Source organism: Arachis stenosperma, chromosome 3 (genome assembly GCF_014773155.1).
Source record: "Arachis stenosperma cultivar V10309 chromosome 3, arast.V10309.gnm1.PFL2, whole genome shotgun sequence".
In the NCBI taxonomy this organism is placed as follows: Eukaryota; Viridiplantae; Streptophyta; class Magnoliopsida; order Fabales; family Fabaceae; genus Arachis; species Arachis stenosperma.
The window spans coordinates 59,254,942-59,327,030 of NC_080379.1; the positions used below are offsets into that span (position 1 = coordinate 59,254,942).

Sequence of the window (72,089 nt, forward strand, 5' to 3'; positions counted from 1 at the left end):
AAAGGACATGGAAGAGTAAAGCCAAGTAAAGAAAACGAACTAGAATGACGAAGTCTTGATGAGGTAATGACTCTTCTCAATATCCCAATGCAAAAGTAGTAGAAAAATAATATCCTAAAAGTATCAATTGTGTAGAGAGAAAACCTAGAGGAGGAGTAAAACTAGATCTAAAAAACTCAAAACTGTGTAGAATGAATGTTCTTCTTCATTTCTACATGTTCTCTGGCTCTAGTCTGCTGTTCTAGGTGATAAACCCCATTTTGAGGGTTTATCTTGTGCCGATTTCAGGGGTTTTATCAATGATTCCACACACTTTCTATATGAAAATAAGAGATTTTGTGTTCCTTTCCTAGTTTTGCCCCATGGATGAAAACATGCTTATTTTGCACTAAAATAGATACATTTCTAATCTTCTCTTGATGCCATTCGATGCTGTGACCTGTGTGTTAAGTGGTTTCAGAATATAGGGCAGGGATGGACCGGAAGAGAGAAGGAAGACGGGTGTGCAAAGGAAGGGAGCATGAGAATTGAGCCTTGGAAAACTCAGCATGGGCGCGTGCGCGCACTTGACGCGTCCGCGTGGATGGAGCAACTAGAAGTCGAAGCCAAGAGCCAAGCCACGAGCTGGCTTGCGTAGCGGCTAAGCCATGATCTTCATGGGGGCGCACGCGTACATCACGCCTCCGCGCACATTACAAGATGCTTTGGTGGCGCGCGCGCGTACCTTGCGCATGCGCGCCGATGTTCGAAAATGATTTTTTTAAGAAGTCACGTGACTTAGGCGTGGAGGTAGTTGAGAATTCCACTTTTGGGGAAATGCTTTGGCGGGAAAAGCTTAAGAAGACCAAAGGAGCAAGGATTAAGGACACTTAGTTCATTTTCTAGATTTTAGATATTTTGAGGGATAGTTAGTTACACTCTTGGAGAAGGAGAGAGAGATTCCAAGTTTTTCACTAGGGTTCATCTTCATCCAATTTCTGAATTTTCAATCACTCTTTGGTGAGATCCATTACAATTCTCACTTCACTTTGTTCATGTCATAGATTTTCTTCTCCAATTTCAAGTAGTAGTTGTAATTGCTCAATTCTCATAGATCTAGAATTCAACTTTGTAATTTTGGATTTCATCAATACCTTGAGAATTTGATTTCCATTGTTGCTCTTTGATACTTGTTGTTAGTTCCTTGTGTTGCAATACTTTTAATTCTACTTTTCTTGTCATTTTACTATGACTTTCCTTCTTGCTCATCACATGTTTGATAAAATGTCAACACTAGTTATGGAGTAGAGATTTCTCACTTGGCATGGGGTTGGACCATTAGAAGAAGTTGAATAGTTGTGTCAATTGTTGATTTGGAATTAGGGATTGCTAATTGACTTGGAGTGCACTAAAGCTAGATTCCCATGAGGTGAAGCTAGGACTTGTGACTCAAGTTGATTATTTTCATTTGACTTTTCTCTATACCTAGGGGATAACTAAATGAAGCAAGACCTAATTGTTGTCATCATTGAATGAACTATAATGATAGAAATTCTAATGCCAACCCTAAGCCAAGTCTTTTAATGATTGATTGTTTGTTTCTCATTACTTTGCTAAAACCTTCAAAGAAACCTAACAAGGCTTTCTAATCAATAAGATGCACACTTTGGCAATTCCAAGGGAGGACGACTCGGGAGACTAGTACTCTCGGATATAGATTGTAGGATTGTTTGGTACGAGATTTAAGTGTCGATTAGACTATACTCACGATCATATTCATCTTTGAATTCTAATTCGGCATGCTAAATTTTGTTTATCACTAGGCCGAGAACTGGGTCAAAACAGGGCCCAAAACCGCTCCCAGCGAAATCTGCAGATTATACAGATCGTGCATGTCACGCGATCGCGTCGTCCACGCGGACGCGTCATTTGCGTTTTTCCGTACCACGCGTTTGCATCGTCCACGCCTCCGCGTCACTTGTGCTTTTCCTTTCTGCGTGGTCGCGTGAGCCATGCGGCCGCGTCACTGCGATTTCTCCTCTTCCGCGCGAACGCATGAGCCATGCGGCCGCGTCACTTCTCGCTGGTTGTCTCCTCAATTTCTTATGTTCCTTCCATTTTTGCTAGCTTCCCTTCCAATCTCCAACTCATCCATGCCCTATAAAGCCTGAAACACTTAACACACAGATCACAGCATCGAATGGGATTAAGGAGAACTAAAATGCATAATAAAAAGTCTCTAGGAAGCAGTTTTCAACCATGTAATAATTCCAGGAAGGAAATATAAATGCATGCTAAATTAATGAATAAGTAGGTAAGGATCATGATAAAACCACATAATTATACACAATATAAACCATAAAATAGTGGTTTATCAACCTCCCCACACTTAAACATTAGCATGTCCTCATGCTTAATTGAAGGAGATAAGATAAATGAGTATGAACATGTAGAAATTCATGCAATGCAATACAACCTATATATGTACAAATGCAACTATATGATTCTTGCCCACTTGATCAAAAGTAAATAAGCTCTTCAAAACAATTACAAATCAAATTCCATTAATTCTATCACTATACAGTAAAACAGATAAAAGTGCAAGAAGATAACTCATGAAAGCAGGGAACATGAAAATTTAAGCATAGAACCCTCACTGATGATGTGTATATGCTCTAATCCCTCTAGTGTATAGGGTAATCACTCTATCCTTCTCTAATTATGCTCTCTAACTTTTGTTTTTCTCCTAACCAATCAACAACAGTTAATATGCCAATGCAAACATCATGAGGTCTTTTTAAGGTTGTAATGGGGCCAAGGTAAGGATAGGGATATATATATGGTTAAGTGAGCTTATAAATTGAATCTTTAATTAACCCAGCTTTAACCCAACCTATATATTTTATATAACTTTAGAATTCATACCTAGCTACCCAGAATTCTCTTTTACCTTCCATACTCATGTATCAAATTTTTTTTATATATATATGTGTGCATTGATCTTTGAATTTTTAATTTAACATTGGGGTAATTTTATCCCCTTATTCATTAAACATAGCTTATCAATGCACATAGATTTGTAATTCTTATAGCTTCACATGAGTAGGTACCCAAATTCCCATTATATTATCATGATACATTTCTTTAATAATTTTTGTTCCCACAAATTCCCATACTTAACTAGCATACACAATTCTATCTTAAGCTAACCAAAGATTCAATTTGGGATATACAATTGTTTTTCCGCTTAAGGCTAGTAATGTGGTAAAATACAGAACAAATGAGATTTTAAGGCTCAAAGTGGTTAACAAAGATAATTAAAAAGGGTAGGCTTAATTTGGATAAGTGAGTTTAAACAAATAATGGCCTCAATCACATGCAAGCATATAAACATAATAACTATTGGATATATAGGATGAGACAAAATATAGATTACAATCATAGAGAAGTAAACACACAAGAATAAAATAATTATGGTTAAATAATGTAACCATGCATAAAGGCTCAAATTTTCACAGGTTGTGTGTTCTTTAGCTCAAAAATCATGTTCCAAATACAACTTCAAGCAGATATATCCTAAAAATTAGGATCAGAATTAGTGAAATTTTGTTCTAAAGATATATATATTTTTTTAGAAGAAACTTATTGTCTTTTCAATCAAGTAGAACATGCATGCAACTAACCTATTCTAAGAAAAAGAAAATCTAACTAAAATATCCTAATTTATTGGTGCTAGGGAAGAGAATTTACCTCTGGAAGTCAGGTACTGACCGACCTCCCCACACTTAAGGCTTTGCACCGTCCTCGGTGCCATCTGTCAGGAACAATGGTGGGCTGGTGACAGTGTCTCCACAGTCGGGGCCGTTATGGCTCCCTGTGCTGGTGAAGGACGCGGAGTCCGGGGTGTCTGAGTCTTTGTAATCTCCTCAAAGCAGCTCCCTGAGGTGTTTGAATCGGCGTTGGTTGCGGCGCTCACGGTGCTTTGCTTTCTTTTCATGTTGGTCCAACCGCTTCAGTATCTGATGTAGCAGTTGACTGGTAGATGGTGGAGGAGCGACAGCATCCTCTGTGGACTGGCTGGTAGTGGCAAGTGGTGGCCTGAGATATTTCCCGTTAGGAACATATTGATCATCCCGTGGAAGAATGGCTTTAGTGTTCCCAGCTCTGTAGGATACTCTGGCTGTTGAGATGAGATCAGAGACCAATGCGGGAAAAGGTAGGTTGCCCGCGATCTGCACATGTTCCATAGCATTCCGGATATGTCGCGGTAAATTGAGAGGCTGGTCTGTGAGGATGCACCATAGTAGAACGGCCATGTCTGCGGTGAAGGAGGACTCATGAGTACTCGGGAAGACGTAATGGGACATGATCTGTGCCCATACGTGAGCCTCTAAGGTAAGGGCTGAAGCCGAGATTCCCTTAGGACGGGAACGATGGTATCCGAAGATCCATTTGCTGCCAGGGCAATCAATAACTCTGAGAATAGCGTCCCAGTCAAAAGTGTATGCCTGGTGCTTGGTTGCGGCTTTCTGAAAAGCGTCCAATCCTTTTGGAGCAGGTGGGAGATCTAAGGCTTGCTGTATGGCTTCTTCTGTAATGGGGACTTTCTTCTGGTGTAAATAGATGGACTACAGAGTCGGCAGGTGAAAGTTGGAGTAGAACTCAACAACCGAAGAAAGATTAACCTGTCGTGGCTGTCTCAGTAAAAATTCCCAATGTCTATGTGCAATTTGTGGCGCAACAAATTCAGCGATATGAGGCGGGAGGATAAGAAGGTGTTCGTTGTTGTAATTTCGAGATACCAGAATAGGAAACATCTGCTCACAGTAGCGATTTGGGAATTGTGCAGTGTCCTTGGTTGGTAAGGCTCGTTCTGTACCTCGCGTTCGCATCGTCCACGCCTCCGCATCACTTGTGCTTTTCCTTTCCGTGCGGTCGCGTGAGCCATGCGGCCGCGTCACTGCGATTTCTCCTCTTCCGCGTGAATGCATGAGCCATGCGGCCGCGTCACTTCTCGCTAGTTGTCTCCTCAATTTCTTGTGTTCCTTCCATTTTTGCTAGCTTCCCTTCCAATCTCCAACTCATCCATGCCCTATAAAGCCTGAAACACTTAACACATAGATCACGGCATCGAATGGGATAAAGGAGAACTAAAATGCATAATAAAAAGTCTCTAGGAAGCAGTTTTCAACCATGTAATAATTCCAGGAAGGAAATATAAATGCATGCTAAATTAATGAATAAGTAGGTAAGGATCATGATAAAACCACATAATTATACACAATATAAACCATAAAATAGTGGTTTATCAGCGGGTAATTACCCGCCCCAAATGAGTAGGAGCGGGGTGGGTACCCGCGGGTTCGTGTAGTATTGTCATCCCTACTCTCTCTTCCTCCCCCTCCACCAAAGAAAGCAAACCCTAGCCACCACCAATCGTTGTCGCCGTCTGTCGGAGTGAGAGACTGCTGTCGCCATCCGTCGCACTCAAGAACTTCCGTCTTCGTGCTGTCAGTCCTCTCATTGGATCCTCCGCGCCGTTTGCTCGCATCTCGCCTCTCTCCTCTGTGCTCGGCTGCTCGCGCCTCCCTTTGCCAGTGAGTGCTCGAGCTGTGCGTGTTGTTGCCTCTCAAGCTCACTCGAGTCTCGTCTCAGTCACACTGCTAGCATCTCGTGGTTCATCTGTCTCGTCGCCGGCGGCAGAAGCAACTCGTGTGGTTGTCTCTTGCTTCGTCGCCTTCTGTGGGTGGTCGCCGACTCGCCGTTGACCGTTGGTGAGTCCCCGCACCATCGCTTCCCTGTTCTCTCTTTTTCAGATTTCCCTTCTCCCTGTATTTTTGCATGTTGCTGAATTGCTAATCAATAAATTTGCCTTGTTACTGATCTAAATATTGCTGAAAATCGTGACTGAACTAGGATTTGTTAAATTTGTTGCTATAACTTGAATTTGTTGCTTCCCAGTCATAGAATCAGAACAGAATGCTCAGTTAGTGTTTGGTTGATTGGCTTTGCTCACTGATTGTATTTGATGATAAATTTTAAATTGATAACTCTATTACTTCTTTACTGTCTGTTTCTGTAGTTAAATTTTAATAAAGTTTCTTGAATTTGCACTGCCTATGTTACTGATTCACTGTTCCTTCAGTAATTTTTATTGTTGTTAATCATTGTAATGAGCTTTGTTAAAATTGAGTTGAAAACTGTTAATCTTTCTTCATTTTTCATTGTTCTAACTTCTGTTCTTATAAAAAATTTGCAATTGGTGATCTTTTGGTTTATTATATGCTTCATGGTTTTAAGTTCACTCTCCTTCTAGGCTTTGAAATCAATTTATGATAACTATGATGCAATTATTTAGTTGGATAATTGATGTAATTATTGTGTTCAAGAGATTGAGTTTTTTTGTTTCATTATTAGTAACACATGGATAGTTTAGAATTTTCTATTTCTTTCCCTTACTTCTGAAGTTCGTTATTACAGAAGGTTCAATGTTGGCTTCAACTTTCAAATGGAAATTGGGAGCTGGTGAAGATAATAACATCTTCTAGAACTGAGTCTGTTGTTTTACTGCCTGATGGAAAAGTAAGATATGATTTATAATTACGACAGTACACAGTAATGTTTGTTCCATTTAGTTGGACTCAGTGAGACAAGTGGGAAATGCTCTTTTTTATTTGATTAACTAACTTCAATATTTAACCTTGTTAATTATAGGTTTTAATGCACGATGAAAGCTTAATATCAGCAAACCCTGATATTCTTGATGGAGTGGATGACCTCATGCAACTTAGTTATTTAAACAAACCTTCAGTCTTATACAACTTACAATATAGATACAACCAGAATATGATCTATGTAAGTCTTTATATTGCTGATTTTTTTCCCTCATCAATTTGCTTCCTTATTATAAGTCATAACAACTTTGTGGGCATATCTTGTACAATTCAGACAAAAGCAGGACCTGTTTTGGTTATATTGAAGCCTACAAATGTAAAAGAATTAAAAGGGCTTGTTTTATTTTACTTTTTGACTCACTACATTAAGGCAATATTCTCTATCTTTAATTTGTGCACTGCAATTCAATCCAGCTATTTTTAATGGAAGTATAGTTATGTTAATTGTCAACAAATTTGCAACAAGTTTTTGCATATTTTTTTTATGATTAATTACATTTAGTTGGTGATATTTTATGTAGAGTTTTAAATTTGAAAGATCTTTTTGGATGTTTATTTATAATTTATTTATTATTTTATTATGGAATGATTTTTCTGGTTGAACCATAATTAAACTAATTGAACTAATAAATTACTGAACCAGTAATGAGAGTGGTTCAACAACTGATCCGGTTTTCAGAACCTTCGTTCTCAGTTCTTGAGCACATCGATATACTCCTTTAGGAACGAAGACTTGTTGTTTGGTGGATTTCTCTTTCAGAGTCACTGCGAGGGAATACTTCTTTGGGTTGCGAATCTCAAGAACAGCTCCTGGTATGTTCGACCTAGTTACGTGCCCGTCCCTTTGCAATTTGAGATTAAGATTAAGATCTCAATTTCTCATTTGCAATTTCAGTCGCTCTCTAAAGTCTCAACGTACTGATCTGTTTCCTCTTCAAAATGCTAACCAATAGTTTGGTGCTTATGGAATACTAATCTTAACTCAACAAAATTCATAACGCTCTAAATGTTCGGGCCTTGTGTTCTCCATCTGAAGGAAATGACACGCGTATTCTACTGAATCGGGAAAAAGAGAAGACAATGGCTTTGGTTGATGTTATCATTTCTTGCACCGATTCCCTCAAACAGGTTAATTAATCTTTATATTTTCCTGTTATTGCTTGGTCATTTTGTGAATTTGATTTTTAATTAGTCCACTTCTGAATTTCAAGAACTTAAAAACTTTTTGCTTTTAGAAGGATTTTATTTTATTATTTTTTCAATTTTGATGTGATTTTGAACGGGCGTTAGTGTCCTAAGAACTTATTTTTTTATGCAGAGCTACGAACAGAGCTGAGACACTTTACCTTTGTGTGTTAATGGAATAATCTATAATCCAATAAGGCAAAACGTTGTTGCAAAACTCATTTTATATTTAATTTTTAGGTTATATTTCATTGAAATATATATTTCTTGTATCAAGCTGCTGAAATTGCATTAGCCTTGAAATCACTTTTGATGATAATTTTTGTTGTTATTCAATGGTTTCTTACTGGACATTTTGGTCACAGACGTTATGGTCGTCAATAGCAAAACTAAATAAAAGAGAAGAAAATTACTATGGACTGAAAGTCTCAAGCAGGCTGCTATTTTTATTACGGAATCTAGATGTTTGAACAGATTCAATGAATTCTTATCGTTATATCCATTTCATGTTGTTGATAGAGCCCTTGCTTTTGTGTTTTTCAACCAATTTCATCAATTGTTGCCTTTTAACCACCTTTATTCACAAATATTTAAGTTGAATACCATTTTTAGGAACTCACAATTAACACACATGCATTTTTGTTTGGTTTAAAGTGATAAGGTATGTTTTGTTGTAATTAGCTTGGTCTTGTTGGCATATGTTGTCTTGATGACTGCATACAGATGATACCCTTTTGTTTTCTAAAACTTATTTTGAACCTCCTGTAAAACCTTCTAGACCTATCTTTGTGATGGAGTTATCATGTAACTAATTTTCATTTTCCTTTATTTTAGCATGAAATAAAATGATCGGTACATGGACCTAGGGTGCACCAATATAATTGCATTTATGCATCTTGGGCTGCACTCATGATTTTGGCTTTGTCTTGCAATACGTGTTTATTTTCAGATATCAGAGCATGTGGAAGATGCTATTGTTTATTTAGATGCTGGTTCTACAGAGAGTTTCCAGTTTATAGGGGCATATCCTATACTTCTTGATCTTGGAGCACAAGCTATTTGCAGTTTGGAAAGTATGTCAGTACTTGATGCGGTATGTAGTAGTTTCATATTTTTTCAACATTGTCTTTACTCTGTGTACTTACAGTAGGCTGCTTCACATTTGATTAATCATTGAAAGGGCAGAAAATGTAGTACACGATGGAACACTAGAGGCCAGAAGAAAGGCATTGGTTAAATGCTGTGAGCGATGGTACGTGAGAAAAAAAGTACATTGGAAGCAGATGTCGCGGTCTCGACATGCAAATGAGATGGACAGAAATACAAGATACTTCCATAATATAGCTTCAGCAAGGAGGCGGAACAATAGGATTGATACTCTGTTGATTAACGGAAGGCTGGTTCGGAATCAGGCTAGAATTAAGGTTGCAATCAGAGAGTTTTATAAGGACTTATATCATCAGGAAGAGTCTCCTAGGTTGGGCTTCAGAGACGGCCTGGTGGTTCAAATAGATGAGGAGGATGCTTTGGCTCTAGAAGTGATGCCGTCGACAGAGGAGATCAGAGAGGCTGTGTGGGATTGTGGATCGTCCAAGGCGCCAGGGTGTGATGGTTACAACATGAACTTCATCAAGAGATGTTGGGATGAGATTGGTCCGGAATTCACGGCTGCAGTGATGGATTTTTTCCAGACGGCCAGGCTACCGCCGGATGCCAATACCACTTGGGTGGCGCTGGCACCTAAATTCATAGGTGCGAAGGAGATTAAAGACCTGCGGCCTATTAGTATGGTGAGGTGTGTGTATAAGGTCATTTCGAAGGTCCTAGTTAGGAGGATGAGAACAGTGATGCCAGCTTTAGTAGGAGAGACCCAGAGTGCGTTTGTACAGGGAAGGAAAATCCATGATGGGGCGCTTATCGCATGTGAAACAGTTAACTGGCTCAAGATGAGGAAGAAAGCGGCTGCCATAATAAAGCTTGACTTCCAAAAAGCATATGACAGGGTTAAGTGGAGCTTTGTGAACATTGTGTTGCAGAAGATGGGATTTGGGCATAAATGGAGAGCATGGGTTATGGAGTGTGTAGCTACAGCGTCTATGTCGGTGCTAATAAATGGCTCGCCGTCAAAGCCTTTTCAACATGGAAAGAGGTTTGAGACAAGGTGACCCACTATCTCCATTCCTGTTTGTACTGGTTGTGGATGTGCTACATCGAATGATTGCAGAGGCATTGAGGAATGACCGTATATCACCTTTGCTGGTTGGTAGAGATAATGTAGCGCTGTCACACCTTCAGTTTGCTGATGACACTATCCTATTTTGCCCCCCAGAGGAGGAGACAATCAAGAATTACAAGAGGCTCCTGCGATGTTTCGAGTTGATGTCAGGCCTGAGTATCAATTTTGATAAATCCAGCCTGATTCCAATAAATTGCGAGGAGCAGTGGGTCACACGTATGTGTAACATGCTGGGTTGTAAGGGAGATGCCCTTCCAGTTAAATACCTTGGAATATCTCTAGGAGCTAATCCGAGGCTGGTGAAGACATGGAAACCGATAATAGACAAGGTGGAGGAGAAGCTCAGTCTGTGGAAAGCTAAGTTGCTAAACAAAGCTGGGAAATTAGTACTCATCAAATCAGTGTTGAACAGTCTACCAGTATACTATTTAAGCCTATTCAAGATGCCGAAAGCTGTTGCTGAAAAATTGATATCGCTGCAGAGAAGATTCCTGTTGAATTCAGATGAGGGTAGGACTGGTATGGCATTAGTAAGGTGGGAAGTGGTGCAGGCGCCGAAGAAAGTAGGTGGGCTGGGGGTTGGGGATGCTATGGTTCGTAATGCAGCGTTATTGTTTAAGTGGTGGTGGCGATTTGCTAAGGAAGAGTGCCCTCTGTGGAAAAAGGTCGTATGTTCTTGTAATAATTTGAATCCCAATGAGACACTGGCGACTCAAGAACTGCCTACTAGAGGAGGACCATGGAAGGATATTTGTCAGTTACAAATCATGAATCAACATCTAAGGGATAAGATGGTTGCAGGCCTGTCCATGGAGGTTGGCGATGGGTGCCGGACTCGTTTTTGGGAGGATGTATGGTTACATGGTGGATCTTTGAAGGATCGCTTCCCGAGGCTTTTCTCAGTTTCAAACCAATGTGGATCTGTTATTAGGGAGTGCGGGTTTTGGGATGGGTTTGAGTGGATTTGGAACTTCCAATGGAGGCGTGAGCTCTTCCAATGGGAGTTAGAACTCCTGAGTGCCATGCATGAGAGCTTGAGAGCTGTGAGACTTGTTCACAACAGAGAGGACAGAGTGGTGTGGAAATATGATAGGCGAGGTATTTTTACAACTAACTCATTTGTGCAGGTGATGCAGGAGGAACTGATCCCAGAGGAGGTAACTAGCTACAGCTTCACCAGGACTGTTTGGAAGGGGTTGGTTCCGCCTAGAGTGGAGTTATTTGTCTGGTTTGTTCTGATAGGAAGAGTGAATACAAAGGACAGACTGAGCCGGTTTGAAATTATTAGCGAGGACGACGTTACTTGTGTTCTTTGTAACAACGAGGTGGAAGATGTTCACCACTTGTTTCTAGGATGTGGGTTTGCTTGGCAGGTGTGGAGTGCTTGGATCTCAGCATTTGGGCGACGATGGTCGTTTCTGGGAACGATGAAAGAGCACTTTCTTAGTTGGACAGAAGAACCGAGGAGGGTGGAAGAGCGTAACCACCGGTTAAGATGCTTCTGCGCGATAATCTAGAACCTCTGGTTGGAAAGGAATAGGCGAATCTTTCAGCACACAAGCAAAGGGGTTGAAGAAATTATTAACATGTCTTCGATTAGTGCTAGCGAGTGAAGCGGTGGAGATCCCTTTAGTTGTTGATGGCTATGCCGGAGATGACAAAGGGATGGCTTTCGTATTTGTTTGTATTTTTGTTATATTTGTTTGTTTTTAGTTTGGACGATTTCGATGCTCCACTACTATTGTGTTGAGCTGTTTGCTTTCAAAAAAAAATGTAGTCCTTTTTTGGTTGGCGACACCCGTGGTGACCAATTAATCCAATTAAGGAGTGTGTTTAGTGAGGATCACACCTGGACCTAGTCTTGTAGTTCAAATAAAATTGAAGATTTACTGGCTGATGGCCAATCTTATAGTTCATTGTTTCCATACCTAAACTTGTTACAGACTTTTAGTAACAATTAATTGAGGGAAGATATATGGTTTCAATCAAATACAAGCAAGTCACTAACATTTGTAACTGACTTACTAGTAATGGTCAGTGTATGTTAGGTTTAGAATTTTGTTTTTAGTTTTTGATATTGGGAATTGAAATTATCAAATAAATTAAGGTTTAATTACTCTGCTGGTCCCTATAATTTAACGAATTTTTCAATTAGGTCCCTACACTTTTTTTCCTTTCAATTGGGTCCCTGCCCCCAATTTTTTTTTCAATTAGGTCTCTACCGTGACCAAACTGTTAGATTTAACGGAATATTCTGTTCCTAAGTTAAAGATTCCCTAACTTTATGTGAAATCCCTAATGCTCTTTCACTCATATTTTTCTGAAATACCATTTTACCTTCTTGGAAACTGTTCGGTCTCTTCTCCCAAACTTAGAGAAGAAACTCGTGTGCATGCCTTGCTTCCCAACTCGCTCAGCTGCAGAGATTAATCCCACCGGAATATTGCGGGAGGGTTTGGCATCTCCGATATCACTGCCGTTGTCGTAGGCGTTGCTTCTTCCTCTAGGTAAGACAACGCTCAACGTTTCACTGGTTGAAGGGTTTTTGTTCTTTTCTCCTGTGAAAGTTTGTCATTCTGTTTATTGGAGCTTCCTTGTGTTTCTCAAAGTGTTTGAAGAGGGATTTATGGCATTTTTTTTTGGTATGCAGTTATGGGTGATTTGGATTTCAGTATCGAAATCTACCATGGTGGCAAATTTATTGACAGTGGACAACGATTAGAGTATTTAGGAGGAATGGTTATGGAGGATTTACATTTTGAGGTTGATGAATGGTCATTGCAAGAGATTGTCAGTCAGCTAAAGCAACTAGGGTATAAGGGTTTCGCTAGGGTCTGGTACAAGGAACCTGGGATGGATTTGAAGTCAGGTCTTAGAGAGTTGAAGTCCGATGGGGATGCGATGAGAATGGCTAGGTCACTGGTGTCAAATTCCTGCAAACATTGCGAGGTATATGTTGTCGATGGAACCAGAGAAAGGAATGGGATTGAGATCACTTCAACTGATGCTGATTATGTGCCAGAGGAAGGTGAGGACAGTGCTGATGATGATGGGTTGCTAGAGGTTGAAGTGGATGCTGAGTCAGAGCCTTCTACTGAAGAAGAGGTATTTGATGATAGTGCTGATGATGGTGACCATCATGATCAGTTTGGGTTTGAGGTGGAGGATAATGATCCACCATCAAATGCATTTGGGGGATTTACTGGCCCACTAAATGATGAGAGAACTGCAGCAGCTGGAACAGCTGAAGGTGATGAAGGTTTAAGAGAGGGTGATGAGCAAGTTGGGGGCTTATCTGATGGATATGAGACTGATGACATAGATAGTTATGAGGGGGACTCTGATGATATGATAAAAAAGAGGAGGTTCCCTAAGTACAATGAGGCAGAGATAAACAGAGAGTATGAATTTCAGGTGGGGCTGGAATTTAAATCACTTAGTCAATTCAAAGAGGCTGTTAAGGAGCATGCCCTATTGAATGGTAGGGACATTAGGTTTCGAAAAAATGATAAGGTGAGGTGTAGAGTTGTTTGCAAAGGAAGAAAGGGAAAGTGCAAGTGGGTTTGTTTTGCGAGTAAGGTGGGGGGTTCTGACTGTTTCCGAATCAAGACGTTGAATGGAAAGCATACATGTGGAAGGAACCATAGCGGAAGACTTGCATCAAGTAGTTGGATCTCAAAGAAGATTGCCAACAACATCAGTAGAGGGGAAGAGATGAAGCTTGCGACAGTTATTCAGACTATACAAGACAAATACATGGCCAATATCAGTGTTGGTAAGGCTTACTGGGCAAGGAGGAAGGCAAGAGAAGAGGTACATGGGCGGGCAATCCAACAGTATGCTAAACTAAGGGATTACTGTGCAGAAATACTTAGGGCAAATCCAGGATCTAGTCTGACCATATTGGTTGATAGGCCTTCTCTTATGCACCAGCCCCGATTTATGAGAATGTACATGTGCCTTGATGCAGTCAAGAAAGGCTTCTTGGCAGGGTGTAGACCTATTATTGGCGTGGATGGATGTCACTTGAAGGGCGACCATGGACAGCAGCTGCTAGTTGCTGTTGGCAGAGATCCAAATGACAATTACTTTCCCATTGCCGTAGCTGCAGTAGAGGCAGAGACTAAGAATAGTTGGGGGTGGTTCTTAGAGATGCTGTTAAATGACATTGGAGAATCAAGAAAATGGGTTTTTATGAGTGACCAACAAAAGGTATCACTTTAATTTTTTGCAACTAATTTTATTTAAATATAAGAATGCCATGTTTATGATGATATATGCAACTGATATGAGTTTGTGAATATAAGTTTGTGAATATAAGTCTGCCATGTTTATGATGATATATGAAATTGTAGATGTAAATCTGAAATTTATATGATCATATATGCAATGCCTCTATACAAGTTGTTAAATTATTCACATAAAAACGAGCATAGTGAATAGTGATGAGTATTGACATAGTAAGGGGTAAGGGTTGCAAAGAGAGGAGCAGAAGTTTGAGGAAGAGGCGAGGAGAAGAGAGTTAGAACTCAGATCACTACAACAAATATGGCCTTTAGCAACGCCAAATTTTTCAACGCCTTAAAACCGTTCTCTTAGATAGTTTTAGACAACAGTTTTTTGTAGTGTTACTGTTGAATTCAATTTGTTATTATTTTATAGCAACAAATTAAAACCGTTCTCTTTGACTATTTTAAAGAACGGTTTTATAACCGTTACCATGAATTATTTTTAAGCAACGGTTTTTTTTTGTTGTTTAAAGAATTGTACAAAAGAAACGTATTAAAACCGTTGCCGAAATGCTACACTTTAAAACCGTTCAATTAGATGGTCTTAGACAACGGTTTTTATAGTGTTACTCTTGAAGTACATTTTTTCATTATACTATAGTAACAAAATAAAACCGTTCTCTTTGATTATTTTAAAGAACGGTTTTACAACCATTACAACAATTGTTTAAGAAACAACTATTTTTTAATATTATATAAATAATTATATAAGTTAAACAATACTAATAAAAATAATTTCAGATAATTATATAAATTTAAACTATTTTTTCTATAAATACCGAATTTATAAAATACTCAAAAACTATTGTTATAAATAAATAACAAATATTATTTTAAAAAATTAAAATTAAAATAAATTTATAATAAATATTATATATTATTATTATAGATATATAAAAATATTATATTTTAAAAACATAACGTTAAAAAAATTTATAATAAATATTATTTATTTTATTATAAATATATAACAATATTAATATAAAAAAATAAAATTAAAATAATTTTAGAATAAATATATTATATATCTATTGTTTATTTTCTCACTAAGCATATAAGAAAGCAGAACAGACGCGCGCTCTTCCTCTTCTCTTCGAAACCAAGGGCGAGGAATGCTACTCTTCCTCCCTCCACCGCCCTAACCCACGGCTTCAGAATCAGAGACGTCATCGAACCGCAGTTCACCAGGAAGCCCGAAATCGCACCATCATTGGAAGTCGCCAGGAAGCCCTAAATCGAAACTCACCATCGTCGCGCCATCCTCGTCGTTGCATCCTTCCCAAAATCGTCGCTGCCTCCTCCTTCCCGGCGTCGCTGAGTCTCTCCTCTCCGCGGCGTCGCTGCTTCTCCCCTCTCTGCGGCTTCAGTGCTTCTCCGTTCTCTGCAGTGTCCTTGCGTCTTCTGCTTCGCTACTTCTCCCCTGTTCTGCTTCACTGCTTCTGCTTCACTGGGTTGTGCTTCGCTGCTTTTTCTTTGCTGTTGCTGCTTCACTGCATCGGCCGTTTGTGGGTTGTCATCTGTGGTAAGTGTTCTTCTTCTCTGATTTTCTGTTGCTTATTTAGGGCTTGATTGGCTGTTGAGTATTTTCTGTGATATTTTCTGTTGCTTAGTTAGGGCTTGATTGGTTGTTGGGTATTCTCTGAAAGTGGTGATGTTTGTGAACATGAGCAAGAAAGCTGTTGAATGTTGACTGAGTTTCTGTTCTGGTTTGAATGTTGTTCTGAGTTTCTGTGTATAGGAGGATGTGACTTTAAATTTGTTTTTAATTAATTGAAGTATTCAATAGCTTAATCGTGTTCATGAGATTGGTTCAGTTGGTTCTAACAGGTTTTTCTACTCTTACATAAAAGAAGCAGAATTTTTAACGAATTCAATATTGAGAAAATCTTATTAGAGTCAGCTGAATCAATTCCATGAATACAGTTAAGTGGTTGATTACTCTAATTAATTATTGAAAACAAATGTAAACTGTTAGTAATAGTTTCCTTCTTTCTATTGCGCTTAACTGCTTATCCATTTTTTAGTACATAAATTTTCTTTTGGGATAACTGAGGCAACTCTATTGCCAACCAGTGTGTGGTTGTGACCCTGTTCGGGTAGTAATACAAGCAAATTTATATAATGTTGGGCAGTTGCAATTTTTAATACATACTGTGATTTGTATTGTTTGGGTGGAAGCTAAAAAGTATTGTTTTCTTAAAAGACTGGATTTTGATAATTCTATTGTTTATGTTTATGTTTTGCATCTTTGTTTATCTCTATCCAATGGCTGTTTAGTAGGTCTGCATATAAAATCTATGGGTAATGACACCACTGTAACGTCGTCATCCCTCTAGACATCGCTGCTTCTGAATCCCCTGTCACTGGTTTTCTGCTTCTAAATTTCCTGTCACTGGTTCTCTGCCTCCTCATTGTGGCTCAACCTCTCGTTAGGTAACTCAAATGTCTCTTATTCTGTGAATTTAATTGATTTTGTTTCTATTTTGATTTGAAGAATTTTACAGATTAGAAGTGCAGAAGGAACCTAACCATTGCAATACTCTAACATTCTTGATCCAAATTATTTTATTTATCATCTACACTCAATATTTGTATATTGAAAAGTCCTACTGTATTGTTAAGCTTCTATTAATTTGTTAACAAAGTAGAACCCTATTGTTATAGTTAAGCTTCTACATGAATAAGCTTCTTTCAAAGAAATGGAACATGGCTCAAATATGACTTTTGATTTAGTCCCTTAACTTATTATTTAGTGTTTGTTTTGAGAAAGACAGTGTTGTGTTAGTAAGGGGTTGTTTGGATTTCTTGGACTTTTTAATATTCTTATTTTTCTTCCAATTGCCCTCATACTCAATTTCACCAAACTGGAACCTTTTCATACACTTACCTTGAAGCAGCTTGGTCTGATCATTGGCAAAGGTCAGTTATTCATTATTATTAGTAGCTTGACATTGTGGTTTAGTTCTTTTACTTTCATATTCATTGCATAGGACAATAATTTGTGCATTTTTTTTTCTTTGAATCTACCGCTGCTTGTGCAATCTGATGATGAGAATTTTTTTAATGGTCGAATATATGGCTAAATTTTTGCATAGGACGATAATTGGTTTCCATGTTGTGTTTGTAATTGAAACAGCCTAATCTAAATAAGTTTGTATCCCTTGGAAGGCCAGCGTGGAAGGAAGCTTGTGCTACTCTTCAAAAGCTTTTTTCAGGTACAAGTTGCAACCTCAATTTGTTCTTTTCTTTTACAAGTAGGACAAGATGATTTGTGTGGTACAATATTGAAGGAATCTAGGTAGGAAAGAAAGAAAGAAATAAAAATAAAAGGAAAAGAATAAAATAGAGAAAAAACGTCATTTTTTAGTTGAGCAAACAAACGTTCTAATGCCTTAAACGTTACACTGGCTTATACTTCCATTAACACTTTCACTGGTTTTGTTGGATGGAAATCTTCTTCTTTGTTTCCAGATTCTAATGCCTTAAACGCTACACTTTCACTCCCTTTCAACCCAAAACCGCACTTCTCCGTCACTTGCTCTGCCTCTTCTTCCGATACCACAGTTTTTTCTTTCTTCTCATTATGCTCTTCATTTTGTTCAATTTAGTTTCTTTTTCTTTTTTATTTTTCTTTCAGTTCATTTATTTTTCGAAGTGGTAATGTAGCTACTTTATCTATGTGATAATAAAGGTGACGTTGCTGGTTCCTAATAGCATTCAGTTTTAAAAAATTTGTTGCTTTAGATAGTGGTGCAAATTGTTATAGGGTTCTAGGAGAGGGTAATTCAGATATTTTTGAGTCTTTGAGATGAATCAATTAATGGAGATTGTTGAATTTGATTGATTGAAGGCATGGAAAAAGAGGGAAAAAAGTTCTGTTAACAATTAACATTCATTTGTATGTTTTACATAAATGAGTAATATTGTTCAAATTTGGAACTGTTATAAGCATTTCTTTCTCTTGATTACTCTTTCATTTTCTTGATTATACTCATTTAAGCAAGAGAAATTCATGATTTTTGTGGTGATTTTGTCTTCAGATCTTCTGCTGGTGAAGGCTGCCAGAGGAGAACCTGTTAGTCGGCCACCAGCAAGGATAATTTTGTCTTTATGATATATTTGAGCATTGTTTGTGTATTGACATTTGACAAATCTGTTTGTGGTATCAAATTATCTTCAAATCTTACTTTTTGTTTGTGATTTTTTAGTTGGCATTGATGCTTATATTTGCAAGTTACTCCAAAACTGCAGGGTTAAGTCGATTGTGAGGAACATAGCTATATACTTATTAACAAATACTTGAACGAATGAAACTATATAATACTACATCTTTTCTCTTAGCTTATTATGCTATACTAGTTCAGTTCGTTGTAATTACTGTGAGGAGCATAGCTATATACTTATTATTGCTTATTATGCTATACTAATTAGTTTAGTGAGATTGTATTATTATTAGTTATTATTGATGGATCACGTGAATTAACCTCAATTTCTTTTGGTTCATTAACTCACCTGGTGTGGAACTTCTTAGTTTATGCATTTTTATTTTAACTAAGAGATTTATTCTTCCATGTAGGTAGGTTCTTTCAACCAAAGCACTCTAGCTTCTCAAGCAAAGAACATGGTCTCTGCTCCCATCCTTTTCATTCTTTCTTTTTCTTAATTCAAAATTAAGGAAGATACTAATATACTTGAGTTTTTTCTAACTTAGCCTTTGCTCATTGGGTTCAAATCAGAACTTTTATAGCATGAAGTATATACTGTCTTTAAATTCGCCAGACAAGGTTGGTACATAACTTTGTGTTTGTCTTTTTAATGCTTATTATTCAGGTTTTCTAATTTGCCAAAAATGTTTATGCAGATAAAGATCAGATTTAAGATTCTTTGTAGTTCTTTATGTGGAGCAGTTACCATTAAATCCAAGAGAGTCCACTCAAGCTGGGTTACCACACCAACTTTGTTGAAGAAAAATGAAGAAATTGTCACCCTTAGGCTATAGTATTTTTGTATTTTGAAAAATGGTGTTGATATAAGTAAAAGTAGTTATGACCTAAACTAGTATTATGTTATTTTGCAATGATGATATATTGTGATTGTGGATCTTACAACAATTTTTGTAAGTCAAATTTGATGGTAAATGTTTAATTAATTTTTTTTAGTAATTTGATTCAAATAGTTTAGACTATTTATTGACACTAAATTAAAAAAAAAAGTTAGAACTATTTGCATTCATGAGAAAACTATTGTAAATAAAGAATTATATATTACAAAAAACCGTTGTCAAAAGTCACAAAAGGCAATAGTGTTAAAACTGTTGTCAGAGACAAATAAAAAATGACAATAGTTAGCAATACTACTGGCAATGCTTTAAAACCGTTGGCTTTGCAAATAATGAAACTGTAATAGTTTAAAACCGTTGCCTATCTAGACCGTTGTATCATAAAAAAGAACGGTTTAAAACCGTTGCTTCTCGAGTAACGGTTTGAAACCGTTGTTTAATTTTTTTTTTCAAAACCGTTGCCTATACCAGTAACTTTGGCAACGGTTTTTTGGTTACTGTTGCCTTAGGTACAAAACCGTTGCCTTTGAGCATTGGCAACGGCCGCATATACCACAGGTCAAAAACCGTTGCCAAAGCGTTGCCTAAAGTTTAGGGAACGGTTTTTCAATCTACGGAAACGGTTTTTGACTGTTGCGAAAAGCCTTGTTTGTTGTAGTGGATCCTCAGATCCCTACTGAGTATCCTTCATTTGTAACGGATAAGTGAGGGTTATAATGGTCAAATCACTCAATCTTAACGTTTTTGTAACGTTTACCGTCAATAGGGACCTAATTGAAAAAAAAATTGGGGGCAGGGACCCAATTGAAAGGAAAAAAAGTGTAGGGACCTAATTGAAAAATTCGCTAAACTATAGGAACCAATAGAGTAATTAAACCATAAATTAAAACCCTTACTTCCTTTTGGCCTTATGTAACAAAAGGTAACAAATACTCACCAAGTTGGACTACATAATGCTGTATTGTCATTTGTCAAAAATGTAACTCCTGCAGAAAATGGACAGTGTCCTTTTGGGATCTGGAAATTCATTTAAATCTTGTTTGAATTGTTGAACATTTCAATATAGAGAATTGAATATTTAAACATTCTATATAATGATGTCATAGGATTTGATCCCTAAACCTTTCCATCCTTTAAAAATGGCAGCCTAGTGCGCAAGGTTTCCAGTTGTGGTCAGGTTTGGAGAGGGATATATATATAGCCTTATCCCTTCAAGCAGAGATGCCAATTCCAAGTTTTGGTGCTATATGAATTCTGGTGTCTTGTTGTCTTGATCATGATGTGTATTAATATACGTTTCTCAATTTCATCCACTAGCTCAGATTAACGCGGTGCAAAAAATATTTGTACCTTGTATAATTGTAGCAACTCCTCATCACTTATAATCAACTTTAATTTATGGTTCGTTGTATAGGTGGCTGATTGGAACTCACATTCTAATCCTGCGGGAAAATTTGTGGTTATTACATCACGCCTATTAAGTGATGCACATCGGTATATTTTACGTTGCCTGAGTGCACATCAAGTAGTTTGTCACTGCGTTATATTTACATCTATCTCAGAGGTGCTTATTCATAATTACTGCTCTTGACTACTATCTTTGTACTTTCCATGTTTATAAATTCATTATTGGACTTATTCTTACCTATATATTGGGAAAAAGCTTCCTCACTGGGTGTGAATATTTCTCCCCCTTTCTTTGTTCTTTATAACATGATAGTTTACTGCATTCTATTTAGAAGCATTCCTACGTAATCTTGTAATGATTTGTTCTGGATGAATCATACTATTTTGTCAGAAAGAGGTTTTGTGCAACTTAGAATGGAGCTTGGTGATTTATTTAATATATTGTTTTAATCCTGATATTCCAAGTGACTAAACTTTTGTTACAAAATAGGAAGAAGTTTTTGGTAGTATTTTTAACTTGGCCCTAAGTCCTTGAAATTATCAGCATCACGGTGAAATTATCTTATTCTTAATCTTGTGCCTAAATATGACACTTGGATTGCAATGTTACATTTATTTTGTTCCATGACCTTTTGGATAGCAATATTACATTTATTTTGTCCCAGGAACTTTTTTTTCTCTTTCGCTTGGTAAAGATGTTTTAATAATAGTTAAAATGCAGGCAGCTCACTCGATGTTTCCGGATTCACCTCTGGGACCAGATGCCTATCGTGAATATGAATCCTTATTGGTTCAAGATTATGAAGAACTAAATAACAAATCTGGGGCAAAACCTAGGCAGTTTGGTAGTAAAGTCCAGGCAAAGATTAAATTTTGAAGACGGAGGACGTTCAAAACTTTCTCCCAGTGGAGAGGATGTGTAACACCCTAATATTCAAATCCTTATGCTCGAGTCATAAGTCAATGATATTACGGTGGTACGACTCTCAGGTGGATTTTTAATATTTAAATATAGGTAATTTTCGAAAAGGAGTATTAATCGAGAAGCCTGAAAAGAGTAGAAATAAAATCGCGAAGACGTATCACTCACGTTTCGACAACGAAAAGTTAAACTGTTAAGCCGAACGTGATATACGGACAAGGCATAAAGGAGATTAAGAGATAGATAACAGATAGATATTTATAGCATACGTAAATAGCCACTAGTCGCGGCCCGTGAAGTTTAGGCCGGCTAGGATACAGTATGAAGGTAGTTGACAACAGTATATCCTAATCTCTCCCAAAGGAAACATAAGAGCCTCTATAGGCAAGTTCCAAAAGAGTTCAATACATAATATAATCTTTTCAAAGCAAAGGTGGAGAGATTCTAAGCAAAACACAAAGTAGAGAAAATAAATATCTTCGCCGTCTCTCAGGTGAACCACAGCTCACTTCTGAGCACCTGGACCTGTATCTGAAAAACAAGAGATATATACGGAATGAGAACCCCGGGCCCATGGGTTCCCAGTACGGTAAAAGTGTCAAATAAATACAATGCACTGCAATAAAAACTCACTAAGCATCCTAAACTCCTTTTCGCCTAGTATCCAGCCTAGATTCTCACTAATCCATAAATAGGCATCTGTCGTAAGGGGATACTAAATCTAGTTCATATCTCATATGATTCCCAACTCGCTGACTCTCCTACGGATCAGATTCAGAATCATAAACAAAACCATCATCAGTCATACTGTCTCAGCAATTCTATATCAATACATCATACCCTCACCTGGAGCTAGAGAAACCACATCACTGCGTCTACCCAGGGAGCTCAAATCATCTCAGCCAATGATCATCATCATCATGCAATCACATCATCAATTCATCTCATCAAGAACAGTCCTCAACCTTCACCGACACCAACATGAGGGGCCTCTCAGTTGTACAAACACAAGCAATACAGGCAAGTAATACACAATTAAGGTACAAGTAGAACAAGTAGCACATAATCAGGTAACATAGCACATATAATGTAGAAATCCAAAACAAATAGGCAAACCCAAACAATTCAAACATATGCAAATGATGAATGCCTGCCATATGGCTGATGATATCATCTATCGGTTATCAAGCCAACCCGACGTGTCCGGTAGCTAACCCGGGCACAGTCTCTCTGTTGCATATTAATATCATTAGAGGGAATATGTGCCCTGTCACCATTAGAGGGTATTTGTGCCCTGTCGCCATTAGAGGGTATCTGCGCCCTGTCGCCATTAGAGGGTATCGGTGCCCTGTCACCCTTACAACCAGAGAGAAAACACAAGCATGCTTACATTCAACATTTTTCATCATTATTCATTTATCATATATGCCTTTATACTCAGCCATAATCCATAATGGCTTTGCCGTAACTCGGCAATAACTTAGCCATCTGGCTCACAGTTCAATCCAGAACTAGCCAATTTGTCAACATGGCTCCGCCGTATCCGGCAATAACTCAGCCATCCGGCTCATGGTTCAATCAAGAACCAACCATTTATCAATAATTATAGCCCTTCGGCTCATGGCATACACGGTACCTCCACCGCCATCCTCCATATCTCATATAATCATCTTTGATCATCATTGATCACAACTTTTCTCCTTGCTTCATTCGCAAGTTACCACATCCCCTAGCTCCTTCCTCTTTGCTAGGCATATCATAATGATTCAATACATAAGGGGTGAGATCGGAGGCTTAAAAGTATGAGATTTAGCTTTTAAAACTCACAAATCAACTTCGGGATGAAAACAGGGTTACGCGCACGCGTACTTCACGCGCACACGTGGATGGCAACAAAGCTCATCGACGCGTATGCGTCATACACGCGGACGCGCGGATTGAAACACAGCCAGACGACGCATACGCGTCAGCCACGCGTACGCGTGGGTGCATTTGCGCCCCAGGCACAAAACTGGCACAACTTTCGGGAAAATGGCTAGGCATTGGGTGCAGCGCATCGACGCGCACGCGCACACCACGCGCACGCGTGGATGGTGCTTTCTTGAAGAACGACGCGTATGCGCCAAGTGCGCCTACGCGTAGGGGGTCATTCTGCTAAAAAAATTTTCTAAGTTAAAAGCTGCAAAATTCACAGATTCAACCCCCAATCTTCCGACGGACATAACTTTCTCATTTTAAATCATTTTTCGCCCGTTCTTCGAACGGCATGGACATCCTGGATCCAATTTCACTTTTAAACAATTTTGGCACAAAACAGAAATCCACAGTCCAAGTTATGTCCCGTCAAAGTATGCCCAAAAACCATGTTTTCACTCAAAACCGCAAGGTGCCATTTTCAAAACAAGCCGTTTCCAACTCTTTTCAAAATCAACCAAAACATGTCAATTTCATCCATTTTCTTTGAAATCAATCAAAGTATATCAAAATCGACAATAAGCCTCCTCAACTCATACATTAACACATTACCACAATTCACAAAACCACCATATAACCATTTTTACCCATTTCACACAAATGGCTAAATTACAAACACATTAACATGTCATACATCCTTCCTCATCCCAATTTCTAACAATACTATTCCCAATCAATCATCATTATACATAATCAATATCATACTCACTATCACATGATTTCACCCACAAATCAACCTTAATCATTTCTCAAGCATATATCACAACATACATATCTCTCATGCATCATCATACCATCAAGGCATCAATAATCATGATCACATATATGACCACATAACATACCTCAACCAAAACCAAACATACCTCATCTATACAATTTCACCCAAAATTACCAAATTCCACACTTCAACTCCTCAAACCTTATTATTCAATAACCAACCCAATCATTCACATATTCATTATCTGAAATTCATCCAATCACTTGTGTCATCATACAATGCACACATCAACTTACCTTCCTTACCTCCTTCCGGCCTCCGGTCCAAAATTTACGGCCTCCGGCCCAATTTCACAATTTAAATGCATAAACCACAAATCAATACTCATTACCCAATACATCAAATTTTCAATACACCAAGCATACAAGGCCACACAATTCTCAACCCAATCATTAATTCATATTACATACCAATTATGCATATTAGCACCAACCATTTACACAATCCAAACTTAATCCTAGGGCATCTAGCCTAGGAATTCTCATCACACCACACGGTACTTAAATGAAACTTAAACCGTACCTCTTGTAGCCAAATCAATTGAGCCTCTTCTTTAGAAGTCTCTACCAATCTTAGTCCCAAGCCTCACCAAAGCTCCTCAAGCAACACCAATCTCCCAATTGTGCACCAAGATCATCAAATACACTAACATAACCAATATCACATACATACATCAACCTAGGGCTCATAAAAATGACAAATCACAAGGGTTTGAGCACTTCTTACCTCAGCCCATATGAAGTAGGGATAGAACCCACTGAGAATCCATGTTGGAGTATCCCTAAACACCCAAAATCACAAGATTTCAACACTAACTACCCAAAAACGTGTAACAGTAGAGAATTTCGAAAACTGAGCAGAGATGAATGGAATACTCACCACAAAACTTAGATAGAATTGTAGAGGATGAGAAGAGCGACGTGTGGCCGCAAACGGCTCGTCAATCGGAGCTCCGTAGCTCAAGTTATGGTGGTTTGAAGATCAAAGAGAGTTAGGTTTTCTCTCTTCTCTTCCCTCTTCCCAATTTCAGCGCCCAACACCCATTCTTTAGGGCAAAATAAGCTGAAATGCTCATAACTAATGTTTATATATGTTGGGTCTTGGGCCCACTTAGGCTCGGTTCACTTATTTTTGTCCGTTGGCCCAATTTTGGACCAAAACCTTTAAGATTAGCGCTCTAAATCGCACTTCAAATATTTCTACCTCCCCTAATTATAATTCCTCATTTCTTAATCTTATTTACTCATAATCAATTTTCTCAGCTGTAGTACCAGACAAATCTCAGCCGGTACTTCCGGTCAAAATTCCACTGCGCGCTTTTACGCAGAAAACTATGTTTTCCGACTCGAAAAAATTCGCTGAATCCAAATATCATATTTAAATCATCAAATTCCAATTGCCAAATCTTCCAACCATATTCGCTCCTACTTAACTTATTATTTAATTAATTTCAGTTAGACCGGGTATTACAGGATGTTCCTCATCTTGAAGCTATTTCAAGTGGAAGATATTTTTTTGAACAGACTCCATTGGACTCCACTGAAGATGCAGTGTTTAAATTGGATGTTTCTGTTCATCATTTTCCAATGATTTTATGTCCCTTATCACCAAGAGTATTTGTTCTACCTTCAGAAGGATTGGTAGTTGAAGCACAGTTATCATCTGAGCATGAGGATTCCATTGGTCCTGGTTTTCCTCCCTTAAGTACTGGTATACTTTCTGATACAGATGATGTGCCTCCAGGTGCAACTCTCACAGCACACTTTCTCTACCATTTGGCGGCCAAGGTAAATAGTGGCTCACACTTTTGCTGAAATGTTTGCTTACCTCTGGTGACTTGATTTCTGCATTTCTTTTTCTATTCACTGGATTCTTATATTATATGCTTCACCCTGAGTTCTGTCCCTATTACAATCTTGTACATCATGAGTGATAGATCTGTTGCATGCCAGCATCCTACCATCTTACTGGGGTATCTATAGATCCATTTAAAAAGTATGTAAATAAAATAAAATAATAAAAAATATTAAAATAAATTTTAATTACTATGTATGTTGCCTATGTAAATATGTAATATACCTTGCTCTTAATGACCATTTCAAACATTTGGTTTTTAATAATACAATGTTGTTTGATCATTGTAATCAACCCTATTAAATGAGAGAAGACTGCTGTTGCCATTGCTTTTGTAATACAATGTTTATTATTATTATTATTATTATTATTATTATCATTATCATTATCATTATCATTATCATTATTATTATTACATTGGCTGTTTCTTCTGTTTATGGTGTAGATGGACTTGAAAATGGAAATTTTCTCCCTTGGGGATATGTCAAAAACTGTTGGAAAAATTTTGACTGACATGTCAAGTCTTTACGATGTAGGCCGTCGTAAACGGTCAGCAGGACTGTTACTCATTGATCGCACACTTGATCTCCTTACTCCTTGCTGTCATGGTGACTCACTATTTGACCGTATGTTCTCTTCTTTGCCCCGAAGGAATCGAATATCCAATACCCAAGGTAAAGGTTTAGGGCTCCAGCTCAAACTTAGTTCTTCGTACCTGCAACGTGCTCCTTTAGATGCTCAGATACCACTTACAAAGATCCTTAATGATGAAGATTGGCAAATAAACAACTTTCAGCTTTTAGAAAGTGTTGAAGCTTTTCTATGTGGTTGGAACTCTGGTGATTCTGATTCTCAGGTTACAGGTTTGATTAATCTTAGTCAGAAAATTCATGACAAAGAGAGTTACTCTAATGCAGAAATACTCATTGGATCTTTTGTTTCCTCTGAAACTTTCCGTGGAACCCCATTCTTGGAAGCTATACTGGATAGAAGAACAAAAGATGGGGGCTTACTAGTAAAGAAATGGCTACAAGAAACTCTGCGCAGGGAAAACATTACTGTAAATGTGAAATCCCGTCCTGGTTTTGTTACAAAACCTGAGCTACAAGCTATGATCAAAGCATTGACTGGGAGCCAATCATCTTTGCTGAAGAATAAAGCAATTATCCAAATTGCTTCAGCCACATTGTTTGCACTTGAAGAATCAAATTGTACCAAGTGGGATGCATTTAGCAGTGCAGAGAAGATTCTGACTGTGAGTTCAGGGGAAACCAGTCAAAGTCTTGCTGCTCAAATTGGTGATCTCATCAATAAGAGTGCTCTGTTGGGATCTTAAGTAAATAAAGGGAAAAGTGAGATGTCAAAAGGGTTACTTTCTTTGCAAGATGCAATTCTGTTGATGATTATTGGATATATATTGGCCGGTGAAAATTTTCCATCATCTAGTTCTGAAGGCCCATTTTCTTGGCAGGAGGAACGCTTGTTAAAAGATGCTGTTGTAGATGCCCTTCTTGAAAATCCATCAGTTGCAAATCTCAAGTTTCTAGATGGGATAAGGGAAGAGCTTGAGAAAAATGTATGCAAGTCAAAATCGGAGAAAGATACTGAAAAACTAGACATCGATGATTTTGATGATGAGCAGTGGGGGGAATGGGGGGATGAAGATGTTGAGGATGACAGCAAAAATGAACAAGCGTATGGTGACGTGCAACTTAAGTTGGAGTTGCGCGACAGGGTGGATAACTTGTTCAAATTTCTTCATAAGTTATCCAATCTGAAAAGAAAGAATATACCACTTAGGGATGGATCATTGACCATGGAAGGCAATTTCAGTGAGGATTCCTATATGGGGAAAGGATTACTTTATAAGCTACTAACAAGGGTGCTAGGCAAGTATGACGTGCCAGGGTTAGAATATCATTCTTCCACTGTAGGTCGTCTGTTTAAAAGCGGGTTTGGCAGATTTGGCCTTGGTCAGGTGATTAGTGTTTTTTACCCTTTTTGCATGACTCTTGCTTTAGTAGTTCAGTCCTTCAAATATTCTATATCTAATTTTTCATTCTTTCCGCCTTTATTATTCTGCTAAATACAATACTTTAGGCAAAACCAAGTCTTGCTGATCAAAATGTCATTTTGGTGTTTGTTATTCGGGGCATTAATGGAGTCGAAGTGAATTTCTAGACTGCCCTGTCTGATCTGTTTATTATTATTGTCTTTTTGTAGTGAATAAAAAAGATGGTCACTTTTTAATATGGTAGTAAAATGAAATACCATATTCTGAACTGACTGGTTTTTTTTATGTGAATATAGATTCTCTCATCTTTGAAATGAACATAATAATATTCTGTTCACATCTCCACCATCGATAAACAATCAATGGTCAGGATGTAAACATAATCTTGTTATGGCCATTTTGAACATAAGAGGATCCAAATCCTTTTATTTTCCACATTTTCATTGGTTTGCTGTATTTAACATTTTATTTAAAACTTTCTCCTTGTTGGCATGGATTAGTAATATAATACTATCTATTACTTTTCTGTCACAAAGGTTCGTGAAGCTCAAGAGGCATTGGCTGAAAGCGGAAGACCTGACATAGAATTGCTTCTTGGTGGAACAACTCTTCTAACTCCCGAAAACATGCTTGATTTATTGCTAGGGGACTCCAGTTTCTTTTAATTCTTTTATTTGCACATGTAGGAGATAGAAATCCAATTTATTTTATTTTATTGTATCTCCTAAATCATGTATGTTATAAATGATATAGATTACCGGATAAAAGTTTTGATATTTATCAAAATCTAAAGGGAAATGAACCTAAGATAGGGTATTTTGCCAAACCCTTGGTAAAATGGAATGTTTAGTTATCTCATGCTAACAGGAACATTAGCAGACTAGCATTGATCAACGAGAGTTGAATGAAATGAAAGATTGTGCTAAAATTATAGGTTCATACAAGTATGAAACAGGCAAAATAAATATGCTTTTTTGAAAAAACACAACTTCGTTTATATATAATTTTGGTGACACCTAGCGCTCTTTAAATCTACCAAATCACAGCAGGGGGATTAGTTTCAAACTTCGGAAATTTGGAAAATTAATTTTATTTCTAAATTAATTAGTTTGTTTGAATATTACGAAAAAATGAGAATTAAATTAATTTTGAAATTTAATAGATTTCATCTCGTTTGTATTAGATTTTTTTTTGTTAGATAAGATACGATTAAGCTTTTATTCAATAATCAATTTGGTCACTGTTTTAAACATGTTTAATTTGGGTTTGGAGTTTTACAATCATGAATCAACTTTTGACAGAATATTTGTGTGTAATTATCGCCATTGAGGTAGCTAATGACTAGCACGATTCAACTTTTGACAGAATATTTGTGTGTAACCATTAATAGGTTCAATTTCGTTTTTTGAGGGACCAAATTGAGTTCTACACTAGACGGTCACAATGATAGTTTTTTTTTTTTTGTTATTGTCACAATGATAGTTAACTGCATGCATTAGATAATATTCTGCTAACCAAAGTGGTTGTGAAATGAACAAGTTGATTCATGGTTGCAAAACATGGCTTTTTCTTTTTCCACTATACTAGGGTCACACCAAAATTCGCCACCAAGGTAGAATAAGTATTTAGATACAAAATATATATTAAAAATAAATTAAACTGCACATGTATTTATACATAAATACATAGTAATTGATTTTAATATGCAAATAACATTTAACTTTTTTTATATGGATTAAACATAGAATTTTTTTAAATAAATAAAATAAATATATTATTTATGGATACAGGTTATTTGAAACGTTTTTACCGATTTATGCAGCATGTCTTATTTCATTTACAGTATTATGCATATCTCGTTTATACTGTAAACGAGACAAGACATGTCAGCAAGTACACATATCACGTTTATACACGTGATCCGTGGCTGTAAACGAGATATGCACATACTTATTTCGTTTACACTGTAAACGAGATAAGACTTAGACGCGCCTATATAAGTAACTCGTTCAAAGCGCCTCTAGTGTCACTATCTATACCCATCAACCTTCATTTCTCTCTTTGTCGAACGTTTTGTTGATATTCTTGAGATACTTCAACGTTATGGCGCGCGCAGATGCATTGGACGATGACATCAACCATCTAAATACTACTTGGCACATCGTGGGAGCAATTGACTTCCAAGTCAGTATTATTGTTTTTATCTTTTAAATAAATAAGCATATGTGATTATAGTTAGGACACTTATATAGATTTGGTGTTGTTACACATGGGGTAGAATAGATTATGTTTTTCTAATATAAAATAAGTTACTTGACAAGTTATTAACATTTGTTAGATGTCGAATGAATTTTTAGTAAATATTAATTTACTAATTAATTTAATTTAATTTATTCATTAACTGTTTATTACGTTATCTTACTTTTTTTAGTCGAATTTTATATTTTTAATTTTAATTTTGAATATGCTAAAGAATTTAGTTTGAAATCCAAGATTTTACAATTGAAATAGATTTGCTATTAAAAGGTTTCATTTTTTAACAGAGGCCTCGCTTACTACTATCTAGGCGGGTGAGCCACACTCTTGTACCATCGGACACCATTGTCCCTTACCTAAGGGAGGCTGGGTTTGGCGACACCGTGCAGCTTAGGGACTTCGTGTTTGACAACTCCCTGATCACTGCATTCGTGAAGCGATGACATCCAAAGACTCACACTTTTCACCTGCCATGGGGTGAGTGCACCATCACCCTGCAGGACGTTGCGTACCACCTAGGTTACGCACACACGGAGAGCCAGTAGATGGGTGCTTGCGTGACTTCCAAACTTGGGAATACGTAGAGGAGCTCCTATATGCTAATCCTCCTCATGCTCAACAGCAGGGTGTCCAGAGGAAGGAATCGTTTAGTATCAAGATGACATGGCTTCGAAACCGAGTCTGGCATATGCCAGCGAATGCAGATGTAGCCACTTTCCGTCAGTACACGAGGTGTTACATCTTGTTGCTGATCAGGGGTTACCTAGTGACGGACAAGTCAAACAATCAGGTGCATATCAAATAGTTGCCACTTTTGGATGACATCGCTAGGTGCTGTAGTCTGTCTTGGGGATCAGCAGTGCTTGCATGGACGTACCACAATTTATGCCATGCAGCACATCGAGATACGACAGATATAGCTGGATGCACTCCGCTCCTGATCTCGTGGATATACCATAGGTTTCTTTAGTGGTGTCCACCTTAGAGATAGATTCTGAGGTTTTCCCTAACAGTGAGGTAACTATTTTTATTTACAGTTTTTGTCCTTTCTATTTATGTAATTAAATTTTTTATTGCATGGAGTGAGACAATTTGATTGTTGCATATGTGAATAGGTCGAAATTCTAACATACCTCCCTAACGAATTCAAATATCATCAGTCAAAATTCTAACCAAAATAAGATAATTCATCCAAATACAAAGTAAGGCTTGTCAATATCCAAAATTTTGTCAGAAGGCGATACCGAGCTCCAAAAACAATCATCAGTGAATTGCCTACAACGCACATGGTACTTTAACCGATCCGACTCCACAACTCGGTACTCAACCCCTTTTTCAAATGTTGTAATTTTTCACGCCTTGCATGACTGCCTCTTTGCTTCTAAAGCTGTGACCAACTCTAAACTCTAAATTACCGTCTGTGTTGTAATCGTTCGCACCCACATTGAAAAATGGAGTTACCTCGTGCATCACGTTCAAATCCAATATATCAATAGTGGCTGGTACAACTTATAACTCTCGAATTGGCTGCAGAGCAGGCAAAAGGTATCGAACTGATCTACCAATCAGAGTCTTTGGAACGAACTCATCCTTGTCATCATCTTCAAAAGAACCACTTTTGTTGTTATCAGCAATTTACTCTTCATCGAACTCCTTACCGTCCACGTCCATGTCTACCGCTGGTCTAGCATAGTGCAGAAGTGGTGGTGTAAGAGGTGAGTCATCCTGGACGAAATTTGAGCTGTCAAAATCACCACTACCAACATCACAAACCTTCACAGAAAGCTCCATCATTTGTTCAGTCATGATTCTTCTGTGGATATCAAATATGAGGTGCACGTGCTCATCGCTATCGAGTTAGACCAGATGAGGTGTGTCAATATCAAACTCTTTAACTCAGACAATAAATCTGCTCTCTAAGTGCACAACAGAATAGGTTTTTCACACTTAAAAAAACCACTAACACTAGATATTTCTACTAAATTTTTGAAGAAATTGATGAGAAGAAGGATTGAGATGTTTGTGGAGAATACCAATGGTTTGTAGATCCTTTTTATAGTTGATTGAATTTTATCGTACTATATCTCATTTACAGTGACAATATTTTAACGTAGCGTATATCTCGTTTATAGTATAAACAAAATAAATATATGCATATCTCGGTCACACTTTAATATGAAGTTATTTTTTTAAAACTGATATTAATCAAATTGGATTGTCCGATTTGTTTTAAGAGAAAAAATAATCTATAAATTGGAGGGTCTGATTTCAATTATTTAACTTGTTTTTTTTATTTTGAAAACAAATATCGAAGAGTCCAATTTCAATATTAAAGTTTGTTAATTTTCTAAATTATAAATCGGACCGTCGAATTCGTGATTTTTTTTAGAAAAATTAAACAATATAAATTCGTAAGTATTAGTTTTGGACACTACTGTATAACCGAAAGAAAAATCGGTGCCTCCGATTTCTTGAATCTCATGGCACTGAAAAAGTGAAAATCACATTCTCTGTCTCATCTTTTTGTGATACACATGCGGCAAAACATAGGAGACCAAAGTAAACATGTGTAAAATCAATCCACCAATTTTGAAAAACAAAAGCCATCCAAGATTGAAATTTGAATGGTTAAAAATCATGGATTATTAAAACCATGGACATTGATATATGTATATCATAACATTTACAAATTACATCGCTTAATTACCTACACAACTGATGTGCCATACTTCAACTTAGCGCAAACACTAACTACTACTGACACAATTGGAAACCAGCCTCCCATCCATATCACAATTTCCATTCGCCTAAAACAAAAAACTTCATGAACATAGACATCCTCGTAAAACTCATTCAAATAAGTACCCATCAAGTGAACAAAAAAAAAAGTACCCATCAAATCCTTCATTTCCATTTTTGTTTTACCCGCTCCTCGGAGACCTGGGGTAAATTGCATATTTTAAATTACTAACTTGCGTACTGTGACTGATGTCTATGCTGTAATTTGAGCTTATATCATTAACTAGTCTTCAACGATAAGATATACTCAACATAAAACATACTATTTCAATTATATAATGAGCGTGTGCATGTTATTATTTTGAAGGATGCCCTTCAGATTCTCAGACATTCTAGTGTACGCGTACAAAATTTTCATGTTAATCAGTTGCATAAACAAAAATATTGTAAGCATAAAGCCATAAACACTGAAAAAGGTTTATAGAGATGAAGGTGTATCACGAAATTGTGGAGGACAGATAAAAAAAATTTGAGGGTCAGATTTGTGTTTATACAAAAAATTTAAAGATTAAATTTGTGTTTAATTTTTTTATTTTTTTAAAAATACAAATCTAAAGGTCAAATTTATCATACTCAGATTTGTATTTATGCCGAGAAATTGGCTAGCGAAAAATTAGGTGAGAAAGGATATTTAAGGATGAAGAAAGGCATAGTTGCTAAGTAAGGTTATGTGAATTGCATGAATGCTTCTTATCTAACTGCTTAATTAGTTATATTATGTGCAATATGTATTGAAGCATATTCCTTCTTTGTAATTATGATTATATATAAACTAGGAAAAAAAAGATGCAGAATGTCAGAAATAAATATTTTCACATTATAATAGAACCGTTTATTTTAAGTTTGATCTACTCTTTTATTATTTATTATTTGAGAATTTTCCGAACTGATTCATCAACCTATGGCACATTATGCCTAGCAAAGAATTTAATCATTTATTGTTATATGGTAAAGAAGCTATTAGTTGTTAGTTGGTAGTCGGTATTTAAAATTTAAAGATGTTAGTTGGTAGAAAATCTATAAGGTATCACATTGTCAAAATTAAAAGCTTAATAATTTTTATAAAGAAGTCATTTAGATAAAGACGACTAAAATATCTTTTTTAGATATTTTTTAATAATTAAAATTTAACATATGTAATTAAATAAATTGTATTATTTCTGTCATAATTAGATCGAATAAATCGATTTGGCAAAAAAATCAAGAGCCAAACTTTAAACCAATTTAAATTATAGTTTTTTATAAAAAATAAGTACAATACTCCTATTATAGCAAATAACTAAAATACTCATATATATATATATATTAACCACATGACGGTTTAGAGAGAATAGAAAGGTTAGGATTTAGGATTTTAAAAATTAATATATATATATATATATATATATATATATATATATATATATATATATATAATAAGAGTATTTTGTTATTTTTATAATAAGGGTATTGTAGTCATTTTTTATAAAAAAAAATTAATTTAGATTGGTTTAAGATTTAGTTCGTCGATTTTTTTGTCAAATTAATTTGTCTGATCTAATTTTGATAAAAATAACACGGTTTAATCAGCTATATGTATTGAATTTTAATTACTAAAAAATATCTTAAAAAAAGACGTTTTAAATGTCTTTATTTGAGTGGCTCTCTCTTTATAAATGGAGAAAATTTCATCTTTCTCTCCTGAGAGATGCTAAAATAATACTTTCTTCCTTTCTATTTGTAAAATGTACATTCTCTTCCTTCATAACTCTTAAAAATCTTCCTCTTTAATCTATTTAAAATTTTTTGTGTTAATTAACACTAACTTTATCTATTTTTTAAGAAAAAATAAATTATTTTTTACAAAAATACTATTTAGCAAAAATTTTATTTTTTTTGTGATTAAATTTTGCTTATCAAAATATGCTTTAATAAATTATTTTTTACTGATTAAATTATATTTTTACCAAAATATTCTTTTAAAAATTTTTAATGACTAAATTATTTTTTTCTAAGATACTTTTCAATAAATTTTTAATTATTAAATTGTGATTTTTCTAAAATTTGTGTTAACAAGTATTTTTTAATTTTATTATTAGTTTTTCGATATCAATCTATATTATTTTAATATTAAATTAAAAAAATCTTATCACTGTTAATATGTATAATAATTAATATTAATAAATAATTTGTTTCATAGAACTATTAAAAAGTATTAATAACTTTATCAAAACTTAAAAATAAATCGAGATGGATAAATCTAAAATCTAAAAAATTAACATCTCATTCCTTCATATCTTTACAAAGCAAGTTTCTTAATAATTAAAAAAATTATTGAAGGGTATCTTAGGAAAAAAAATTTAATCATTAAAAATTTTTTTAAAAGATATTTTGAAAAAAATACAATTTAATCAATAGAAAGATAATTTGTTAAAAGATATTTTGGTAAATAAAATTTTATCACAAAAAATAAATTTTTGTTAAAGGATATATTTTTTTATAAGGGACAAAAATGTATATTTTATAAATAGAGGAGGGAGGAGTGTCATTTTAATATCTCTTAGGGAAAGGGGAATGAACTTTTCTCTTATAAATGTAAGGCAACTCTTACCTCTTAAGTTAGTTTTTAGGATAAGTCTAACCGTAATCCATCTCTTCGATATTTCTCTCAACTAGATGACCAGTACTTTTGTTCCACTCCCATTGCTGTCCAACTCTAAGGCTGCATTTGTTTTTAAAAATAGGACAAGATAAGACATAAAAGATAAAGATACAGAATTTAGTATTTTTATATTCTGTTTGGTGATAAAATAGAATAAATTATAAAAATCTAATTTATTCTAATTTTTTTCATTAAAAATTTTGAGGAAAAAAATATAATTATAAAAAATTAACAAGAATAATAAAAAAATAAGTTATTTGTTAGTATATCTATGTCCTTTCTGTCAGAATGAACACAAAATAAACTAATTCAGTGTCTCTTGATATAATGTCTCTATCTCATTAGACTACACAATTCTATTTATTGTTGGAATGTGAATTCCATTAGACTATCTCATTTCGTGAATTGTGCTAGAAAGCATAAATAACTCATTAAACGAAAAAAGAGTAAAGTATCATTTTTGTCTCTAACGTTTAGAATAAGTCCTATTTGTATCCCTAACATTTATAAAAGTGATTCAATGCTATCTTGTCATCAATTATACTAACAGATCAGATTGTATTTTTCAATTATTCTCACTTAGATATATTCATTCTCAATTTGGTCTCACTTGGATGTGTTCGATTTCAATATTATACCAATTATTTGTGTTCAAGTTCAATTATGTCCCTAATAAAATAAATTATGTAAATGTTGCAGGAATTAGTTTTAACTTTTGATGAGCTATTATTCGAAGTGAATCATCGATTCTATTCCAAACATTTGTATTCTAACTTCAAGAAGAGATTTTCAAACTCCAACTAAAGCTCATGATGTGTAATTGATGGCACGATAATATTAAATCACTTTTACAAACGTTAGGGATACAAATAAGATGATTTAAACGTTAGAGACACAAATAGAACTTACTCCAAACATTAGAGACAAAAACAATTCTTTACTATTTAAAATAACATATCTCAATAAAAATATAATAATTGAAATCAATATTGTTTGTTTGTATTTAACTAAAAACACATTAAAATTACAAAAATATTATTTTTATACCAAAATCAGCAAATAATGTATTTGTGTATAAATACATGTGTGATTTAATTTATTTTTAATGTGTATTTATTTGAAGTAATTGATTAAAAAGATTTGTTTTTAAATATTATATGTTTTAAGATTGATTTATTTATCAAAGAAAGAATTATGTTTTGAATTGGGATTGTTAATGGACGAAATGGAAAGAAGGATGATGAGGATTTTCTTTTAAATATGGTTTTTGAATAAATTTGGAAATGAGATTTGGATTGATGAATGATTATGATGTTGAGAATATTGAGATATGATCTTTTAATTATTTATATGGCTTATGAATTTGAAATATCTGAGATACGAGGTTCCCTAGATTAAGTGCCATGGCTTGCCACCACGTGTACCAGGTTAAAAACTCGATACTCTGTTGACTCTACGACGTAAGTGTGACCGGGCACTATATAAATTCCCGGAAATGTTATCCCCATTGAGCAATATTGATTATTTGAGAAAAAACTATGCATAGACTCTTGGGGATGCACGTCGGGGGACAGTCAATTCAGACTTGTCGGGTTAGCTGGATAACCGGCAGATGAGCCTCATCAGCCATAGGACAGGCATGTATCATATGCATTTGTTTGGTTTGTTTGGGTTTGAACTTGTTTTGGTTTGCCTAATTGCTAAACTGTTCTTAACTGCTACTTGAACTACTTGCTGTAACTGCTACCTAAACCTGTGCTTTCCTTGTCTGTCTTGCCTGTGTTTGTCCTGGCATGCTACATTTGAGAATGAACTTTGGTGCTGAATTAATGATTGTGTTGTTTGATTGCGTGGTTGGTTTTTGATTGAGGTTTTTCTTATAAGAAAGGAAAGGTTTTGGATTTCTGAAAGATTAAACATTGTTTCTTTGAAAAGGTTTTGAACGATTACCTATTGGTTTTTAAAAGTTTCATAAGGCAATGATAACCACTGAGCCTGAAAATAGTTTTCTTGTTAAATATCTTCTTATGACAACTTTAAAATTCCGTGGTGAGACCATGTGGTTTGGTTCTCACCCCCTACAGCTTTACCTTTTCAGGAACTGGATGAAGAAGCATTAAGAAGAGTTATACTGCGTTTGGTTTATATGTTGTTGTATTAATTAGATTATTTTCTTCCCACGTCTTTATTATTACAATTTGTAAGAGGGATAGGAGTTGTATGTTTTATATATACATTATATTATAAGATAGTATGTAAGAAGTCTTGTATATGAATCTATGCCTGCTTGTTTTTTTTTTAAGATAAAATATTTATTTCCAGATATCAAAGCAATCAGTGATACGGTTTTGAGTCACAGGCTCTTAATATTAAGTATATGAAGTAGTCGTAATACTTCTTGGTATCAGAGTGGCGCAGCCAGAAGCGTGACATTCTGGTAGTGAGGGTGTTACAGAACTGATTCTTTTAGAATGATTTTGTATTTTATTTTTCTTGGAGGATAGCAAATTATTGACTAAGTAGAAATTCAGGTACATTACATTCCTCTGGGGGGATCTCAGAAAAAGCTACTAAATGTATGGGTTGTGTTCACATTTGTTGCCATCTGGCATGATTTAGAGTGGTATGCACCCTTCATTGGTAACTTAAATCCATTCTACTTGTAATATTGGCATATTCTTTGACCTGATATCTTATTCTTGATTATCTCTTGGACCTTAGGAAGCTTCTTTCATGGACATGGTTAACATGTTTATTCTTTATCACTGAGTTGGCTTTAAAATCCGTAGCAAATGCATTTCAGGTAAAGCATATCCTTGCATTTCTTCTTCACTCTTCCATTGTTCCAAAGTCATTAATCTTTTTGTTTGACATCAAGTTAAATGTGGTTCATCAGGCTGAGAGTTCTTTTGAGGAATTCATATTTTGTGAAATCAGTGCTGTTGCTGGTGCAATCACAATTACTTCCCTCATGGTTTGTCCTTGGATGTACTTTTGAAAGCTATAGCACATATGAATGTTTTAATTCTTAAGTTATTCTACATCTCTACTTGCGGCTTACTTGATCACAATTTAATTATGTGGAAATTAACGATAGTCAATTTCTAATTTTAGTGCAGTGACTTTTCTTAACAGGTGGTAAATTTGGTTGGTTTTGTTATTGGATCCAAAGGCATTAATTGGCTTCTTGATTCTTTCCTTAGCAAGGAAGGTTTGTCAATATTTTTAGTCTTCTAAACTTTGTTGCAGTTAAATACAGTTTAAAATTAATCTGGTAATTCCATCACTCAGGGCTGCCTGTTCTCGGTGCAATGTTTATCACATTTTACGTGGGAATAAAGGTGTGACATCTTCGTCATTTGCATTGTGAATCATTCCAAATAGTTTTTATTCTCTTTGCTTCCTTTTTAGTTTAGTAATCTTATGTCTAAGTTCTTGCAGCTTATGTTCCACATAGAGGAGGCCAGAAATAGGTCACGTTGAAATGAAACAATTACCTTGATCATAATACTTGATGCCAATGACCGAATTCATGTTTACTGCCACAAGTTTCAATCCTGAAACCAGATAGCATGGTGAGTGGTGGTTCTTAACCAAACAAATTCCCCAATGCATTGTACATCAAATTTGGATCCAGTGCCTTCGAATTTTGTACAGTAAATGGAAAAATCACAGTTGACTCGGGACACGAGAATTAGAACTTGATCACATCTCACTTCAGCTTTGATCCTTTGTTTGGTTTGTTTTAGCTCCTTGGACTATGTTTTTTGCAAGTTGTCATTAGTAATTACCGTGAGCAGGTGTAATATTTTTGCGAAACATTTCGAACCCCATTTTTTAGCTTTTATTTGTCCATCGTCCATATGCAGTTATGACTTATGATAGATGTGCATCACGATTTACATACACGTTTATCTACATTATTAAGCTTCGAATGAAACATATCATAACAAAATAACATAAATATCTGTAAATGTATCACATTGGCCGATTCAAATAATAAATACTCGTAATAAGAACAAATGAAGACTTGTGAGGCTGAACATATGAGCAAGCCCATTACCTTATATCAATATAATATAATTGAGAAATTTGTTATCTAGGTACCAACCAATGATGTGTGGATATAGGATACAATACGATTTGGGATATATATGTACATGCAAATTTAAAATTCTTATATGACACAGGAACACCATATATATATATATATAAAATATAAAGTATTTTTTAGATAAATTGTAATAATATTTTGATATTTTATTGATATTAAAATATAAATTAATTTTTTAATTATTTTTAATATCTTTTTTTAATTATATAAAATATTTAAAATATTTTTTATTTTAATAGTTAATAAGATATATTATTTCTAAATTCATTTTAATAATTCATGTTAAGAATAAGGTTGGACAAACTGATACGTGATGATATTTAAGTGTGTTTAAACGTGTTTGGAAAAGAATTTTTTATATTTTATTGAGACACGGTTGGACATAGATGACATGCATGTCAGACGAGTGTCGATGTGTGTCGTGTCCGATATGCGAACACAAAAAATCAGATAAGTGTCCGTGCTTCATAAAATATTCATGTCTCAAGCTTTTTCAAGATATGAAGTGATAAGGTGAAACGAAAACCACAACGATGTGGTATTTGTTGCATGGAAGGGGACAATAAATATCTTTTCCATTAACAAAGGACATTCAGCAAATCAATTCCAATTGTGCAACTTCTCATGGTATTATGAAAACCTTTTTGAGGAAGACTTGTGTAGTATCATGATTTTTTCGTAACTAAAGGACGTTTTGGTTTTCAGTGATTAATTTTATTTTGTCGTTTCTGAGCCTTGTAAATAAAATAAATGATAATATAATTTTATTATTATGTTTTTTATTTATTTTATATGCCATAGTTATAATAAAGTTTAGATAAAAATACTTGTTTTATTATCCTTATCGAGTTCGATATCTGCCGATATAAGTAAATGGTACTCTTTGATGGATTTAGAGTTGCTAATGCTCTATCATATACCTTTTATTATTAAGTTACTAATGTCATTTATATTAGTAACTCATATATATTTAATCCTATATATATATATATATATATATATATATATATATATACTTGTGTTTTGATATACCCAGTTTTCATAATTATCTGTTTAAGACATTTATAACTTAAATCGCTGACTGAGCAGTTTAAGGAAGTTACATCTAACCCCGAAGCGATGGCAACGAGAGACAACGTTCGTAAGGATGTAATCGGATGCGGGTCGAAAACCGACGGATGAGCTCATTACCTGCACTAGGGTTAGACATGCATTATACTTGTTTGCACATATCTCTTGTGTGTTTTGAATTCGTTCTTGTATTGTATGTTATGTTGCTATTTGTTTTTGTTTGTTGTTTGCTCTATGCTCTTTTGTTGTGGTCTGATTCATCTGGTACACGTGGACATTATATAAAAAGCAAATTAACTTATTTCACCCCGACCCTACTAAGAACTCCTTAGTTCTTACCCCTTATCTTCCTGCCCCCTTCAAATGGAGATGGGTGTTATCTTTTATGAGCTCGATCAGCCTTATGTGTACGAGGATTCTGTCCTTCACAGCTTCTACGTGGTGGCCGCGAAGCCTCGAGTCCGTACATACGAAGTTAGAGATCATCCCTTTCAGCACCCGCTAGCTTCACCTCTCTTTGATCCTAATGCACTGTATGCTTTTCCGCTATCTTGGTTACATCCCGATTCCGTCCATCCTCTAGCACAGTAGGATGGTCAGGCGGTGCCTGAGCCTAGCCTTGTCGTCGATGACTACATCCCTGAGTATCCTCTAGTAGGTTTGGATATGTCGATAGAGTTTTTTTCTACTTGTTCCTTTGACCATTTCACCATAGAGCCTATCAGGACTTCTGCCACAGCTTCTGGTCAACCCTCAGCAGTTGAGCAGATTTCTCTTAGTGGTACACTTTTTACAGGAACTAGTAGTGATGGTAGTCTCCAGAATACATCTAACGATGAGGACATCGAAAAGATATAGATTGTGGATCTGACTTCTGAGGATGATGAAGATCCGTATAGAGATTGTGGACTTGACTTCTGACACCGATTAGGCAGCGACATCAGCATCTTCTTTTGGCAGCTCTCTAGTTTAGTGTTTCTTTTGTCTTAAACTCTCACTTTTATTTTTGGAGAGATCAAGTTAGAAGACTAGGCAAGTCTGGGTGTCAAATTCAAAGGTCATGGTGCCTATGGTGCAAGAAATCAGAAAGCGTCCAGGATCTAGAAGTTTCTGAGGAAGCCTTGTTGAGCGGATATTTTATACGCTTTTTGACATCATTTTCATATAACTTTTAGTAGTTTTTATTTAGTTTTCATTAAAATTTTATAGGTTTTAGTGTTAAATTCACATTTTTGGATTCTACTATGTGTTTTTGTGTTTTTGGACAATTTTAGGTATGTTTTGGCTGAAATTAAGCAGCTGGAGCAAGAGTCTGATTCAGAGACAGAGAAAGCATTGCAGAGGCTGTCCAGATCTGACCTGCCTACATTCGGAAGAGCTTTTCTGGAGGTATAGAAGTTCAAATGGAGCGCTCTCAACGACTATGGAAAGTTGACTTCCAGAGCTTTCCAGCTATAATAGTCCATACTTTACTTCGGATTAGAAGGCCCAAAACTGGCATCCAATGCTAGCTTCCTGCCCCCTTCTAGGCGTCTAGCGCCCAAAGAGCAGAGCCCATCGTCCAACTTCCCAGAGTGGACCCCCTAGCTGGCATTCCACGCCCAAGGAGCCTCATAGCACGTGGATCTCATTAAAGCTCAGCCCAAATACTCACCAAGTGGGCCTCAGAAGTGGATTTTAGCACTAAATAGACTGTTTTACCCTTACTAGTCATTTGCTTAGTATTTAAGGGATTATGTTCATGTAATTCGTACCTTTTACCTTTTATCATTTTTCAGACTCTTTGAATTAGGAGAGCATCATTCACGTTTTTACTTTGTTTTTACTTTCAGTATGAGTTTCTAAACCTCCTAGGTTGAGGGGAGGAGCCCTGCTGAGTCCTAGGAATTAATAAAAGTACTATTATTTCTTCTTCGATCCATGTTTGATCTATCTCTAAGATGTATATTCCAATCTTCATCGTGGTGAGTAGGATGATCTGACAAATTAGCTCTATTCATCACATTAAGATGAACGTGCCTGACAAACGCTCGTGTCTACTTGGGTTCGTGTGAGTACCTGGAAGAAAAGCACGAGCCAACAGCTATGCTTATACATCTCTCAGACGGTTAATTCACGATTTCGTTGGGGACTTCTCGAGACACCAGTTCAGCCGGTCTACAGGGAGATTAGGGTCTCCGTGGTATAGGCTAGAATCCGAAGAAGCAGTGTTCTCTGATCTGGAAGATTGGACCTTGTCTGTGGCGTTTTGAGTAGGATCGCCAAGAGAATGGACTGCTATGTGCTTCACCCTTCGTCAGATTGAGTAATCACGGCCAATGGCCAAGGCTGTGTTCAACCTGTAGCAGAGGATATCAATAATCACGGGCAATGGCTTTGATCACTTATAGCCTGCCATAGAAGAAATCATTCACAAGCAAAGAAGACAGTAGTACCAGAGTTCATTCAGAAAGAGAAAGCAACTCCGACTCTCAACTCTATCCCTATTATTTACTATTCCCAGCATATAATTCCTATTCTTATAATTAAACATTATAATTCCATCTCTCAAATCAACTCCTTTTGATTCCGCTTGACTAAGACCTGCAAGACAACCATAGCTTGCTTCAAGCCAAAATATCTTGGGATCGATCCTGACTCGCTCAGGTATTACTTGGACGACTCAGTGCACTTGCTGGTACTGCTGCTGTTGTACGAAATATTGTGGGTTTTGCGTACACACACACCAAGTTTTTGGCACCGTTGCCGGGGATTGTTGAGTTTGGACAAACTGCCGGATTGTCTTGCTCCCTAGATCAGGTAATTTTTATTTTTGTTTTCTTTTTCTTAATTTTCGAAAATTTTAAAATTCTTTTTCAAAAATATTTTTCTTTTTTTGTTCAATTTGTGTTCTTGGTTTGGTCTTTAAGTCTTTTATTTTTATTTTACTCTTCTTCAAATTTTCAAAAATCACCAAAAGTTTTCCAAAAATATTTTTTTATATTTTTTATTATTTTCTTTGTTTAATATTTGTTCTTTGAATGTGTCTATGTTCTTGGTTTGAGTCCTGCCTGTTCATGCTTTTCAATTTCAAAAAAATTTAAAACCCTTTTCAAAAACATTTTTTTAGCCTATTTTTTGCATCCTCTTAATTGTTTTCTTTGAGTCATAGTGTTAATGTTCTTGTTGAGTCTTGCATCCTCTTTGAGTCCAATTTTCTAAAAAAATTTTTAAAAATAATTTTTCTTTGTTTAATCTTGTGCCAAGTCTTTAAGTTTGGTGTTTTCTTGTTTATTTTCTTGTGTTTTTCGAAAATTTTGTTTTAGTTTTCTAAAAATTTCAAGTTTGGTGTCTTTTTTTGTGTTCTTGTGTTCTTTGAGTCTTTAAATTTTGTTCTTCGTCTTCTTGTTCATCTTCAAGGTGCGAGTCTTGCATGTGTCTTGATCTTAAAATTTTTAAGTTTGGTGTCCCTTGTGTTTCCCTCCAAATTTTTGAAAATAAAGGGGTGCTAGATCTAAGTATTTTAAGTCTTGTGTCTTTCTTGTGTTTTTCTCTTTTATCATAAAATTCAAAAAATCAAAAAATATCTTTTCTAACTTATTTTCAACCATATTTTCAAAAATTTTAAATAAAAATTCAGATTCCAATTTTAAAATTTTATCTTATCATATCTTAGTTGTCAAATTTTCAAAAAATAAAATTTTTCAAAATTAAAAATCATATCTTTTTCAAAAAATCTTATCTTTTTAAAAACTTACCATATCTTTTTCAAATTTTAAAAAGCTTATCTTATCTTTTTTTTTTTCAAATTTTAACTTTCAAAATCATATCTTTTTTAAAATTAAATTTTAACAACTCATCTTTTTTAAAAATCAATTTCAAATCTTTTTAATTTCATATCTTATATTTTTCTAATTTCAAATTTTAATTTCAAATCCTCTCTTATCTTATCTTATTTTTAAAATTCAAATCTTTTCTCATCTTATCTTTTATTTTTATTTTTATTTTTTCTTAATTAATATCTTATCTTCTCTCTCTTCTTTTTCAAAACCACCTAACTCTTCTCTTCCTTAATTTTCGAAAATAATATCTATTTTTTCTCTCTCTTATTTTTCAAAATATCCTAACTAACTCCTCTATTATTAATTTTCGAAAATCACTTCCCCTCTTCTCTCTCTTCTTTTTCAAAACTCCTAAGTAACTCTTCTCTTCCTTAATTTTTGAAAATATCTATCTTCTTCTTTCTCATCTTTTTCAAACCACCTAACTAACTTTTCTATTCTTAATTTTCGAAAACATCTTTCCTTTTTCTCTCTCTTCTTTTTTAAAACTACCTAACTAACTCTCTTCTCTTTTAAATTTTCAAAAATTTCTCTCTCTTTTCTCTCCTCTATTTTTCGAAATTTACATTTAAAATTTAAATTCTTTTTAAATTATTTACTTAACTTTCGAAAAATTAATTAATTAATTAAATAAAAACAAAAAAATTTATTTTAATTGTATTTACTTTTTTCTATTTATACCTCTTCTCTTCTCATCTCTATTCATTCAACTCTACTTCCATCGACTCTTTGCCTACAATTCTTTATCTTCTTTCCTTTCTTCTTCACATCTCACTTGGAGCTTCTTGCCAATTGGCACAAAAAGATTTCTTGTGATTTCTCTTCTATCTTCTCAACTTTCATCCTCTCGTATTTACTCTTATCTACTATCTTCAAGGTATTTTTTCTATACTTATTTTATTTATTTTAATTTTTATTTTCTTTCTTCTTTCTCAACTTCTGACTTTAAGGAGGAGCTTCTTGCCTATTGGCGTGGTCTCTTCTTATTTTCTTTTTCTTTTTGTTTATGACCAGGAACAGGGATAAAAAACCCCTCTTGACTCCTGATCCTGAACCTGAGAAGACTCTGAGGAGGCGTTTATAACTAGCTCAAGCACAATACTCTGGAAGAGACCTTTTAGAAAGTTTTGAACAAGAAGCAGAGGACATGGCCGAACCACAAGAGGAGCCTAGAAAGGTCCTTGGTGACTTCACCATGCCTACCTCTGACTTTTATGGCAGAGGCATTGCTGTACCTGCCATTGGAGCTAATAATTTTGAGCTTAAACTTCAGTTAGTCTCTCTTCTGCAGCAGAACTACAAATTCCATGGACTTTCATTGGAAGATCCACATCAGTTCTTGGCAGAATTTTTATAGATCTGTGATACTGTAAAGACTAATGGAGTTAATCCTGAAGTCTACAAGCTGATGCTTTTTCCCTTTGCTTTAAGAGACATAGCTAAATTCTGGTTGGATGCCCAGCCTAGAGAGAGTCTTGACTCTTGGGAAAAGCTAGTTACTACTTTTCTGGCTAAGTTCTTTCCTCTTCAAAGGATGAGCAAAATTAGAGTGGAAGTTCAAACCTTCAGACAAAGAGAAGGTGAATCTCTCTATAAAGCTTGGGAAAGATACAAGCAACTGATCAGGAGATGTCCTCCTGACATGCTCTCAGAGTGGTCCCTCATAGGCGTGTTCTATATTGGCTTGTCTGAGATATCCAAGATTTCCTTGGATAGCTCTGCAGGTGGATCTCTCCATTTGAAGAAAACACCTGCAGAAGCTACAGAACTCATTGAGATGGTTGCAAACAACTAATTCATGTACACCTCTGAAAGGAGTCCTGTAAATCATGAAACCTCTCAGAAGAAAGGAATTCATGAAGTTGAGACTCTGAATGCCATCCTGGCTCAGAATAAGATCTTGATCTAACAGGTCAACATGGTCTCTCAACATCTCACTAGGATGCAAACTGCACCTGGCAGTAATCAGGAAACTTCTCTTGAAGATGAAGCATATGATCCTGATCAACCCACCATAGAGAAGGTGAATTACATGGGAGAAGCCTATGGAAACACTTACAACCCTATGGAGGAATCATCCTAACCTCTCATGGAAGGATCAATAGAAACCTCAGCAAGGTTTCAATCAAGGTGGTAGGAACCATAATAGGTTCAACAACAGACCATCATTCCCATCTTCTTAAGGAAATATGGAGACTTCTAAGCTGAGCCTTTCTGACTTAGCCATTCTAGTCTCCAGTCTCACCAAGACCACCCACAGTTTCATTAATGAAACAAGGTCCTCCATCAGAAACTTGGAGGTACAAGTTGGTCAACTGAGCAAGAGAATTCCTAAAACCCCTCATGACACTCTTCCCAATAATATTGATGTTAATCTTAGAAAAGAGTGCAAGGCCATAACCATGGAGGTTGAGGCCGAATTGGAGGAGAATGGAAAAGCATTGAACGTCAGTGAAGAAGCCTTCACTGGGCGTTCAACGCCTAACAGCCTAGGGAAGCTGGCGTTGAACGCCAGCAAGGACATCCCTACTGGGCGTTCAATGCCCAGAATGCTAGAGGGACTAGCATTTAGTGCCAGTCAGGGTGGACAACAGGGGCGTTCAATGCTCAATAAGCTGACAGAGATGGTGATAAATGCCAGTCATAGCACACACTTTGAGTGCTCAAAGCCCACTCAAACCATCTAGCCCAGAACCAAAGGTAACCATAAAGACTATAGAGGTTCCTTTGAATGCACTTCTACAGTGCATAAGTTCTAATGACTACTCATCCTCAAGTGAGGATGAAGACACTAGGGAAGAGCAAGTCGCTCGTTTCCTAGGAGCTCTAATGAAGCTGAATGCTAAGCTATTTGGTACAAAGCTCCTGGAAGAAGAACCTCCATTGCTTACCAAAGAACTCCATGCTTTGGTTCAGCAAGAGTTACCTCAGAAGCTTCCAGACTCTGGACACTTTCTGATTCCTTTCACCATAGGCACTATGACCTTTGAAAAGGCTCTATGTGACCTAAGGTCAAGCATCAACCTCATGCCACTCTCTATAATGGAGAAATTAGGCATACTTGAGGTATAGGCTGCACACGTCTCTTTAGAGATGGCAGACAAGACCATGAAGTAGCCATATGGCTTAGTAGAGGATGTCTTGGTTAAAGTTGAAAACCACTACATCCTGGCAAACTTCATAGTCTTTGATATAGGAGAGGATGAGGATGACTATATCATCCTTGGAAGGCCTTTCTTAGCCACATATAATGCTATCATTGATGTGGCTAAGGGAGAACTAACCCTAAAGTTAGGGGAGGATCACATCTTATTCAAGATGCCTCATCCTTGCTCTCCCTCTAAAAGAGAGATAACAGTGCAATACCTAGTGTGCCAACCCTCTCTTTCTATGCAGAGCTCTGCAGAGCCCCCAGACATCAATTCTAAGCTTGGTGTTGGACAGCCTTCAACAAGCTCTAAGCACAAAGGTACTAAGAAGAAAGTACCTAAAGGCTGGAAGGATAAGAAAGTCCCAACTGAAGGCCTCTCACCTAGCATGAAAGTTGTCTTCACTAAGAATCCAGTCGTACCACATACAGTGAGTCGTGTCCTATCTCTAGAGCATGTAGAGCTCATTCATAAGAGGATAGGCAAAAAATTCACTGTAAGGGGCGAAAAACTGAGCCCTTACTCACCTCCTTAAGGAGCTGAAGGTCAAGCTAGTGACTTTAAAAGAGCACTTGTTGGGAGGAAACCCAACTTTACTCAACCCTATTTATTTTATTTTCGTTTTATTTTTCTTTTGAGTGTTAGAGTCATGATCATGTGCATCAGTCAAGAGACAGAATTCATAGCAGTGAAAACAAAACACTCCGGAAAGAGTGTCAATGTTGAAATCTAGCCAGGGTATCCCTGCTGGGCGTTCAACCACCCAAGAGGGGAGCATTGTTGGCATTGAACGCTAGCCAGGGAGTAGCCCCTGAGCATTCAAACACCAATACAAAGAAGCAAGGAATCTGGAATTCCTAGCCTCTCAGGACCAAGAAGTCCCACAGAAGCTCCACCTACCCCACCTTCTTCCCCATTGATTATATTTGCTCGATGACGAGCAAAACTCTTAAGTTTGGTATTGCAAAAGCTTTACTTTGTGACTTCTACCACTCTTAAGTATAGAAGAAGAAGATGGAGTAAACTAGAGAGCATGCACATAAACTTGTGCAGCCACCTCAACCTACAAAAGTGACATAGAAGAGATCAAGCACTACCTGGGATCCTCAAGGAGGAGCACTGGCCACCATCATTCAGATGGATTCGTTCTCTTTTACTCCTTTCCTGTTATTTTTCTATTTTCTGTCTGTTTATCTGTTTTCTTGTCCTAGTTGCATGATCATTTGCATTGATGTCTTAAAAAGTTGTAAAATGTTTCATATATCTCTCACTTTGCTTAAGTAAAATTTTTTTACCTGAAAAAAATTGAGAGATGCATGAATTTCAAGTTTAAAATAAGATTAGTTTAATTAGTTTGATGTGGTGTCATTTGCTTTTGTTTTCTGAATGTATGAAATAAACAGTGCATATTTGAAGTTGAAATTTTAGAATGTTGGCTCTTGAAAGAATAAAGAAAAAGGAAAAATATTATTGATAATCTGAAAAATCTAAAAATTGATTCTTGAAGTAAGAAAAAGTAGCAAAAAGCAAAAGAAAAAGGCTGTTGCAAAAGAAAAAAAATTATATGCATGCGAAAAAGAAAGAAAAAATAGCGAAAAGAAAAAAATAAAAAGCAGAAAAATCCATTACTACCAAAAAATGTAGGAAAAGGAGGGCAGATTGAAAAAGTCAGTAACCCTTTAAACCAAAAAACAAGGGTAAAAGGGCTCAATGCTTTGAGCACCAATGGTTAGGAGGGCCCAAAGGAATAAAATCCTGGCCTAAGTGGCACAATCTAAGCTGTCCCTAACCATGTGCTTGTGGCGTGAAGGTGTCAAGTAAAAAGCTTGAGACTGCGCGATTAAAGTCGTGGTCCAAAGCAAAAAGAGTGCGCTTAAGAACTCTGGAAACCTCTATTTGGAGACTAGCAAAGTTGAGTCACAATCTGAAAAGGTTCACCCAGGTAAAGTGTCTGTGGCATGAATGTATCCGGTGGTAATACTGGAAAACAGAATGTTTAGGGTCACGGCCAAGAATCAGAAAGTTGTGTTCAAGAATCAAAATAAGTTTAACTAAAAGAGTAATAATATCATCTGGATTCAAAGTTCCTAAAGATGTTAACATCTCTAAGTTTCAATGGATAGTGAGATGCCAAAACTATTCAGAAACAAAAAGCTACTAAGTCGCGCTCATCTGAATGTAACTAAGCTTCATTTGAAACTTAGAAATTTATTGTATCTTAATTTTCTTTTTATCCTACTGTGTTTTTAGTTGCTTGGGGACAAGCAACAATTTAAGTTTGGTGTTGTGATGAGAGGATATTTTATACGCTTTTTGACAACATTTTCATATAGTTTTTAGTAGTTTTATTTAGTTTTCATTAAGTGTTTATAGGTTTTAGTGTTAAATTCACATTTTTTTATTCTACTATAAATTTTTGTGTTTTTGGACAATTTAGGGTATTTTCTGGCTAAAATTGAGGAGCTGGAGTAGAAGTCTGATTCAGAGACAGAGAAAGCACTGCAGATGCTATCCAGATCTGACCTGCCTGCATTCGGAAGAGCTTTTTTAGAGCTATAGAAGTCTAAATGGAGCTCTCTCAATGGCTATAGAAATCTGAATTCCAGAGCTTTCCAGAAATATGTCATAGTCTATACTTTGCTTTGGATTAGAAGGCCCAAAACTGGCGTCCAACGCCAGCTTCCTGCCCCCTTCCAGGCGTCCAGCACCCAATGAGCAGAGCCCAGCCTCCAAAGGCCCAGAGAGGACCCCCTAGCTGGCATTCCACACCGAAGGAGCCTCATAGAACGTGGATCTCATTAAAGCTCAGCCTAAACATTCACCAACTGGGCCTCAGAAGTGGATTTTAGCACTAAATAGACTGTTTTACCCTTACTAGTCATTTGTTTATTATTTAAGGGATTACGTTCATATAATTCGTACCTTTTACCTTTTATCATTTTTCAGACTCTTCGATTCAGGAGATCATCATTCACGTTTCTACTTTTTTTTTTACTTTCAGTATGAGTTTCTCAACCTCCTAGCTTGATGGGAGGAGCCATGCTGAGTCTTATGAATTAATAAAAGTACTATTGTTTCTTCTTTGATCCATGTTTGATCTATCTCTAAGTTGTATATTTCGATCTTCATTGTGGCGAGCAGGATGATCTAACAAATTAGCTATGTTCATCACATTAAGATGACCGTGCTTGACAAACCACCCGCGTCTACTTGGGTTCGTGTGAGTACCTGGAAGAAAAGCACGAGCCAACAACTATGTTTATACATCTCTTAGATGGTTAATCCATGATTTTGTGGGGGCTTCTCGAGGCACCAGTTCATCTGATCTCCGGGGAGATTAGAGTCTTCGTGGTATAGGCTAGAATCCGAAGAAGCAGCGTTCTTTGATCCAAAAGATTCAACATTTTCTGTGGCATTTTAAGTAGGATCGCAAAGAGAATGGATTGCTATACGCTTCACCCTTCGTCAGATTGAGTAACCACGGCCAATCGCCATGGCCATGTTCAACTTGTAGCAGAGGAGATCAATGACCATGGGTAATGGCTTTGATCACTTACAGCCTGCCATAGAAGAAGATCATTCACAAGCAAAGAAGACAGTAGTACCAGAGTTCATTCAAAAACATAAAGCAACTCCAACTCTCAACTCTATCCTATTATTTACTATTCCCAGCATATAATTTTAATTCTTATAATTAAACATTATAATTCCATCTCTCAAATCAACTCCTTCTGATTCCACGTGACTAAGACCTGCAAGACAACCATAGCTTGCTTCAAGCCACAATCCTCGTGGGATCGACCCTGACTCGCTCAGGTATTACTTGGACGACCCAGTGCACCTGCTGGTACTGCTGCTGATGTACAAAATAGGGTGGGTTTTGCGTACACGCGCACCTAGCCTCTGTTGAACCAAAGCATGGAGTTGTTTGGTAAGCAGTGGAGGTTCTTCTTCCAATGGTCTTGTACCAAATAACTTGGCATTCAGTTTTATAAGAGCTCTTAGGTACCGAGCAACTTGCTCTTCCCTAGTGTCTTCATCCTCATCAGAGGATGAGTAGTCATCAGAACTCTTGCACTACAAAAGTTCATGCAAAGGAACCTCAATGGTCTTTATGGTTTTCGTTGGTTCTGGGCTAGAGGGTTCTTGAGTGGGACTTAAGCATTCAAAAGGTGTGCTTTTACTGGCGTTCAACGCCAGCTCTGATAGCTCTTTGGGCATTGAACGCCCTTGCTGTCCACCCTTACTGGCGTTAAATGCCAGTTCCTCTAGCATTTTGGGCATTGAACGCCCAGCAGGGATATCCTTGCTGGCGTTTAACGCCAGCTTCCCTGGGTGTGTGATCGTTGAACGCTTAGTGAGGGGTTCTTCACTGGTGTTCAACGCTAGAAAGCCTGCCTGGTTGGGCGTTGAACGCTCAATGAGGGGTTCCTCACTGGCGTTTAGCGCCAGAAAGCCTGGGTGTTTGGGCATTGAACACCCAGCCAGTGCTCTCTAGCTGGCGTTCATCGCCAGCTCTGCTGCCAGGATGGGCGTTGAATGCCCAGTGAGGGGTTCTTCACTGGCGTTCAGCGCCAGGTTTGCTGCCATTGAGGGCGTTGAACACCCAGTGAAGCCTTCTTCACTGGCGTTCAAAGACTCCCCAATCTTCTCGGATTCGGCCGCTACCTCCATGGTTATGGCCTTGCACTCGTCACTAGGAGTCACCTCAGTGTTACTAGGAAGAGTTTCAGAAGGAGTCTCAGGGATCCTCTTGCTCAGTTGACCAACTTGCACCTCCAAATTTCTAATGGAAGACCTTGTTTCATTCATGAAACTATGAGTGGTCTTAGAGAGGCTGAAAACCAGAGTGACTAAGTCAGAAAGGCTCTGCTTAAAGGTTTCCATATTCCCTTGAGAAGATGGGAATGGTGGTCTATTGTTGAACCTATTCTGGTTCCTTCCCTCTTGATTGTTACTGAAACCTTGCTGAGGTTTCTGTTAATCCTTTCATGAGAGGTTAGGATGGTTCTTCCATGAAGGGTTGTAGGTGATTTCATAGGGTTCTCCCATGTAATTCACCTCCTCCATGATAGGTTGTTCAGGATTATAAGCTTTTATGTCAGAAGAAGCTTCCTGAGTACTGCCAGCTGCAGTTTGCATTCCAGTCAGATGCTGGGAGATCATATTGACCTATTGGGTTAAGATCCTGTTCTGAGCCAATATGGTATTCAGACTATCAACTTTATGAACTCCTTGCTTCTGAGAGATCCCATGGTTTACAAGATTCCTTTCAGATGTGTACATGAACTGGTTATTTGCAACCATTTTAATGAGTTCTATTTGCTTCTGCAGGTGTTTTTTTCAAGTGGAGTGATCCACCTGTAGAGCTGTCCAATGAGATTTTGGTCATCTCAGACAGACCATCATAGAACACGCTTGTGATAGACCACTCTGAGAGCATGCCAGGAGGATATCTTCTGATCAATTACTTGTATCTTTTCCAAGCTTCATAGAGGGATTCATCTTCTCTTTGTCTGAAGGTTTGAACTTCCACTCTAATCTTGCTCATCCTTTGAAGGGGAAAGAATTTACCTAGAAAAGCATTAACCAGCTTTTCCTAAGAGTCAAGACTCTCTCTAGGTGGGGATCCCAACCATATCTTAGCTCTATCTCTTACAGCAAAGGGAAAGAGCATAAGTTTGTAGACTTCAGGATCTACTCCATTAGTCTTTATAGTATCACAGATCTGTAAGAATTCAGCTAAGAACTGATGTGGATCTTCCAATGGAAGTCCATGGAATTTGCATTTCTGGTACAGAAGAGAGACTAACTGAGGCTTAAGCTCAAAATTATTAGCTCCAATGGCAGGTACAAAGATGCTTCTGCCATAATAGTCAGAGCGTATGGTGAAGTCACCAAGAACCTTTCTGGCATCCTCTTGAGGTTTGACCATGTCTCCTCTTTCTTGTTCAAAACTTTCTAAAAGATCTCTTTCGGAGTGTTGCGCTTTAGCCTGTTGTAAACGCCTCCTTAGAGTTTTGTCAGGTTCAAGTCAGGAGTCAAGAGAGGTTCTTTATCCCTATTCCTGGTCATAAATAAGAAAAAGAAAAGAAAGAAAAGAAGAAAACTTTTTGATCTACTCGGGTCAAAGAGCTTCCAGTTAGATGTGAAGAAAGAAGACGAAGATAGAAAAGTGAACATGGAAGATGAAAGAGAAGAGGAATACTTTTAAAATAGGGGATAGAAGTTCGAATAAATAGAAGTAGAAGATAAGAGAAGTAGAAATAAAAGAGATAAATAAGAATTAAAATATTTTTGTTTTTATTTTATTTATTTATTATTTTTGAAAATTAAGTTAATAATTTAAAAAGAATTAAAAATTAGTTAGTGAATTTTCGAAAATAGAAGAGAGAGAAGAAGGAGAAGAGAAGTGGTTAAGAAAAGATTTTGAATTTAAAATGAGATAAGAGATAAGATAAGAAAAAGATTTGAAATTGAAATTTGAAATTAGAAAAAGATGAGATAAGAAACTAAAAAGATTTGATTTTAAAAATTGAGATTAGAAAAGATAAGATAAGAAAGAAAAAAGATTTGAAAAAGATTTAAAAGATAAGATTTGAAATTTGATTTTGAAAAAGATTTAATTTTTAAAATTTGAAATTTGAAATTGAAGTTTTGAATTTTGAAAGTTGAAATTTGAAATTTGAAATTTGGGTTTTTAAATTTTGAAATTTGAAAAAGATAAGATAAGATTTTTGAGAAAGATAAGATTTTTAATTTTGAAAAGATTTGATTTTTTAAAATTTTGAAAACTAAGATAAGATAAGATAAAAATTTAAAATTGAAATCTGAATTTTTATGTTAAAATTCTCGAAAATTTAAGAAAATAAAAATAGAGAAGATATTTTTTTATTTTTGAATTTAATGATGAAAGAGAAAAATAAGTAAAAGACACAAGACTTAAAATTTTTAGATCTAGCACCCCTAATTTTTGAAAATTTTGGAGGAAAACACAAAGGGACACCAAACTTAAAAATTTTGAGATCAAAACACAAAGAAAACACAAGAACACTTTGAAGACTAACAAGAACACAAAGAATAAGACTAAAAAAATTTAAAGAACACAAGAACATATGAAGAACACCAAACTTATAACTTTTGAACATCAAACATAAAATTTTCAAAAATTTAAAAGAAAAACACAAGAAGACACCAAACTTAAAGATTTGACACAAGATTTAACCAAAGGAAATATTTTTGAAAAATTTTGAGAAAGAAGGACTTATAGGGGACGAAAATTTGAACCAAGAACATAAACAAAAGACTCAAACACCAAACTTAAGATTTGAAACAAGACTCAAACAAAAAGACACTAATTTTGAAAGATTTTTAGAAAAAGGACTCAAAAATTTAGAAAATTAACTGTGATACAAGCAACAAGACTCAAACTAAGAACAAAAATTGAACAAAGAAAAGAAAAATATTTTTGAAAAGGTTTTTACTAATTTTTGAAAAAATAAGAAGAAGAAAATAAAAATTAAAAGAATCAAATAAAATAAAAATTACCTGATCTAGGGAGCAAGACAATCTGTCAGTTTGTCCAAACTCAAACAATCCCCTGCAACGGTGCCAAAAACTTGGTAGCACGAATCTCCATACCTTCATATTGTTGTACCAGCAATTGCATTGAGTCGTCCAAGTAATACCTGAGCGAGTCAGGGTCGATCCCACGAGGATTGTGGTTTGAAGCAAGCTATGGTTATCTTGTAGGTGTTAGTTAGGCGAAATCAAAAGGTTGTGTTTTTATGATAAGGGGGAAACTATTCATAAGTTGTATTTGTAAATTGGGTTGGAGTCAGTATAGGAATATAGTCGAGGATTGGAGTTTCTTTATCTTTCTGAATTAACTCTGGTAATTACTCTCTTCTTTACTTGTGAGTGATCTCGTCAATGGCAGGCTGTAAGTGATTGGCGCCTTTATTGAGAGGTCGTCAATACTCCTCCGAATCTGAACCCCAGGGTTAGTGTGGATCCATCTCTGCTTAAGGGTGAAGTGTGTACAGTCCATTCTCCTTAATGATCCTACTCAAAATGCCACAGACAAGGTCGGATCTTCCGGATCAGAGAATGCTACATCTTTGGGTTCTAGCCTCTACCACAGAGACCCTAATCTCCTCGTAAATCAGCTGAACTGGTGTCTCGAGAAGTCCCCAACGAAGTCGTAGATTAGCCGTCTGAGAGATGTATGATTCAAGCTGGTGGTGCGTGCTTTCCACTGAAGTATTCACACGAACCCAAGTAGTCGCGGGTGTTTGTCAGGCACGTTTGTCTTAATGTGATGAACAGAGCTGATTGTCACTGATCATCCTATCCAGAACTTTGAAGTACAAATATACATCTTAGAATTAATCAAACACGGATGGAAGAAGAAACAATAATACTTTTATTAATTCATAGGACTCAGTAGGGTTCCTCCCCTCAATTTAGGAGGTTTAGAAACTCATACTGAAAGAAAAATACAATGTAAAACTCGAAATAATGGTAAACGATATGTGTAAAATAGTGTATCTAGTGCTAAAATTCACTTCTGGGTCCCACTTGGTGAGTGTTTGGGCTAAGCTTTGATGAGATCCATGTGCTATGAGGCGTCTAAGGCGTTGAATGTTGGCTAGGCGGTCCTCTCTGGGCGTTTGGACACTGGACTCTGCTCTGTGGGTGCTGGACGCCTAGAAGAGGGCAGGTAGCTGGCATTGGATGCCAGTTTTGGGCCTTCTAATCCGAAGTAAAGTATAAACTATTATATATTTCTGGAAAGATATGGAAGTCAGCTTTCCATAGCCGTTGAGAACACTCCATTTGGACTTCTGTAACTCTAGAAAAGCTCTTCCGAATGCAAGGCGGTCAGATCCAGATAGCATTTGCAGTGCTTTCTCTATCTCTGAATCAGACTTTTGCTCCATCTCCTCAATGTCAGTCAAAAAATATCTGAAATTGTACAAAAACACAAAAACTCATAGTAGAATCAAAAAATATGAATTTAACACTAAAACCTATGAAAACTTAATAAAAACTAAACAAAACATACTAAAAACTATATGAAAATGATGTCAAAAAGCATAGAAAATATCCGCTCATCAAATAACAAATGGTGAATGTGAAGACGATAATAGTAAGAATGTTAAGGTTTCAGAGATGCTCACTTTCTAGGAAAATAATCCTTCTATCTGTTTATTTATTTGAGGCATGCAGAGATCAATTATGACAAATCATAAACAATCAAATATCAATTCCTTGACAATTTAATTTCTCTTTAACAATCGTTAATTCCTTAGCCAATTATTTAAGAAAAGAGGTGAAACACAGTATTGATTCAATTTCAAATAAAATTCAAGATTATTCCGAAACAATTTAAACTTACATGAAAGAATGATTAATTTCCAAGAGTTTTCTAATCCAAATTTTATGTCACTTACATGGTCTTCTTTGACACTCTAGGGGCTTTAATTTTTGCATGCTTGGTCCAGAGAACTTTTTGTTTGCTTCCTTTTTCTCTTGCTCTTGAGCGTTCCTCTGGCTTGTTTTTTTCATCCTTGTTCTCACTTAATTTTAACATTTTTTTATACATACCAAGGCTCAAAACAATTTAAAAAAACATTGATTAAGACACTAAAAGTCTCAATTATCACCAAAACTTCACTAACTTTATTGAAAGAAATACTAAAAAAAAAACAACTAAAAATGCTCCTACATCATAAGACTTCAAGTGACAAATCTCACATTTAATTTTAAATAACTATTTATAACATATAATCCCACAAATGTTGATGTGTCATTTTGTGGGACTCAAAATGAAATTAAAATAAAGGCTAACACTAGAGTTGCTCTAATAATAACCCCCTTAATCTGATTCCAAAGCAGTCCTTAAATGATGTGTCCAATTAATTGGAAATGTATTAGATATGGATGCATGTAGTGAACATGGTTTTCAAAATATAAGGACTAAAAAGCCCTTTAAAAAAGTACAGAAATAATAAAAATATTATTTTTTCAAATGGCAAACAATATTTATTTGATTTTGTTGGTGCGAATAAGCGAAGAAACCAAAGTCATTTTTGACATAAATGTGATATGTTGAGTGTTAAGGTCAAGGGAAGTTAAATCAAAATAAGAAGGGCTTTAGGTTCATACCACGATCAGGAGAAGCTATATTTCAACATAATATCGACATGATATGTTGATAAGAGTCGAAAGTGTGTTGACCTTCCAAAGAGGTAGATCAAGATCAACACAAAGTGACCAATCTATAGAGGATGAGGCCATGAATCATAATAGGGAAACAAGCATAAGGTCAAAATTTGTAGAAGGTGTCGAATCCTGAGAAAGAATCACTTAACAATTTTTTTGAAAAGCTAATGAAAAAAAGGTAGTTGAAAATATAAGCAAAAGATCATCATCAAAACGTGCTTAAATACTTAAACTTATCTAAATTAATAATTGTCATGAACGTGGGTAGAAATGGATAAACTCCAAAGAGAGTAAATACTCCTAGATCATGGATGGCTTACTTGAATTCTAAGCAGATGCAAAACGTGGATTATTATCTTGGAGATCAACTCTAAACAGAACGTGGGGTGATTTGCTTAATGACCAAGGAACGAGGTTAAGAGATAAAGAATATTATCTATAAATAGAGGAATCAAGAATTGATGAGAGGACTTCCATTCCGCAACTCACTTATACACTGAAACTGTGAAGGATTTTCCAGTCACACTGATACTAAAGAAAGCAATAGACTACAAGTGCATGTGAGTATTCAACAATATTTTTATTCATTCTACATTTTAGTTTAGTTTGTCTTCCAATTTCTTTCAAGTCGTTCTTCAATTCATCATTTATTTTCTAGCTTTCAAGCTTTATGTTCATTTCCAGTTCTCACTTTCTAGCATTACTTCAAATTTGTGTGTTTGATCGTTACATTCATTCAAACATTTAGAAAATTCTATATGAAAAATTGTGTTCCAAAGTTAATAAAGTTATTGATTCCTTTCCATTTCTTGTAAAGTTTATGTTTTGATGCCTGGTGTGTGAATTAGGATTTCGCACAACTTAACCAACAAGTGCACTGGGTCATCCAACTAATACATCAGGTGAATGAGGATTGATTTCATGAGGATTGTCTGACTGAACAACAATAGCTATCCAATTTACTTAGTTAGGTGAATAGAAAAAGAGTTTTGATTGTTGAAATTCGCATAAAGCAATAAACAAGAAAATAAAGAAAGCAATTAAAGGATTTGTCATAAAAACAATAAGAAAAAACAGTTAAAGTTTTAGAGATGTTTACTTTTTTGGATTAAAAGTTCTTAGCAACTATTTTAACAATGCATGATTCATTCCATGGCAAACTGTAAATGTTTAAATCCTAATTATCCAAAGCTAACAGGATTATATATCACATATCCCAATTAGTTCAAGTAATTAGCAATTTAGGAGGAATCTATTTTCAAGCTATTGTTCAAGCGAGATAACTATCTCGAGAATCACAAGAATTCAAGTAGAATAAGGGTCATACTCTCGTCCCACCCAAATTCATAAGATTAAGAACGAAAACAATCCTTAAAACTGAATCAATACATTAATTAAAATAGAAAAGCAATAATCTTAATCCATAGAAATAAACAGAGCTCCTAACCTTAATCGAGAGGTTTAGTTGCTCATGACTTACAGAGAAAATCAGGGTTCTAAAAAACGTGCAGAAGCGGAAGAGAGAAGATCCCCCTAATTTTATTTAATAATAAAATAGAATAATAAATTCTGGGCCTAAAAGATTTTGTTTGTAATTAAAAATAACTAAAATAAATTAAAAAATAGCTATTAAAAGCTTAATCCCACTAAAGATGCTCCCTTGGGTGAGTTTGACTCATATCTGGCATTTTTTTGACGTTTAACATCGGCAGGGGGGAGTTCTAGTGCTGGTTCTATCCTCTTTGGGTGCTAAACACCAGACTCGGTGTTTAGCGCCAGATTTGACAGCGATATCAGAAGAAAAGTATAAATTATTATATATCATTGGAAAGCTCTGAAAGTTGGCTATCTAACGCCATTAAAACCGCGTTAGTTGGACCTCTATCTCTTAAGTTATGCTCGTTGGAATGCAAGGAGGTCAGGGTTGACAGCATCTACTTTCTTCCTTTGTTTTTGCACAAATAAAACTCTGCCAAATTCGCCCAAATTTCATTTAAAATAATAAAAATACCAAAACAACTCAAAATAACATCCAAAAAGAAGACTTTTGCACTAAAATATAATAAAACTTAATAATTTCTAATTAAAAACAACTAGAAAATGAAGGAAAAAAGGGTATGAGATGCTCACGCATCAATATCTATTGTCAATAAGTCATTACAAGAAAACTACAAATTTGCCACGTTTTTATAGCGTGACAAAAAGTCAAAAAAAGTGTAGCAATAGTTTTTCACCATGCTTTTTGAACTACCAATGCAACATGCTTTTGAAAGAGTCACATCTAAAAACGTGCCGATTACTCTATCGCCACGTTTTTTTTGATCTATTGGCATGCTTTATTTTTACTCACGTTTTTATCTATTGGCACGCTTAAAAAGCGTGGCTGTGTGTATAACCCTGTAACCACACTTTTAAGGCATGGTACAAAGTAGACATACAACCATGCTTTTAAAGCTTGCTAAAAAATAAATATACAACCACACTTTTAAAGCATGCCGAAAAGTGAAAACTTGTCGTTACACTTTTAAAGCCTGGCCTAATCCTTTTCAAATAAAAAAAAATAAAAAAATAGAAATATTAATAAGTTAATCTTTAAAATAAAATAAAATACTAAAGAAATAATTTTTCATTGATTTATATAAATTATATACATAATAAAATATGAATGAAATATTTAAGAAAAAATGAATTCAACTTTCAAAAGAAATATTTAAAAAAATTACAATCCTATATTAGAAAAAACTAATCTAATTTCTTGACAGCATCTGGACTTTTTAGTAAAAGGTAGTAGCATTGCAACCTTTGTTGTAAAGAAATAGTCTTTGCTTCTTTTTTCCATGATCTATTTTTCTAACAGCGAAACTCAGCTAAGAGAGCTATATGATCTGAGGACCATTCAGGTGAAGGAAGAGTTGTATCCTTCCTCAAACTTTCCTAGTCCAATAGCTCCAACGACTCCACAACCAAGGAATATGTTGAAAAAACAAATGATGTTACTTCACAAGCAAGAAACCAGGATGTTAGATTTATTAGTGAGAGAATATGGCAAGATAACTTGTGTAGAATATGTAATTTAGAGATATAATAAAATCTCTAATGACATTGGTGAATAAAGGTTCATTTGTTGTGTTGTTCAATCTCTGTCTATGCGCTCATATCTAATACTAATTGTTCTTGCCAAATATGAATATGCACTGACCAAAAAAAAAAAAAAATACAGAAAGGAAGCCGCACCCAAAAAATTAAAGTTAATAAGAAAATTAAAGTTGACAAGGAAATACAAAATTAAAGCGAGAGAGATTGTATATAACTTTAAATATACTTGAATAAATACATTACCAGTGGCCATATACTACATAAGCAAGAAGAAAACTACACCTCCAAGGGAAATCACTTTCACAAAAGCGAGATATTCCACTCATGGTTGAAAATGTATCAATATGAACTCATTGTTCATGTGTATCTTTATGACAAAGTGAAAACCTCCTGCAATGTTAAAAGGAAAAAAAGAAGATTATGACAAAGTGAGATGGAGCAATATAAGCCTTTAATCTTTTATGTAACTCTCCCATCTATACTTTAATCTTTTAAGCATCACAATCCATGCTTATAGAAATGAGCTTATTCACCTAAAATGATCCAACAGATCCAAGACTTTTAACAAACTAAAAGAAGTTGCAACAGTTGATTATGCAAAAAAGAAAAGTTAGGTACAGAGAGCAGTTTGAACATATAGCAATAAATGCAAGTAGATTCACTGTTTCAGGACTCATAGACTCACCAATTGCATGCAATATTTTTAAGGCATGACCACTAGGATAGTTCCAGTATGATGCCATGAAAGTTGTGATGGTGCCTCCTAGACTATAAAATAGAAATAAGTACATGAAGGAAGGATATATCCATCTCAGTGAAACCGAATTTCACTAAACTAACTTGATTAGAAACAACCCCAACATAATGATAAAAAGCAACTTCCAAATCATCTTTCTCTTATTGTTGTAACTGAAACCTGTTAGTACACCTATTAGTCAACAACAGTAACTCAATTCATAAACAAGTATGAAACCTAGAAAACAGACATACTAATTTGTTATTCTTTAATGAAGAAAACACTTGGCATTTAATATCCATTTAGATTGTAAATATATTTCAACTCAAGTTGGTGACACATCATCTTAAACAATTTTTAAAGTTTTTTTATTTATTTGATTAGGTTTTAATTAAATTTCTTATATTTTTTAATGAAATTAATAAATAATCAAAATATTTAGAGTTGTGTTAGTATTTTTATGTTTACAGGAGTTTTCGGCTAAAAAATAAGCAAGAAATGAAACTTTTTCACAAAGAAAACATAAATACAGCAAAAATGTGGCCTAAAAAATCAGAAGCGTTCCCCAAAGGCACCCAAGCAACATGCCCGGCAGATGACCCCTGTGCCTGGTAGAAGACTCCCACGCCCGACAGCCTTGATGCACACCCAGCGTATGGATTAGGAAAAAAAAAAATTTATTCTATTTAAACTTTATTTTAAAAAAACAAACTTTAAATTTTGGGGTTATACGCCAGGCGGCCATGGCCTATACATGGCGTATGGATTAGGGAACCTCCCAGGGGAGCTTGAATGTAAGGACGCCCGCGCATCCTTAATTGACGCAGGGCGATTACAAATCAAATACCCCTCATTCAAAATTATGTTGATTAAGGTTTTACCTTATCCTTTTCTTTTCATATTCACAAATGCTTTTATCCTTATTATCCTGTCAATCAATTTTTAAGTCTAATATTAATCTTTAAGTTTGGTGTAAACCCTCAATTTTGGTGTTGGTAACACCATGGATTATAAAAGAACCGGCACAAGAAGCAGTGGTGATAATCGAATAAAGTTGGGTAAAGTCAGAATAAGATGAATCTTCTCAAACGATGGTTAGTTATGTCTTTAATTTCTCTTTTGTTCCACTTTAAGTTTTCCTTATCTTTATTTCTTTCATTTTGTTTTCTTTTTTGTTTCTCCTATTTTTAGCATAGGCTGCATATTCTATCTTTCTTTTCTTGTCTTAAACATAAAATTTGAAAGCTTGTTCTTCCCTAAACTATTTTCACGGAGAATATCTTAATAAAAGGATTGAATAATGAATTCAAATAAAAGTGGCGATGCTTAAAAGAGTGAGGTTGTTACATTTGAAGAAATCTGAAATATTTGAATTTTGAAGAAACGGAAAAAGAATCTTCAAGGACAAAAATTTAAAGAAGTATTATGAAGATTCGACCATCAATTTTTTGAAGTAGTTTAAAAAAAAAAAGTCTCAACAGATCAAAGAAATAAAAAATTTTTAAGAATCTGAGTACTAATGATTAGACCCAATTATTTGCCTATGATGTTTCTATTTTAAGGATAGGCTTGGACTAATAAATTCGAGGATGCTTTATCATCCGATAACTTGAGCCACTGGACCGGAATTATCGATTGAAAATCCATTTAAAGTGTTGTCTAAAAACAAAACATTAAGAAGTCGACAGAAGTTCTAGACATCGATGTTTGGATCAAAACCCTAATTTTGTGCTTGTGGTGTGACTATGTCAATGAGAGGTTTGTATAATTAGATCTGAGGGGTGCTTTATCACCCTGTAACTTGGGCTAACTGTCCCAAGATTATCGATTGAAAGTGCGTTAAGAGTTGCCTTGTGATAAAGTACTAAAAATCAAAAGTCCACAAAAATCTTTTCCCTAATCCAAATAAGAAGTAAACTATCTTCAAGTCATTGAAATTTAAAAGGATTCTCAAATATTATTCAAATTTTGTAAAACCCAAAAAAATAATAAATAAATAATTAATAATTTAATTATGAACATAAAAAGTTAGGTATAACAACTTGAGTTTTTGAAAATTAAATAATAAATGATTTACGATTTATTATATTTATTGAAAATTTTATTTAAAAAAATCATTTTTTCTAAAAATAATTAAATTAAATTTTATGATACTTTAAATTTAAAATTTATTAGACTTTTTAAATAATTTTTTTTATAATGAGATATTTTGAAAAAGATAAAAATTTTTAATCATCATCATCATCATCATCATCATCATCATCATCATCATCATCATCATCATCATCATCATCATCATCATCATCATCATCATCATCATCATCATCATCATCATCATCATCATCATCATCATCATCATCATCATCATCATCATCATCATCATCATCATCATCATCATCATCATCATCATCATCATCATCATCATCATCATCATCAAAAAAAAAGAAGAAGAAAGAAAAAAAAAAAAAAAGAAGAAAGAAAGTAGCCGAAGCTATTAAGGAAACAAAAAGAAGAATGAAAATGTGGCTTACATGCTTATATACATATATATACTTATGACACCTAATGAGCTTTAATACCAAAAATTTTCATTTAACACCATTAGCCATTAATCACCCTTATTTGCTTTCATTCACCACCGAACCATTAAGGAAAAGAAAGAAAGAGGGTGAACCGTGAGGAAAACCATGAAACCTTTCATCTTCGGCCGCTCGATTTTTTGACATCCATAACTCTAATAAAAAATCTAATTCAATAAAAATATTTGTATTTTTCTCCTCTTCATATTAATGTTATTTTTGTTTGAGAGAAATTAATGGTGGTATTACTGTTCCTCCATGCAAAGTTCGGCTGAAGAAACCCCAGAGGCGGAGTAGCCAATTCTAACATTTTCTTCTTTAACAGCTCGATCAAAAAACTTTTCTAAAATTTTCATTGTTTTGATTCCGTATGGAAGTAGGATTTGGTAATTTTATAATCATTAAAATTGAATTGGATGAGTGAATATTGGTTTGATTGATTATTGTTTGAGTTTGATTAAATTTATGTCAAATTACAGTTGTTTGCTTGAGATTTTGGGCTAGCTATGTATGAATATCTAGCTAGGAGTGTTTTGGTGATTTTGGGGCTGTTGTGGTACGGTATTTTGAGATAAAATTGGTGAGATTTGATAGCCGAGAGATTAAATTAAAAGTTACAAAGAATCGGTAACCAAAAACTCGAAACCGGATTAAAATACAAGTAATATTCTGAAAGAGAAAGGTTAAGGGTTACGATTTTGGTATAAGTGAAAGATTAGTAATTAAATTTTATTTTTGAAGGATAACATTGTATTTATATATAAAAATCGAGGAACAATTTGTAATTATATAAGTTTTCGAGTATTTTGGGTAATAAATAAAATACAGGGGTAAAAATGGGTATTTTATAAAATTTTAGGGTTATTTTTATAAATACTGAGATAAGTGAGGTTCCAAATATAATTTTATAAAAATTTTGATTTAAAAATAAAATATTTAAAAGCTTGAGATTTAAAACATAGATAACAAGAGTTTATGAATAAAAGCTTTGTGAAACTAAATTTGTATGAATAGATATAAATATTATTTATTTATCATTTAAAATATCTTATTTATATTATTTTTATTATTATTTTATTAAAAATATTATCTAGTAGATATTATTAATATTATTATAAGTCAGAGAAGAGCAAACATAGTGATTTAAAAGCTTTAAAGAACGCATACTTAATTAAAGTACTTTATAATTCTTTTTCATAAGACACTTAGGAAGAGGGAAGTAAATAATGCAAAGATAATTTATATTATGGAGTGATAGGAAATAAAAGAAGAGATAAAGAAAAGAAGTAAGAAAATAAAAAAGAAGGATGAGAAAGAAAAGAAAAGAAAAAGAACAAAAAGAGAAAGATGTATTAAATAAAAGGATTTCTGCCACAGAAGAGCAGAGAGCAGTGACTGAAAAGATTATAATAAACATCTGCCACAGTAGAGCAAACAGAAAAGAAGGTATTAATTAAAGAGATCTCTACTGTAGTAGAGTAGAGAGCAAAGATTGAAAAGAAATTGAGTGCTGTTTGGGCCTTAGTCCCAAATGTCTAGTGAGGATGGCGATGTGTAATGCTCACTTAATACTATAGGCACGTCTCAGTGGAGACGGCGATGCGTAACGCTCACTGGAGGCCGAAAGAAAGGTCCCCCCATGAGGACGGCGATGCGTAACGCTCATGGAGAGACTGGCAAGTACACCGAGTCGTTCAAGTAATACCTCAAGTGAGTGAGGGTCGAATCCCACGGAGATTGTCGGATTGAGCAGTGGCTACCTTGTAGATCTTAGTCAGGTGGAAAGAAAAGATAGTTGTTGTGTAAAACGCATAAAAATAGAATAAAAATAGAGTTACTTAATTGGTGTGAAATCAGTGATGAGAGAACGGTTGAGGCTTTGGAGATGCTTCCTCCTTCTGGATCAACTTTTCTCACTGTATACTTCAACTTCTGATGATTTATTCCATGGCAGGATGTAAGTGAATAACGCCAGGTCAGTGGTCATTAATCTCCTCTGCTTCAGATCAAACGCCAGGTCAGTGGTCATCCAATCTGAACGGGGGTGAAGCTCCTGTAGTCTATTCCCTTGGTGATCTTACTTAAAATGTCACAGACAAGGTCGGATCTTCCGAATCAGAAAACGCTGCACCATGATTCTAGTCTATACCACAAAGGCCCTAATCGCCTCGTACCTCAGCTAAACTGATGTCTCCAAGTCCCCAACAAAGTCGTGGATTAGTCGTCTAACAGATGTATAATCAAGCTTGTGGTTCAATACTATCCCATTAAGGACTCGCAAGAACCCATGTAGAATAGAGATGACGGACAAGTTATACTCCCAATTCATTAGGATGAAGAATGAAGATACATCTTAGAATAGAATCAAGCATAGATTGAAATAGAACAATGATATTATTAATCCATAAGAATCAGCAGAGCTCTTAACCTTAACCTAGGAGGTTAGTGGCTCATACTGTATAGAAAACAATAGTAAAAGGTTTGAATGGACAAAGATTTCTAACATGGGTGATCTTTGTTCTATATATAATAACCTAGTAACTAAGAAGTATAAAAAGTATGATAGAATAGACTAGAGGTGCGAAAATCCACTTGTAGGCCCACTTGAGTTGGGTTCTTGGGCTGAGCTTGGCGTTCACTTGGAGGAATGAGCGTTGAATGCCCATAAGGGAGGTGATTGGCACTGCATTGTGCTTGTGTTGGGCGTTGAACGCCCACTAGGGGGTGGTCGGCGCTCAACGCCAGCTTTGCGGCTCCTTTGCGGCATTGAACGCTAGCTAGTAGGTAGCTCCTTAGTGTTCAACACCCAGAATGGGCAGGCTCCTTCGAAGAAAATATAAATCATTATATATTGCTGGAAAGCTCTAGAAGTTAGCTTTCCAACGCCATTGATAATGCGTCATTTGGACTTCTGTAACTCCAGAAATGCTCGTTTGAGTGCACGGAGGTCAGAATTTGACAGCATCTGCTACGCTTTCCTTGCCTCTGAATCGGACTTTGGCCAAACTCTTCAATTTGAGCCAAAAAATACCTGAAATCATATGAAAACACACAAACTCAAATTAGAATCTAAAAATGTGAATTTTTCACTAAAACTTATGAAAATATAATAAAACTTAAACAAAACATAACAAAAACTATATGAAAATGATGCCAAAAAGTGTATAAAATATCCGCTCATCACTAAGGAATAAAATAAAATGAATATAACTATTCACCCTATTTTTCTTTTCATTATTTTCGAAAACTCTCTCTCTCATCTTCTTCTATTTAGTTATTTTCTTCTTATAATTCGAACCCTCACTCCCTCTCTGTGTTCGAATTCTTCATCTTTTCTCTTTACATCATTCTTCTATTCTTTTCTTCTTCTACTTACATAAAAGAATCTCTATACTGTGACATAGAGGATCCCTCTTCCTTTTCTGCCCTCTTCTTTTTCATATGAGCAGGAGCAAGGACAAGGATATTCTTGTTGAAGCAGATCCTGAACCTGAAAGGACTCTGAAGAAGAAGTTAAGAGAAGTTAAAGCACAACAATCCAAAGAAAACCTTACAGAGAATCTCGAAAAAGAAGTAATGGCCGAACCCAACAACAATGCAAGGAAGATGCTTGGTGACTTCACTGCACCAAATTCCAACTTCCATGGAAGAAGCATCTCAATCCCTGCCATTGGAGCAAACAACTTTGAGCTAAAGCCTTGATGACATGTCATCATGTCATGTTTTTCTATGCTTTTTCATACAAGAAATTGATGATTTGTGCTTAAATATTGAATGCTTTTGTGCTTAAATGGTATATTTCCTTGATCTTTTAATTTTATAAATCTTGTAGGAAATAAGAAGAAAAAGAAGCAAAGAAGCACACAATAAGCTAAAAAGGAGAAAAAAGAATATTGGGGCACACTTTGAAGTTAGAGCACACTTTGGAGCCTTAGGCCACGCTTTTAAAAGCGTGGCCCATGACCAAATCAAGGGAGAGTGGCAATCAGCACTCAAAGCTCGGCTCTCCCCATGAACCTAGCTTTTTCGTACAAGAAAAATGAGCTTGGTAGCAAGAAATTTCGCTAAGTTAAATCTGGGCGTTCACAGCATGACCATGCCTTTTTCAAAGGGCCATAACTTGAGCTATAGATGTTCGATTGATGTGTTTCTAGTTGCATTGGAAAGCTGACATTCAGAGCTTTCCAAAGATATATGGAAATCCATATTTGGCATGAAATTGGGGCACGAGTGAAAGGCATCTTTAAGGATAAAAAATAAGTAAAAAAATCAGCCAATGCTTCTACCAAGGTTCGAAGTTGGGGCTCACTCCAAAGCAAAGGAGCGCTACAAGCTAATATGGGAGCATGGCAAAGTTTCAAAGCTCAGCTCTTGCCAAGAGCTTTATCGGGCTACTCTCCAAGAAAAATAAAAAAAGAAAAGCTTGCTAGTGCATCCCCAAGAGTTCGAACTTCGAGTTTCACTAAGGACAAGGAGGAAGCTGCGCTCTTGCCAAGAGTGCTACCTCCCTTGTTAAGAAATTCTTGTCACGCACAAAGGGACTTGGCCAGGCACACCAAAGCTCTGCTCATTGCACGAACCGAGCATTGCCCTGGGAGTGTGACCCATGGTCCAAAAATCAAATTAAAATCAACCCTTCACCAAAATTTACAAGCCCAAAAGCAAGAACTCATGACACCACTCAAAAGGTACAAGGATCAGTTAGCTTAGGAATTCATTTTAATTGTAATTTGTTTAGAATTTCAATTTCATTTTTCATTTTTATTTTGTAAAGCCTATATAAGGCATCATCCTCATTCTTGAAAGAGGAAGCTAGCTCCAATAGGGAGCAATAGTAGTAGGAGCTTTCTTTTAGCTTTCATTTTGTATTTGGGAGTTGGAATTTGGATCTGAGTTTTTCTTTCTACATTTTCATTTTCTTCTACAACTTCTGCTATCTATTCTTGGAATTTGAATTGAAATTGAAGTGCTTCATTGATTTTAAGTTTGAGAATCATCTTTTACCTCTCTTCTCAATTATTCTAAGAATTAGATTTGAGTTTAGTTTTCTGTTCTCATTTTTGTCTCCTACAATATTTACTTTTCTGTTTTGGGAATTGGAGAATTGGATTTAACTTTCATTTACTGTCTTCCTTCTTATTTCTTTTGTAATTACCTTTCTGCTTGATCAAGAGAGCAATTGAGATCTTGATCTGCTTTCTAATCTCATTTCTCTTCTTCGATCTTCAATTTCTCGTTAGGATTTCATAATTGAGCTAAGTTTCCTTGCTGTTTCTTTCTTTAAGCAAATTTACTTTCTGTTTTGCTACTGAATTGAATTCTTTCGTGTAATAGCTTTCAGATCTGCTTCAATTTACATCTTCTTGTTAAATTCTGAATCCCAGCACCCAAATCCTTTTATTCTTCAAACAATTTACATTTCTTGCACTTTAAGTTACTTGTAATTTATCATTTCTGCAATTTACTTTTACTGCAATTTACCTTCCACATTTTAAATTCCTTGCAATTTCCTTTCTGTTACTCAATTTTACTCAAATCACCAATGTTAGCTTGACTAAACTAATCACCCACTAAAGTTGCTTGATCCATCAATCCCTGTGGGATCGACCTCACTCTTGTGAGTTATTACTACTTGATGTGACTTGGTACACTTGCTGGTCAGGTTTGTGTGTTGGGAATTCGTTCTCCAAAAATACACATCAAGCCTCAATTAGTTTCTCTGATACAACAGAATTGCAAGTTTCATGGACTTTCATCAGAAGATCCTTTTCAGTTCTTAACTGAATTCTTGCAGATCTGTGATACTGTTAAGACCAATGTAGTTGATCCCGAGGTCTATAAGCTTATGCTTTTCCCTTTTGCTATAAGAGACAGAGCTAGAATATGGTTGAACTCTCAACCTAAAGATAGCCTGAACTCTTGGGATAAGCTGGTCACGGCTTTCTTAGCCAAATTCTTTCCTCCTCAAAAGCTGAGCAAGCTTAGAGTGGATGTTCAAACCTTTAGGCAGAAAGAAGGTGAATCCCTCTATGAAGCTTGGGAAAGATACAAGTAACTGACCAAAAAGTGTCCTTCTGACATGCTCTCAGAATAGACCATCCTTGATATATTCTATGATGGTCTGTCTGAATTGTCTAAGATGTCATTAGACCATTTTGCAGGCAGATCTATTCACCTGAAGAAAATGCATGCAGAAGCTCAGGAACTCATTGAAATGGTTATAAATAACCAGTTCATGTACACCTCTAAAAGGAATCCTGTGAGTAATGGGACGCCTCAGAGGAAGGGAGTTCTTGAAATTGATGCTCTGAATGCCATGTTAGCTCAGAACAAAATATTAACTCAACAAGTCAATATGATTTTTCAAAGTCTAAATGGATTGCAAAATGCATCCAACAGTACTAAAGAAGCATCTTCTGAAGAAGAAGCTTATGATCTTGAGAACCCTGCAATGGTAAAGGTGAATTACATGGGTGAAGCCTATAGAAACATCTATAATCCATCATGGAAAAATCATCCAAATTTCTCATGGAAGGATCAACAAAAGCCTTAACAAGGCTTTAACAATAATAATGGGGGGAAGAAATAGGTTTAGCAATGACAAGCCTTTTCCATTATCCTCTCAGCAACAGACAGAGAATTCTGAGCAGAACCCATCTAGCTTAGCAAATATAGTCTCTGATCTATCTAAGGCCACTCTCAGTTTCATGAACGAAACAAGGTCCTCTATTAGAAACTTAGAGGCACAAGTGGGCCAGCTGAGTAAAAAAGTCACTGAAACTCCTCCTAGTACTCTCCCAAGTAATACAGAAGAGAATCCAAAAAGAGAGTGCAAGGCTATAACCTTACTCGGTGTGGCCGAACCTAGAGAGGAGGAGGAGAACGTGAATCCCAGTGAGGAAGACCTCATGGGACGTCCTCTGGACAAAAAGGAGTTCCCAATTGAGGAACCTAAGGAATCTGAGGCTCATCTAGAGACCATAGAGATTCTATTGAACCTACTTTTGCCATTCATGAGCTCTGATGACTATTCCTCCTCTGAAGAGGATGAAGATATTACTAAAGAGCAAGTTTCTAAGTACCTTAGAGCAATCATGAAGCTGAATGCCAAGTTATTTGGTAATGAGACTTGGGTGGATGAACCCCCCTTGCTCACCAATGAACTGAATAACTTGATTAGGCAGACATTACCTCAAAAGAAAGAGGATCCTATAAGGTTCTTAATACCT

The 72,089-nt window shown here is 35.6% G+C and overlaps 2 protein-coding genes and 1 non-coding gene across 10 annotated transcripts; 2 read left to right on the forward strand and 1 right to left on the reverse strand.

Moving 5' to 3' along the window:
• The first annotated feature begins 7,477 nt into the window (after positions 1–7,477).
• On the forward strand, positions 7,478–29,036 carry LOC130966022 (sec1 family domain-containing protein MIP3-like). Its single transcript, XM_057890770.1, is given in 10 exon segments — positions 7,478–7,781; positions 8,788–8,931; positions 20,837–20,986; positions 21,551–21,669; positions 22,201–22,278; positions 25,462–25,475; positions 26,055–26,290; positions 26,803–28,335; positions 28,458–28,526; positions 28,908–29,036. Coding segments are annotated over 10 exon segments (2,520 nt in total). The 5' UTR covers positions 7,478–7,733.
• Positions 12,957–19,489, forward strand: LOC130966023 (uncharacterized). Of its 8 annotated transcripts, XM_057890776.1 has the most exons (7): positions 12,957–14,286; positions 16,644–16,796; positions 17,500–17,578; positions 18,404–18,525; positions 18,944–18,987; positions 19,075–19,147; positions 19,225–19,489. In XM_057890776.1, the coding sequence occupies exons 1-2, from the start codon at positions 12,976–12,978 to the stop codon at positions 16,653–16,655; spliced, it is 1,323 nt and encodes a 440-aa protein (XP_057746759.1). In that variant the 5' UTR covers positions 12,957–12,975; the 3' UTR covers positions 16,656–16,796; positions 17,500–17,578; positions 18,404–18,525; positions 18,944–18,987; positions 19,075–19,147; positions 19,225–19,489. The 8 variants fall into 8 exon arrangements, with proteins under 8 accessions (XP_057746759.1, XP_057746756.1, XP_057746755.1 ...); XM_057890773.1 differs by adding an exon at positions 17,261–17,282 and having other exon boundaries at positions 17,500–18,987; XM_057890772.1 differs by having other exon boundaries at positions 18,404–18,987.
• A 41,801-nt stretch (positions 29,037–70,837) lies between the features above and the next one.
• On the reverse strand, positions 70,838–70,941 carry LOC130972196 (small nucleolar RNA R71). The gene has a single exon (XR_009083390.1). It is a non-coding gene; the product is annotated as a small nucleolar RNA R71 (small nucleolar RNA).
• Positions 70,942–72,089: the final 1,148 nt, after the last annotated feature.

Bases quoted from the DNA above. Each gene is read 5' to 3' on its own strand.
- LOC130966023 (XM_057890773.1), top strand. From the start codon at position 12,976: ATGAGAATGGCTAGGTCACTGGTGTCAAATTCCTGCAAACATTGCGAG.